At 45.1% G+C, this 72,089-nt stretch overlaps 1 long non-coding RNA gene across 1 annotated transcript; it reads right to left on the reverse strand.

Annotated features, from left to right (window-relative positions):
- Positions 1-7,933: 7,933 nt before the first annotated feature.
- LOC137544154 (uncharacterized) lies at positions 7,934-53,647 on the reverse strand. Its single transcript, XR_011025740.1, has 3 exons — positions 53,563-53,647; positions 53,324-53,415; positions 7,934-7,980 (listed from the first exon to the last, which is right to left on the reverse strand). It is a non-coding gene; the product is annotated as an uncharacterized lncRNA (long non-coding RNA).
- Between the last annotated feature and the right edge of the window lie 18,442 nt (positions 53,648-72,089).

The following is a 72,089-nucleotide window of genomic DNA, read 5'->3' on the forward strand; positions in this document are numbered from 1 at the left end:
GTATACAGTGGCGGGTTCACTGAACACAACAGGTATGCAGTGGCGGGTTAACTGAACAGGTATACAGTGGCGGGTTCACTGAACAGAACAGGTATACAGTGGCAGGTTCACTGAACAGAACAGGTATGCAGTGGCGGGTTCACTGAACAGAACAGGTATACAGTGGCAGGTTCACTGAACAGAACAGATATACAGTGGCGGGTTCACTGAACACAACAGGTATGCAGTGGCGAGTTAACTGAACAGGTATACAGCGGCGGGTTCACTGAACAGAACAGGTATACAGTGGCAGGTTCACTGAACAGAACAGGTATGCAGTGGCGGGTTCACTTAACAGAACAGGTATGTAGTGGTGGGTTCACAGAACAGGTATGCAGTGGCAGGTTCACAGAACAGGTATACAGTGGCGGGTTCACTGAACAGAACAGGTATGCAGTGGCGGGTTCACTGAACAGTACAGGTATGCAGTGGCAGGTTCACTGAACAGGTATGCAGTGGTGGGTTCACTGAACAGGTATGCAGTGGTGGGTTCACTGAACAGGTATGCAGTGGCAGGTTCACTGAACAGAACAGGTATGCAGTGGCCATGGCCGGATTTCTGGCAAGGCCACATAGGCCATGGCCTAGGGCACCAGATAAACAAGGGGCGGCCTGCAGACAGTGGGCATTATTTGCAGGGCATTATTTGCAAGTGTCCAAACAAATGAAAGGGGTCAGGATAACTGCACTATTAGTACCAGCTGGCATCTGCCTGTGCTGTGCTACAGGCAGCTGCGGTCCGTTAACCAAATGTTTGTGAACAGTGTGTGACTAGCAAAAAGCCAGGCCTTGTCCAATGACATAGCAGTGCTGCAGGCAGTTACAGAAGGCCGGGTCTCACACACTTGGCGTGGGGGATGAAAGGACCAGGGGCAGCACCAGCAAATAGTACAGAATACAGAAGGCAGCCTCTCACAGTACCCATTTCTTAATTATTGATTGGCCAGCACTGTTACCCTGAAAACAGCAGTGGGTACAGGACTCACTTTTACGTGTTGCTGACCCCACCCAATGTCCAATTGTGAGCCACTTTTGACAATGTGTGTGTGGTGGATGGCTCCCACCTTGCCCATCACCTGTAGATCGCTTGATTAACCAGTTCCCCGTGAGACGTGATTGATTCACTTCATATTGCCATGGAGATCTCGGCACTAGCCGCAATAGAGGACACCAGCGGCCCAAAAATGTTTGGGTGTGTGTGTGTGTGTGGAGAGAGGTGGTAGGATACGGTTTCGGTTGGGGCGGCTGGTAATAGTCGGCCTTGGGCGGTAAGAAGTACAAATCCGGCCCTGGCAGTGGCAGGTTCACTGAACAGGTATACAGTGGCGGTTTCACTGAACAGAACAGGTATACAGTGGCAGGTTCACTGAACAGAACAGGTATACAGTGGCGGGTTCATTGAACAGAACAGGTATGCAGTGGCGGGTTCACTGAACAGTACAGGTATGCAGTGCCAGGTTCACTGAACAGGTATGCAGTGGTGGGTTCACTGAACAGGTATGCAGTGGTGGGTTCACTGAACAGGTATGCAGTGGTGGGTTCACAGAACAGGTATGCAGTGGCAGGTTCACTGAACAGGTATGCAGTGGTGGGTTCACTGAACAGGTATGCAGTGGTGGGTTCACAGTACAGGTATGCAGTGGTGGGTTCACAGAACAGGTATGCAGTGGTGGGTTCACAGAACAGGTATGCAGTGGTGGGTTCACTGAACAGGTATGCAGTGGTGGGTTCACAGAACAGATATGCAGCCAGGAACAAGCTAAGCCTAACTAATCTTTCCCTATGAGAGACAGTCTGCAGCAGCTCGCCCTACTCTCACTAACGCAGGCACACGAGTGAGCTTAATGGCCGACGCTGCCTGCCTTTTATTAGGGGGGGAGTGGCTCCAGGGGCTAGTGTAGCCTAATTGGCTACACTGGGCCTGCTGACTGTGATGTAGAGGGTCAAAGTTGACCCTCATGGTGCATTATGGGGCGAACCAAACTTCCGCAAAACTTCGCCTGCGGGACGCGAACGCGAACCACTGAAGTTCGCATGGAACCGTTCGCAGGCGAACCGTTCGGCCCAACTAATAACTAAGTTGTTTTACTTGTTTTATTTTGCTGCCTGAAAGAGTTAATTTCTAGGCATGGAAGTGACAGCTTCTGTCTTGTCGGTAGCTTGTCGTACACATCACTGATAAGCAAATTATAGCCATAAAAGTTTTCCTGGCAGAATACAATTTCTTAGGGCAGGGAGAGATAAAATACATTATTATTATTTAGGATTAGATATAGTGCTGACATCTTTTGCATCGCTGTACAGAGTATACAGTCACGTTACTAACGATCCCTCAGAGGAGCTCTGAGGGATCGTCATATGTCTATTGTAATTTAAGGCCAGTTTTGTGGGGAAGCCAATTAACTTGTCTGTATGTTTTTGGGATGTGGTAGGAAATGGGTGTGCCCAGAGGAAACCAACACAGACACGGGGAGAACATACAAACTCTTTGCAGATGTTGACCTGGCTGGGAGTCAAACCAGTGACCCAGCACTGCAAGGCAAGAGTGCTAACCATTATGCCACTACCATTACTGACCTTTTTCTAACTCTGGGACACTCATACCGTGCGGCGGCAAAGTGGTAGCTGGAGGACCAGCGACGCACATCTGCGTCGCCAGGTGCCTCCCTAATTAATCAGGAAAGGCTGCTTGCGCGAGCGGCCGTTTCCTGTTAGATCACGGAGCGGGTCTCCGTGAACAGCCTGCGAGCCGCTGATCGCGGCTCGCAGACTAAATGTAAACGCAGGAGACGTTTGTCTTCTTTGTTTACATTGAACGGCGCTGCTGCTACAGCAGTGCCGTAAGGCAGATTGGTCATCCCCGGCCAGTCAGCCGCCGGGGATCGCCGCCATGCCACAGATGACAGCCTGTCACAGGCTGCACAGGACGGATAGCGTTCTGTGCAGCCCAGATCACCAGGGGTGAGAGGGAGGAGAGGGAGGGGGGGAATTTCGCTGTGGATGGGGGCTTTGAGGTGCCCCCCCGCAACACCCAGGCAGGCAGGAGCGATCAGACCCCCCCTGCACATCATCCACATAGGGAGGAAAAAAGGCGGGCTATCTGATCGCTCTGCCTGCAAACTGATCTGTGCTGGGGGCTTCAGAGCCCACCCAGCACAGATCATAAAAAACAGCGCTGGTCCTTAAGGGGGGGGTAAAGGCTGAGTCCTCAAGTGGTTAAAGAGGAGCTGTCAGCCATAGTATGTCAGAAAAAAAAACACATATATAAGTAGCTAAATATTTGCTCTACTTACTTAAAATATGTATTGCACAGTCCACATTTTGATTTTAGTGATTTTTCTATAGGAAGAAAAGAGAAAATTCTCTTCAGCATTTCCCATTTTAACTGTGGCTATTTTTAAACCAATCCTGATGTAATTTCCTCACTTACTCTCCTCTGCCTGATGGTGTATGCATTGCCCGCCCTTGTCCCAGTCTTTAGGCACTCCCACCCAGCTCTACAATAGAAAGTGCGTTGTCTCAGCATGATAAATATTGGCCAATCAGAGAGGAACAGAGGTGTGGGAGGGAAAACAGAAGGAAAAGAGACGTCAGCCAATCAGGCTGCATTAGTTAAGTCTGAGGGGAAAGTAGAGAAGTAAAAAAGAACAACCCAGCATGCCCTGCAACTTCCTTTTTGTGGCAATGTACCAAATAAGAGTCAGGTAAACTGGGGAATGATCATTTATAAACAAGAAAAGTATTAGTATTTTTAATCTTTGGATTGTGTGGTTAGCATTCTTATGATGTTTACCATATAAAAATAAAAAATTGATTTGATTTAAGCAGAGGCACCAAAACTTTAAATCTAGTTTGTAAATGTTTCAATATATTATAAGACCATGGGATACCTAAAAAAAGTTCATTTTTAGGAGTAGGAGCATAAATACAATAGTTTATCTAATCAGTTTATTTTCACCTCCGGTTCACTTTAAGCCCCCACTCTATGTATTATCAGATCCATTTTCAATGCACCCTCACAGTAAAAGAATTTAGACATAAATACATGGCATGTGCTGCAGTGATGATAAAGCAATCTATGCAAAACCAAATTAGATCAATAACTCGCAGATTTGCTGAATTCATAAAATAATTTTCACGGACCAATAAAACTGATTTAACAGCATTTAGCACTCCTAATTCGATAGTTGTAAATGGAAATTACCATGACTCTCAATCTGCAGAAAATATTGTTATACTAGATTTGTTAAAATATATCAATTATGACAACTATTGGACAGCTCTACACTGAGCTACATTTCTGAATCTTGCATGACCGATGAAATTTCGTAAGTTCAGCAATACTCAGAGACATTTAGCAAATTGGCATAAAAGTTTTAACAGCACAGTCAGGGGGAAATGAGGCACTATTCGAATTTACTTTTAGTGACTTTGAGACAAATATTCACAATGGTAAGAGGCGATAATCTTGCAATAAAAAGGTAAATGGTAGTATTATTGGACACAATATCCATTTTTAGATGTTTATGGTCAGTGATGTTACTAGGGGGTGTGGAAGGGGCGGATCGCACCAGGTAACCATCAGGGGCTATGTATAGACCTTGAGGCATGGAACACACTTGTCATTCAGTTTTCTGCACGCGTTTTTCTGCATACGTTTTCTGAACACCAAGTGTATTTCTATTCAGAAAAACGCACACTTTTTTTTCATAGCAGCTAATGTAATTGATACATAAAACTGACAAAATGGGCAGAATCCTGATGCAGAATGTCAGTTTTTTTTTTCTGCGCGCGAAAAACACATTAAGTGTGAACTAGCCCATTGAATAACACGAGTTCTCAGTTTTTTTGTGCAGAAAACACGCACGAAAACAATCAAGTATATTCCCTGCCTCAGTCTACAAAAACAAGCATTATTGGTTTTGTTTAGCCTGGTGAGGTTGTAGGCTCATGGAGTAAGAGAAGGGTGACACCATGAGTTTCCGCACTGGGTGACACCAACCCTAGTGACGCATCTGTTTATGGTTTAAAAGCCAGTTTCTTAACAACCTAACGACCGCAATACGCCGATGGGCGTGACTGCGATGGCAGCCCCAGGGCCACCAAATGCCGATTGGCATCAGTCCTGGAGCTGCAGTTTACCAGGGAGCATGTGCGCATGCTGGTTCATGGAGTTCCACTCGGCTCGCAGACTTTTTTCCGCTCGAAAGGGAAAGCCCTTTGTTTACCTTTGTACAGCGCTGCAATCTCCTGCAGTGCTGTACGGGGGACACTCGGCTGTCCCTCAGTGCTCCTAATGCATGTTCTCTCATAGGCTGATCCCTATGAGAGGTGGGGATGAGTGCCGATCGCCGTCCTATGGCGATTTAGGACGGCACAGGGGGGAGGGAGGGAGAGGGAGGAAGGAGGGAGGGAAAAGCCTCCCTTTTTTTTTAATTAAAAAAAAAAATCAAGGATCGCAGCAGCAATCAGAGACCTCCTACAGAATGTCCTATTAAAGAGACACTGAAGCGGAAAAAAAAATATGATATAGTGAATTGGTTGTGTACTATGAATAATTACTAGAAGATTAGCAGCAAAGAAAATATTCTCATACTTTTATTTTCAGGTATATAGTGTTTTTTCTAACATTGCATCATTCTATAATATGTGCAGATTACACGACACTCAGCATTCAAAATGAGTCTTTCAGAGCAGTCTGTGAAGTAATGACCTCTCCTCTAGCAGAGGAAAAGTAAATAGTCCAGGAACCGTTGAGATAATAAAAGTCAGATAACAGCCCTCTCCATGACTAACTTAGTCGGAGAGCTTAATGGCTTGTTTGCATAGAGATAACAACTGGAGTTTCTCAACTCTTCCTGTACTGGAAACAATTACACTGATGTATCTGATCTTAATGTTTTATGTCTTAGCTGTGCTACACATACAAATCATAATATCATCATTTTTTTTTCGCTTCAGTGTCTCTTTAAGGACAAGAAAAGAAGGTTAAATTCATTTGCGTGCTTCATTGTAGGGCTGTGCAGCACGCTGACAAAGCTGCACAGCCCTGTATGTGAAAAATGGCCTGGTCACTAGGGGGGTGTAAGCCTGTGGTCTTGAAGTGGTTAAAATGGATTCATTACTAACATTATACTTCATATGAATTAAAAGAAAGCAATATAATTACAATCTTTGAGTCAGTGTTGGGCTTTTCCCACCATACCTTTAAAGCAAAGCTGTAATTTCCCAGAAAAAAAAGTTAGATACTTACCAAAGTGGGGGGCGCCTCTGCATGTTCCAGAGGCGTCCTACGTTCTCATTGACCACACCTATTGAGGTAAGTATAGAAATGTTTTTGAGGGGGGATAAAGGTACACTTTAACAAGGTTTAGGAATAAAAGGCATAACCTAGTCGGTGCATAGCTGTTGCCAGTGAATGCATGCCAGTGTTTTCCCTTTGGTGCTTAGATCTTTCCACGAATGGAGTGTTTTTTCTGGGTACTCCCTAACTATTAACAGTGCTGCTTTTTTAATAGTGCTGACATCTTTTGTAGTACTTTAGAGAGTTCATAGTTGTGTCACTCACTGTCCCACATTCCAAAAACATACTAATAGGCTAACCGATTCCCACCAAATTTGCAATAGACTATGGTAGAAGTAAGCAATGAATATATTGGGTACCTCTAGGTTGAATTTTTGACATATGCATGGAGTTCTGTTATAAAGGATTAGTAAATCTATGTTCACATATCCATTTGGAGCCATCAGCCTATCAATAAATAACTATCTGGAATCACAAAGCCCTATGCAGCCTCTGCACCCCATATACAGTCTTATGTCATCTTTATAAATACAGACTAACCCCACAAAAAAAGGACTACTGGACTTCACAAGTGCTCCCATCCTGTGGAATTCTCTCCCACTGCCAATCAGGCTTGCCCCGCCTTCAACACCTTCAAAAAAGCTCTCAAAACTCACCTCTTCAAGGAAGCTTACCTCACTTAAAACACTGTCCTAACTCTCTCTGCCGAGAGCCTCTCTATGCAGCCCCCCTCTTCATGTCACCCCCTCCCTCTAAACTGTAATACTTTGGCAGGGCCCTCTCTCCTTGTTTATCATCTTGTATTATTAGGACTACTACTCCAGTGTATGATCTGACATTGTGTATCTTATTGCTTATAACCTCTATTGCGTTGTCTGACCTTATTATCATTGTCTGTAATCTTACAGTGCTGCATAATTGTTGGTGCTATATAAATCCAATAAATAATAATAAAATAATAATAATGTAATTTATATGACCAGATTTTGACCAAAAATATTAAATATTTTTCGAAATACAATATACTTCCTTCAATCGGATTGGTCTATCATATCTATTCAAAATTTTGCAATTTTTGTAGACAAAATAAAAAAGGAAACTAAAGAGTTTTATAAATGCGTATAATGTGATTTTGGTTTTATTTCATCATTTGCATCAAATCAGATGAATCTCTCGCTTGCTAGCGATGTGTATGGGTGAATGCAAGTGAATGTGCCTGAAGACATTGTACACATCTTGTCCAGATGGCTGCGTACTCTTTTAGCAGTTATTTCAGTTTGAAATGGAGTGAATGGAAACTGTGTAAAGAATAGCAAATGCTTAGATGAAATGAGACATAAACTAGCACGTTGCAGCGCCCGTAATAGCTCACAGAGTCAAAGCGCTTTGCAAATTTGCTGTATTATTTTTTGTTAATGATATGGATATCATTCTGAACACTCCTTCGGATAATTAGTTTGTAATAGTGATCTTGCCATAAACAGTTGTAATTTATATTGACCTGAAACCATTAAATGAGAACAGGATGTGGCTCGGTTTCCAGATGACTTCTATGACAGTTCTTTGTGACCTCAGACAGGTCATTTTATCCATCCGAGCTACAATCTACCCCGATAGATCACATTTCTTCAGCGTGCCTGAAAAATTCAGAGCATAATTAATGCAATTGTGAAATAAATCGACTGGGAGCTTCACAAAGAAACATAGCAGGTTTTCTTGTTAAGTGCTTGCGGATGCAGTAAATACATTTTTTTCCATAAATATAAATGAAAATTAAATGTGCATGAGTTAGTAATTAAAGCAATACCCAAGGCACTGCTAAATACAAGATGAAGCACAAAATAAGTAAACTGTTGTAGCTACCAAAAGATCTGCAAGGTTATCTAGCCATTCTTATTATTTGAATAACCCAGCCATGCAGTATAACCATCCCTTGGGAGCTTAATTTCCACAATCTTACTGACTGAGTATTCTATTCTCTCTGTAGTTCCCATTATCAAACTGATAGTATGGTGTACTCCATTACTACTGCAAAGGCACACAATTTATCCCCGCAACAACCCCTCCCAATAAACACACATGCATACACATGCACATTAAATTCTGTATTTACATGTACTGTGCAGGAGATTTCCTGAACCTGGTATAAAGGCAGAAATGGCATAATTGATATTCAGGCAACCTCGTCTGCAAGGCCGGATTTGAACTTTCTGGCACCGAAGGCCAGCTGTCAACAACTCCCCCCCCCATCCTGTCAAGACCCTGACTAGTGAAAGGACACCCAAAGTGAGTGGGATATAGATGCTGTCATATTTATCTCCTTTTAACCACTCTGTGACTAACTAAAGCAGGCAGGCAGCTGCAGAGTTGCTTTCGTGTTCCTCCCTCACGCACTGGTGCGTGATTTCACGATGCGCAAAATTTGACGGAAGCTCACTATTGCTCTAGACCAAGCTTCCGTAAATAAACAGGGCAGGGCTCCGCGATCAGCCTGCAGCGGCTGTTAAGGAAAAAGTAAAGCTGTTTTTCTTTTGTACAGCACTGCGATCTAGCGCAACGCTGTACTGGAGACAGCTCTGTCACTGAGTTGTCCCTTTGAGTGGCTCACAAACTGATCCCACTCATAGGCTGATGCCTATGCTTATTTTTAATAAAAAAACAAACAAACAATGAAATTAATAAAAAAAAAATTGCAGCAGCAATCAGATGCCACCAACAGAAAGCTTTGTTGGTAGCTGCAGAGTGCTGAATTGTAATGGTCACTAGGGGAGTGTAAGCCTGTGGTCCTCAAGAGGTTAAACAATACCAGTTGCCTGGTGTCCTGCTGATCTCTTTAGCTGCAGTCGCGTCTCAATCTCACACCTGAACAAAGCATGCTGGAAATCCAGTCAATCTTCCCTCAAACATCTGATTGTTTAGGATCTATGGCTAAAAGTATTAGGAACAGTGGATCAGCAAGACAGGAGTATACATATTAGTACGCTGCCGGTAAGCTGGGCACAGGGTGAGCTGAATTACATCAGCTGTCGCTCAAATCCCTGGCGGAATTAAAAACTATTCCTACTCCAAATTGTAGCAACTCAAAAGGGAGAAACCCCGAATTACCCTTAGGCGCCCCACGCAGTATAACATTCCTGCTATGGCGGCGCCTAGTTTCGGCGCTGAGTGCCATGCACCAAAACCACCTGCTTCACAGCAGGACAGCCATGCAATCTGCATTGTTTAAAAAAAACAACAACCTTTATTTCCCTCTCACTTCAGGTGTCCTTTAACTACTTACTGCACTAGGTGCAGTATAATCACGCCCTGCCTAGGAAACTTCATTTGAAGTCCCAGGGCCGCAAAATGTAGTCAATGGGAGCAGGCGGCCGTGTATATATATAAATTACATAAAAAAATACATAAATAGTTGCCTTAGGGACTGAACTTTTTTAATAGGTATGTGAAGATGGTATATAACTGTGATTTTTTAATTTGTGAGCTTATAATTACTGAAAAAATGCACCTTTATTTCCAAATAAATTATTGGTACCATACATTGTACTAGGGACATATTTTAAGCATTGCAATAACCGTAACAAATGGGCAAATACAATGTGTGGGTTTTATCCACAGTAGAACATTTTATTTTAACACTATAATGGCTGAAAACAGAGAAATAATTAAGTTTTTCAATTTTTTTCTTATTATTCCAATTAAAATGTGTTTACAATAAAATAATTCTTAGCATAATGCACCTCCCAAAGAAAGCCTAATTGGTGGCGAAAAAAACAAGTTGATGTGATTAGTTGTGATTAAGTTATTGGCGAAAGAATGGGAGGAGCTCTGACAGGTGAAAATCGCTCTGGTCCTAAAGTGGTTTTTACCTCAGTGGTCAAGTGGTTAAAATACGAGGAGGAAAACTTGTCAGTGGGAGCCCAAGGGTTGACTTTTTTGATAACTTTTTGAATAAAATGAATTACTTGTAATGCCACCAACCATGTTCTGTTTGCACTTCTGAGCTGCTAGAAGCCAGAATTCCCTGAAGGTGGTTGGATAATACCTGCAGCTCTTACCGCCACTCAAAATTTGAAGCTTACTTTAACACTCTCCCTGCTACACTGTTAGCCTCAGGATGAAGTACTAATTCTATGGAAAACACTGTGTGTTGCAGCCCCTACAAACAAAAGGCAGTCTTTTTTCTAGCTCCCACCCCTACATGGCTTGAAAGGAAAAAAATCACATCTGTAGCGAATTTCTCTCCTTTCAAACATAAATCCATGCAGCTAACAGTAGGATTGCATTTCTAGCGGCTTTACTTATTTCTCTCTGGTGCCATTTTATAAAAACGATCTCCTTCTGAGCCCAGGGTAGCAGAAATGCTGGCGCTCCTCTCAGCCTCACTGTCATAAAAATCTTGTCATTCTGCCTGTGCCATACAAGCGCTACCAGTCAAACTCCGCAGCATCTGAAAGCCCCTAGGGATACATAGGCAGCATGCAGATTCCCTACTTTCTACTAGTAATAAAAATATAATTGTTTTCTGTTAAGTTTAACATATGGGCTATTTGTATTATTTGAAAATGAAACAATTATATCTGTCTGCGGCTAAATACAAACCCATTTCACAAGAACTCCGCTATCATCAGGAGAGATGAATATTGCAAAACAAATTGTAAACTGCACATTCATAGCTATCAATCACAGTGTCTAGGCTTAGGTGCTATGGCTGAACTCTAGGCAGACAGCGAAAACCCCAAGGATTATTAACCCTTCAGCCACAATGTGGACAGCAAGCAAGGGGAGGAAGGACTTCAAAAGGATGATACTGTATAAATAATCTTTATTGATGTTGCAATATACTGTATATATATATATATATATATATATATATATATACCTTGTTTTGGGGTATTTGAGTACCTCTTTATATGGAATAAGGCAATGCACATGTGCCTGGGTAGCCCAGAGTTAGAGATGGCCTGAACGGTTCACCGGCAAATGGTTCCCGGCAAACTTCCGTGGTTCGCGATCGCGGATAACAGCAAACTTTTCCGGAAGTTCGGTTCGCCCCCATAGTGCATCATTAGGGTCAACTTTGACCATCTACATCACAGTCAGCAGGCACATTGTAGCCAATTAGGCTACACTCCCTCCTGGAGCCCCCCCCCCCCCCCTTATAAAAGGCAGGCAGCGTCAGGCATTGGACTCACTCATGTGCCTGCATTAATTAGTGAAGGGAAAGCTGCTGCAGACTCTCATAGGGAAAGCTTAGTTAGGCTCTTGTGGCTTCTTAGCTTGCTCCTTGCTGAATCTTATTGCTAAAAAAGCACCCCTCAACAGCTCTTTGGAGAGCTAATCTTGTTCTTGTGATCTATTTTTTGTGTGTGTGTGTGTGTGTGTGTGTCCCACTGACACTTGTGTTGCATAGACAGCCTTGGTAATTCCTACTGTGTGTTCCACTGCCAGGCCCAGCACATTCAGTGACTACCTGTGTGTGTGACAGGTGCACATTGTAATACCCATCACTGCATATACCTACCTGTTGTTCACTTCAGTCAGTGCAACCCCTACCTACGTGAGCAAACGCAGTGTCACTGTGCCTGTCCGGTACCTGTCTGTGTGTGACATGTGCACATTGTAATACCCATCACTGCATATACTTACCTGTTGTTCACTTCAGTCAGTGCACCCACCTACCTACGTGAGCGTGTGCAGTGTCACTGTGCCTGTCCGGTACCTGTGTGTGTGTGAGACAGTTGCACATTGTAATACCCATCACTGCATATACCTACTACCTGTTGTTCACTTCAGTGCACCCACCTATCTACGTAAGTGCATGCAGTGTCACTGTGCCTGTCTGGTACCTGTCTGTGTGTGACAGGTGCACATTATAATACCCATCACCGCACATACCTACCTCTTGTTCACTTCAGTCAGTGCACCCACCTACCTCCGTGAGCGCACGCATTGTCACTGTGCCTGTCCGGTACCTGTCTGTGTGTGACAGGTACACATTGTAATACTCATCACTGCATATACCTACTACCTGTTGTTCACTTCAGTGCACCCACCTACCTACGTGAGCGCATGCAGTGTCACTGTGCCTGTCCGGTACCTGTCTGTGTGTGACAGGTGCACACTGTAATACCCATCACTGCATATACCTACCTCTTGTTCACTTCAGTCAGTGCACCCACCTACCTACTTGAGCGCACGTAGTGTCACTGTGCCTGTCCGGTGCCTGTCTGTGTGTGACAGGTGCACATTGTAATACCCATCACTGCATATACCTATTACCTGTTGTTCATTTCAGTGCACCCACCTACAGTACCTACGTGAGTGCACGCAGTGTGATATACCACTGGTGCTGCAATCTCCTCTTCAGCTACACAGCCCCAGCTCCCCAGGGCCTATGCTGCATGCCAGGTACGATGGTGTCACGCCATCTTAGACATGTCTTGCCTCAAAGCGGAGAGTCACACTGGAGCAGCTCTCCTAGCTGCTCTTAACAAACAGGTGGATCAGTGGCTGACCCTGCACCAGCTGGAGATCGGCAACGTGGTGTGTGACAATGGCAGCAATCTCATTTTCGCTTTAAATTTGGGAAAGATGGCACATGTAACCTGCATGGCACATGTGCTGAATCTTGTCATTCAAAGATTTGTGTCAAAGTACCCATGCTTAGAGGACGTCCTGAAGCAGGCCAGGAAGTTGTGTGGGCATTTCAGGCGGTCTTACATGGCCATGGTACACTTTGCCGAGATTCAGCAGAGAAACAAGTTGCTGGTGAGACACCTCATTTGCGATAACCCGACGCGCTGGAATTCGACCCTCCTTATGTTCTCTTGTTTGCTAGAACAAGAGAAAGCCATCACCCAGTACCTCTACAATTTCAGTAGAAGGACACAATCTGGGGAGATCGGGATGTTCTGGCCCAACAACTGGACACTCATGCGAAATGCATGCAGGCTCATGCGGCCGTTTGAGGAGGTGACCAACCTGGTGAGTCGCAGTGAAGGCACCATCAGCGACTTGATCCCGTACGCTTACTTCCTGGAGCGTGCCGTGCGTAGAGTGGTGGATCAAGCTGTGGAGGAGCATGAACAGGAACAGTTTCAGGAGGAAGCATTGCGGGATCAATTCGCATCACAACCAGATGTGTCCTCAACACCTGCGGCAGCACAGAGGGGGGAGGAGGAGGAAGAGTCATGTGGAGAAGAGGAGTCAGACTGGGATAATGAGGAAGGTGTTTCTTTGGAGGAGGAGGAGGCAGCGGCAGAAGAACAACCGCAGAAGGCGTCGCAGGGGGCTTGTGCTGCTCAACGTCCCTGTGGTATTGTTCGTGGCTGCGCCATATTGATGTAAACAGCGGGGATTTCTTCCCCGCGTGTTTACATTATGCGTGCGAGCCGCGATCGGCGGCTCACACACTGTTCACGGAGGCAGCCTCCGTGAACTGGCATGGAAAGGCCGCTCGATCGAGCGGGCGTTTCCATGCTATACCACTAACGACCCGCCGACGTTAGCTGGTCGTTAAGTGGTAACTGAGAGTGATATGGATGTTTCCTGTAAACAATACCAGTTGCCTGGCAGTCCAGAAAAAGTAGATAAGACAAATAATATTTATATCACACTTTTCTCCTGGCGGCCTATAGAGCATGCCCTAGTGGCTGCAGCTCTGGTGATTTGAGTCCGCCAGGAGAAAAGTGTGATATAAAGGTTATTTGTCTTGTCTACTTTTCTCTTGTATTGAGCATAAATGGTAAATGCTAGGCCAGCTTTAGTTAGTACTGTTGTGGTACAGTGGTTAGGGTGCTTGCCCACCACGCAGTGAGACCTGGGTTCAAATCCCTGCCAATGTGAGTTGGCTTTTATGCTACAAATCCTTAAAGGGAACCTAAACGGAGAAGGATATGGATTTTTCCTTTTAAAATAATACCAGTTGCCTGAATCACCTGCTGATCCTGTGTCTCTAATACTTTTAGCTACAGCCCCTGAACAAGCATGCAGATCAGGTGCTCTGACTGAAGTCAGACTGGATTAGCTGCATGCTTGTTTCAGGGTGTGATTCAGCCACTATTGCAGTCACAAAGATCAGCTGGACTGCCAGGCAACTGGTATTGTTTACAGGAAACATCCATATCACTCTCAGTTAAGGTTCCCTTTAAGCAACCTAATGTTTCTATTGCATTGAGCATAAATGGTAAATGCTAGGCCAGCTTCAGTTAGTACTGTTGTGGTACAGCGGTTAGGGTGACTTGCCACCACACAGTGAAACCCGGGTTCGATTCCCAGCCATGGTATGTAAACTGGTTTTTGAAATAGTATAATTCCCTGGCAGATGAGACCCTCCCCCCTCCAGTAGGAGGTAGGAGGGAATAGGTAGAAGGGTGAAGGGTGGAGGGACCCACAAGAGGCTAATTAAAATCTCCCTAGTAGAGTTGGGCCGAACCTCCGATTTTAGGTTCGCGAACCTGGTTCGCAAACTTCCGCGGAAGGTTCGGTTCGCGTTAAAGTTCGCGAACCGCAATAGACTTCAATGGGGATGCGAACTTTGAAAAAAAAAAATAATTATGCTGGCCACAAAAGTGATGGAAAAGATGTTTCAAGGGGTCTAACACCTGGAGGGGGGCATGGCGGAGTGGGATACATGCCAAAAGTCCCCGGGAAAAATCTGGATTTGACGCAAAGCAGCGTTTTAAGGGAAGAAATCACATTGAATGCTAAATGACAGGCCTAAAGTGCTTTCAAACATCTTGCATGTGTATACATCAATCAGGTAGTGTAATTAAGGTACTGCTTCACACTGACACACCAAACTCACCGTGTAACGCAGCGCAAACAGCTGTTTGTGTAGTGACGGCCGTGCTGGACTGGTGCGCACCATGGCGAGAGTGCAGGTTTTGGTGGCTTTACAGCCCATATGGTCGCCTGGCTGATGTAGCTGAATGACAGAACAGTGACTGTCCAGCTGATCAAATTTGGTCTGACCACAATGAGGCGACGACCTTATTATCGTGGGTGTGCCCCCCGAGACACTCATCTAGGCGCCGGTCATTGCTTCATTGTGATACGCAAGCCCCTTCACCACGGCAAGGTAATGATCACGAAGGGGAATGGGCGCATGTACATGCCTTTTCTTTTGTTGTTGCAGCTGCCCGCAGTGCAGCCAGAAAAATTAGGCAGTCATGTACACGCACCAGAAAAATTATTATAGCGGCCGCTGCTAGCAGCGGCCTAAAAAATTCAGCAATCCGCCTGGAGTCCCGGACCCTGTTGGTGGTGGCGGAGAAGGTAGTGAAGCGGCCTGCAGGCAGACATGCTGTGTGGAGGGACTGGGAGCGACTTAGTCTTCTTGGGGCAGGCCAGGCAGCCAGTCACACGGCGTGCAGGCAGAGATGCTGTGTGTGCGGGGACTTACTTAGTCTTGGGGCGGGCAGCAGCCCTCTGGGATCCATGCCTCATTCATTTTGATAAAGGTGAGGTACTTAACACTTTTGTGACTTAGGCAACTTCTCTTCTCTGTGACAATGCCTCCAGCTGCGCTGAAGGTCCTTTCTGACAGGACGCTTGCGGCAGGGCAGGAGAGAAGTTGGATGGCAAATTGGGACAGTTCTGGCCACAGGTCAAGCCTGCACACCCAGTAGTTCAAGGGTTCCTCATCGCTGTTCACAGCAGTGTCTACATCCACACTTAAGGCCAGGTAGTCGGCTACCTGCCGTTCCAGGCGTTGGTGGAGGGTGGATCCGGAAGGGCTACGGCGAGGCGTTGGACTAAAGAACGTCCGCATGTCCGACATCACCATGAGATCGCTGGAGCGTCCTGTCTTTGACTGCATGGACACGGGAGGAGGATTAGTGGCAGTGGTACCTTGCTGGCGTTGTGCCGTCACATCACCCTTAAAGGCATTGTAAAGCATAGTTGACAGCTGGTTCTGCATGTGCTGCATCCTTTCCACCTTCCGGTGAGTTGGTAACAGGTCCGCCACTTTGTGCCTGTACCGAGGGTCTAGTAGTGTGGCCACCCAGTACAGCTCATTCCCCTTGAGGTTTTTTATACGGGGGTCCCTCAACAGGCAGGACAGCATAAAAGACGACATCTGCACAAAGTCGGATCCAGTACCCTCCATCTCCTCTTGCTCTTCCTCAGTGACGTCAGGTAAGTCAACCTCCTCCCCCCAGCCGCGAACAATACCACGGGAAGGTTGAGCAGCACAAGCCCCTTGCGATGCCTGCTGAGGTTGTTCTCCTGCCGCTGTCCCCTCCTCCTCCCCCAAAGAAACACCTTGCTCATCATCCTCTGAGTCTGACTCATCTTCTGCACACGACTTCTCTTCTTCCTCCTCCTCCCCCCTCTGTGCTGCCGCAGATGTTGAGGAAACAGCTGGGTCTGATGAAAATTGGTCCCATGCCTGTTCCTGCCGTAACGGTTCCTGGTCACGCTCATTCACAGCTTCATCCGCCACTCTACGCACAGCACGCTCCAAGAAGTAAGCGTAGGGAATTAAGCCGCTGATGGTGCCCTCACTGCGGCTCACCAGGTTGGTCACCTCCTCAAAGGGCCGCATGAGCCTGCATGCATTTTCCATCAGTGTCCAGTTGTCGGGCCAGAACATCCCCATCTTCCCAGACTGTTTCATTCTACTGTAGTTGTAGAGGTAGTGGGTCACGGCTTTCTTCTGTTCTAGCAGGCGGGAGTACATGAGCAGGGTCGAGTTCCAGCGAGTCGGGCTATCGCAAATGAGGCGTCTCACCGGCATGTTGTTTTTGCGCTGAATTTCCGCAAAGCGTGCCATGGCTGTGTAAGACCGCCTCAAATGCCCACAGAACTTCCTGGCCTGCTTCAGGACATTCGCTAAGCCAGGGTACTTTGCCACAAATCTTTGAACCACTAGATTCATGACATGTGCCATGCAGGGTATGTGTGTCAGCTTCCCCATATGCAAAGCGGCAAGCAGATTGCTGCTGTTGTCGCACACCACGTTGCCTATCTCCAGGTGGTTCGGGGTCAGCCACTCATCCACCTGTTTCTTAAGAGCAGCCAGGAGAGCTGCTCCAGTGTGACTCTCCGCTTTGAGACAAGACATGTCTAAGATGGCGTGACAGCGTCGTACCTGGCATGCAGCATAGGCCCTGCGGAGCTGGGGCTGTGTAGCTGGAGAGGAGAACTGCCACTCAGCCAAGGAGGAGGAGGACAGCGAAGAGCATGTAGCAGGAGGAGAGGAGGTGGCAGGAGGCCTGCCTGCAAGCCGTGGAGGTGTCACAATTTGGTCCGCTGCGCCCTGCTTGCCATCGTTCACCACCAGGTTCACCCAATGGGCTGTGTAGGTAATGTAGCGGCCCTGCCCGTGCTTGGCAGACCAGGCATCCGTGGTCAGGTGTACCCTTGACCCAACGCTCTTCGCAAGAGATGACACCACTTGCCTCTCAACTTCACGGTGCAGTTGGGGTATGGCCTTTCTAGAAAAATAAGTGCGGCCTGGCATCTTCCACTGCGGTGTTCCGATGGCCACAAATTTACGGAAGGCCTCAGAGTCCACCAGCCGGTATGGTAACAGCTGCCGAGCTAACAGTTCCGCCACGCCAGCTGTCAGACGCCGGGCAAGGGGGTGACTGGCCGAAATTGGCTTCTTCCGCTCAAACATTTCCTTCACGGACACCTGACTGCTGCTGTGGGCAGAGGAGCAGGAACCGCTCAAGGGCAGAGGCGGAGTGGAGGAGGGTGCCTGTGAAGGTGGAAGGGAGAAAGCGGCAGAAGCAGATAATGCACCTGATGGAGGAGGAAGAGGAGAAGGAGGGTGGCTTTGCTTTTGTGTGCTGCTGCTGCTTTTGCTCAGGTGGCCATCCCATTGCTGTTTGTGCCTTTTCTCCAGGTGCCTTCGTAAGGCACTTGTCCCTACGTGAGTGTTGGCCTTTCCACGGCTCAATTTTTGTTGGCAGAGCGAACAGATGGCTTTGGTCCGATCTGAGGCACACACATTAAAAAATTTCCACACCGCTGAGCCACCCTGGGATGTGGGCACTATGGGGACCTCAGCAGCTGATGCTGAAGGGCAAGTTGGCTGGCTGTACATAGGTGGCGATACATGGTGACGGACTCTGCCACCAGCTGTTTCTGACGAAGAGCTGCCCCAGCTTCTTTCAGCAACTTCTCTCCTCCTACTACTCTCTGACTCCCCCTCTGAACTGTCCCCCTCTTCATCTCCTCTATTGGGAACATACAGAGGATCCCTATTACCGTCATCATCGTAGTCATCCTGCCCAGCTTCGCTTGCCTCAGACAAATCCAAACTTGCACCATCAGTAGGTCCTTCATCCTCCTGACACGTTACATCCATAGTGTTGCCGCGTAACTCAGACATATTAGCTGGTGAAAATTCATCTGGCTGTAACAACAATGGCTGTGCATCAGTGATTTCAACACTAAATAATTCTTGCGAAGTGTCAAATGCAGCGGAAGTGGTGCTAGTAGTAGCGCTGGTGGCTGAGCAAGATGAGGTGTTCTGTGTCGCTAAATACTCAACCACGTCCTGACAATCTTGGGAGGTGATGGGACGTGCCTTCTTCCGAGCACTGTACTGTGGGCCAGGTCCACACGAAATTACATTTACACGACCTCGCGCAGACCTGCCGGGTGGCCTTCCTCTGGCTCTGGCACTACCTCTTCCTCTACCTGTTTTGTCCATATCGGGTATGCACGGAGTGGTATATCACACTGCGTGCACTCACGTAGGTAGGTGGGTTCACTTAACTGCACAGGTATGCGCACTGATGCGGTGGGTTCACTAAACAGAACAGGTATACAGTGGCGGGTTCACAGAACAGGTATGCAGTGGCAGGTTCACTGAACACAACAGGTATGCAGTGGCGGGTTCACTGAACAGGTATACAGTGGCGGGTCCACTGAACAGAACAGGTATGCAGTGGCGGGTTCACTAAACAGAACAGGTATACAGTGGCGGGTTCACAGAACAGGTATGCAGTGGCGGGTTCACTAAACAGAACAGGTATACAGTGGCGGGTTCACAGAACAGGTATGCAGTGGCAGGTTCACTGAACACAACAGGTATGCAGTGGCGGGTTCACTGAACAGGTATACAGTGGCGGGTCCACTGAACAGAACAGGTATGCAGTGGCGGGTTCACTAAACAGAACAGGTATACAGTGGCGGGTTCACTAAACAGAACAGGTATACAGTGGCGGGTTCACAGAACAGGTATGCAGTGGCGGGTTCACTAAACAGAACAGGTATACAGTGGCGGGTTCACTAAACAGAACAGGTATACAGTGGCGGGTTCACAGAACAGGTATGCAGTGGCAGGTTCACTGAACACAACAGGTATGCAGTGGCGGGTTCACAGAACAGGTATACAGTGGCGGGTCCACTGAACAGAACAGGTATGCAGTGGCGGGTTCACTAAACAGAACAGGTATACAGTGGCGGGTTCACTAAACAGAACAGGTATACAGTGGCGGGTTCACTAAACAGAACAGGTATACAGTGGCGGGTTCACAGAACAGGCATGCAGTGGCAGGTTCACTGAACACAACAGGTATGCAGTGGCGGGTTCACTAAACAGGTATACAGTGGCAGGTCCACTGAACAGAACAGGTATGCAGTGGCGGGTTCACTAAACAGAACAGGTATACAGTGGCGGGTTCACTAAACAGAACAGGTATACAGTGGCGGGTTCACAGAACAGGTATGCAGTGGCAGGTTCACTGAACACAACAGGTATGCAGTGGCGGGTTCACTGAACAGAACAGGTATGCAGTGGCGGATTCACTGAACAGGTATACAGTGGCGGGTCCACTGAACAGAACAGGTATGCAGTGGCGGGTTCACTGAACAGGTATGCAGTGGTGGGTTCACAGAACAGGTATGCAGTGGTGGGTTCACAGCACAGGTATGCAGTGGTGGGTTCACTGAACAGGTATACAGTGGCGGGTCCACTGAACAGAACAGGTATGCAGTGGCGGGTTCACTGAACAGGTATACAGTGGCGGGTCCACTGAACAGAACAGGTATGCAGTGGCGGGTTCACTGAACAGGTATGCAGTGGTGGGTTCACAGAACAGGTATGCAGTGGTGGGTTCACAGCACAGGTATGCAGTGGTGGGTTCAATGAACAGGTATACAGTGGCGGGTCCACTGAACAGAACAGGTATGCAGTGGCAGGTTCACTGAACAGGTATGCAGTGGTGGGTTCACAGCACAGGTATGCAGTGGTGGGTTCACAGCACAGGTATGCAGTGGTGGGTTCATAGCACAGGTATGCAGTGGTGGGTTCACAGCACAGGTATGCAGTGGTGGGTTCACAGAACAGGTATGCAGCCAGACAGGAACAAGTTAAGCCTAACTAATCTTTCCCTGAGAGACAGTCTGCAGCAGCTCGCCCTACTCTCACTAACGCAGGCAGCACACGAGTGACCGTAATGGCCGCCGCTGCCTGCCTTATATAAGGGGGGGTGGGGCTCCAGGGGCTAGTGTAGCCTAATTGGCTACACTGGGCCTGCTGACTGTGATGTAGAGGGTCAAAGTTGACCCTCCATGTGCATTATGGGGCGAACCGAACTTCCGCAAAGGTTCGCCTGCGGGACGCGAACGCGAACCACTGAAGTTCGCATGGAACCGTTCGCAGGCGAACCGTTCGGCCCAACTCTACTCCCTAGCAGAGTGTGTAGCAGCTGTCCCATAACTAATTAGTGTAGGCAGACAACTGAGTCAAATGGTATAAGGACCCTGCTTGGAGGAGGAGGAGGAGGGAGGGGGGCTGGCCTCCAGCAGTGATGTGTATTTCACGCAATCAGGTGTGCCTCCAGGTATTAGAGCCCTTGAAACATGGTTTCTATCATTTTTCCAGCCGGTAGAATTTTTTAAAATTTTCAAAGTTCGCCTCCCCATTGAAGTCTATTGCGGTTCGCGAACTTTTTCGCGAACCGAACCTTTCGCAGAGGTTCGCGGAGGTTCGCGAACAGGGTTCGTGAACCGAAAAACGGAGGTTCGCGACATCTCTATTTAAGGGTGATGTGACAGCAAAATGCAATAAAGGTACCACTGCCAGTAATCCTTCTCCCATGTCCATGCAGGCAAGGACAGGATGCTCCAGCAATCTCATGGTGATGTCGGACATGCGGACATTCTTTAGTCCAACGCCTTCGCCTTAGCGCTTCCAGATCCACCCTCCACCAATGCCTGGACTGGCAGGTAGCCCACTACCTGGCCTTAAGTGTGGATGTAGACACTGTGAGCAGTGATGAACCCTTGGACTACTGGGTGCACAGGCTTGACCTGTGGCCAGAGCTGTCCCAATTTGCCATCCAACTTCTGTCTTGCCCTGCCTCAAGCGTCCTATCAGAAAGGACCTTCAGCACAGCTGGAGGCATTGTCACTGAGAAGAGAAGTCGCCTAAGTCACAAAAGAGTTCAGTACCTCACCTTTATCAAAATGAATGAGGCATGGATCCCGGAGGGCTACTGCCCGCCCCAAGACTAAGTCAGTCCCCACACACAGCATCCCTGTCTGCATGCCGTGTGACTGCCAGCCCCAAGACTAAGTCACTCCCCATGCAGCACCTCTGCCCGCAGGCCGCTTGACTGCCTTCTCCGCCACCACGAACAGGGTCCAGGACTCCAGGTGGATTCCTGAATTTTTAAGCTATATTATTTTTTTCTGGAGCGTGTACATGCCTGCCTAATTTGTCTGGCTGGATCGCCAGCTATATGAGTTTGATCAGCTGGACAGTCACTGTTCTTCTATCATTGAGCTACCACAGCCCGGCGACCATATGGGCTTGAAAACTGCCACGGCCTGCACTCTGGCCATGGTGCGCACCTGCCCAGCATGGCCGTCACTACACAAAGAGCTGTTTGTGGTGCGTTACACAGTGAGTTTGGTGTGTCAGTGTGAAGCAGTACTCTAATTACACTCCCTGATTGATGTATATACATGCAAGATGTTTTAAAGCACTGGGCTTGAAAACCGCCACGGCCTGCACTCTGGCCATGGTGCGCACCAGTCCAGCACGGCCGTCACTACACAAACAGCTGTTTGCGGTGCGTTACACAATGAGTTTGGTGTGTCAGTGTGAAGCAGTACTCTAATTACACTCCCTGATTGATGTATACACATGCAAGATGTTTTAAAGCACTTTAGGCCTGCAATTTAGCATTCAATGTGATTTCTGTCCTTAAAACGCTGCTTTGCATCAAATCCAAATTTTTCCCCGGGACTTTTGGCATCTATCCCTGCCAAAGACTTACAATCTAAAGAAGCAGTAAAGGGACACATAAGGTGGGGCTATGGAAAATTGCTCGGCTGAAAGAGTTAACGTGTGGTTGAGGGGCGTAGGCCATTTTAAAGAAGTGTGTTTTGACGGCTTGCTTGAAGGTGTTGAAGGAAGGAGTGAGTCTGAGGTGGGGTGGGAGGGAGTTCAATAGGATGGGGGCGGCTCTTGAGAAGTCTTGTAGATGTGCATAGGAGTGATAAATGCATGGGGCGGTCAGACAGAGATCAGTGGAGGACCGGAGGAGGTCGGCAGGTGTATATTTGTGGACGAACTCAGAGATGTAGGTTAGGTAGGTCTTGTGCACAGATTTGTAGGCCAGGCACAGAATCTTAAAACTGATCCTGAAGCAGAAAGAGAGCCAGTATAGGGCTTTGCAGAGTGGCGGCGTTAATGATAATCTACAAGTAAAAGTTTTAAGGAATAACAAATTAAGTCATGGTAAACCAAAATCATTCATTTTTCATCCTATGAAGCAAAGCAGATATCCAGAGCTCCTGATATATAACAAACCTATGGATCATACACTTAACAGAGTTGTATGATCCAACTAGAAGACACGTACTGACATGGCTCTATGGGTAGGACTTAAAAAGAGTCTTACAAAGCTCCCAGTTAAGTCATGACAAAAAAGAGCCATTAACATTTTGTAGTGGTTTAAAAAGACACTGTAACATCAAAAATCTCCCCTGGGGGGTACTCACCTCGAGTGGGGGAAGCCTCGGGATCCTAATGAGGCTTCCCACGCCATCCTCTGTCTCACGGGGGTCTCGCTGCAGCCCTCCCGAACAGCCGCCGACAGACCCGACTGTCAATTCAATATTTACCTTTGCAGGCTCCAGCGGGGGCACTGTGGCTGCTTTAGGCTCTGAAGTAGACGGAAATACCCGATCTCAGTCGGGTCCGCTCTACTGCGCAGGCACCGGAAACTTGCGCCTGCGCAGTAGAGCAGACCCGACGGCGATCGGGTATTTCTGCCTACTTCGGAGCCGACAGCCGTCAGAGTGCCTGCGCAGGAGCCGGCAAGGTAAATATTGACGTCACCGCTGTACGGAGGGCTGCAGCGGGACCCCTGAGGGACGGAGGACGATGTGGGAAGCCTCATTAGGATCCTGAGACTTCCCCCACCCGAGGTGAGTACCCCCAGGGGACGTTTTGTTGTTACAGATTCTCTTTAAGGGATGAGGGGGAAAAAAGGCCTTTCCGGTGCTACTTCAACGCAATGTGGCTCTGTAGGGTCGTATACCAATACTTGGTCAATCATATGCTCAGGCCGAGAAGAATCCAGAGTGTGAATCAAACCATAGAAAAGTTGTAGCTGACTCTGCTGAACAACTTCTTATTGGTACATATGAGATTGTCAAACAGTTTCAGCATGAAACAGCCATCAGGCTATATTTTTTTGCCCAGCACCCACCACCTACCCTACCCATACTGGTATGTTTGTTTATTTTTTCACTTCTATTTATGGAGTAGAAAACACCCATACCAAATAATAAATATATAGCAACAAATACATTGCTGGGTCCTACAGAGGCAACTCCGTGTACCAAAGTCCAAAAGAAGTGAAAGTGATCTGCACTTGTACAATGCTTGGTGTGATTTGCCTTCTTAAAGAGACTCTGAAGACACTATAAAAATCAGTTTTTACCTTTTATTTCTTTTAAGGATCATTGCCAGACATAAACCGCTGCATCCCCATGGCAAAGCGAGGGGTTTAAACCCCCAAATCCCCTGTGCAAAATCCACGACTTTCCTGGTCCTGGATTTTGCTTCAGCTTAATGCTGAAGCTCTGCCTCCATTCACGTCAATCCACCACGGATCTCCGCCTCTCCCCGCCCCTCTCAGTGAAAGAAGACTGAGAGGGGCGGGCTGGCAATCAGCGTGGATTGATGCAACCAGAGGCAGAGCTACAGTGGAAAGCTCTGCCTCAATCAGGAAGCGCTCCCCAACTTTGCCCCGGGGATATGGGGGTGATAGAACCATCGTTTTGCCACGGGGATGTGGCGGGTTTATGTCTGGCAATGATCCTTAAAAGAAATTGAAGGTAAAAACTGATTCTTAGGCCCGGTTCACATTAGCGGTGGCCGTCCGGAATCGCCGTGCCGGAGCCGCACCGCTTGCAGAACGGACGGAACGGACGCACGGCAATAGCAATGAAAGCCTATGCGTCCGTTCACATGCGTCCGTTCTGCCGGACCGGAGCCGGACCGGATCCGGACCGGATCCGGACTCCGGCGTCCGTTCCAACATGCGCTATTTTTTGGTCCGGCTCCTCCGGCAGCCGTATCCGGGGCGGAGCCGGACTGCACCATCCGGCCAATACAAAGTAATGAGAACCGGAGAGCGCACAACACACTGGCTACAAAAACCGGACGTTCTACCCCACTTCCTATGCATTTTGGATGGGGACCACATGGAGTTCACAGAGTGGGGCAGCAGCGATTTCATGCTGGAGCTCTAGGCAGCAACATGTCTGATATAAGTCTGATAACGAGGAGGCGAACAACAGAGAATTCCCAGGTATACGAAAAATGCCTGGATCCATGGTCCCAACAGCAGTCTCTGTATCCACGGATGGTCTCCACACGTCCACCTGTCTCCAACAATGACCCCAGACCCTTCTGCTGACCTCCCAGACCCCAGGTATTTACAGGTTGTTATCTCCTTAAGAAACCGGATCCGGACCGCAACCGTGTTCACACCGCACGGAAACCGGATGCAAACGGACCGGATCCGGATAGGAACCGTACGGATCAGGTCCGGTCCGGATACGGTGCGGTCCGGACATCCGGTGCGGTTTTGACAAAACCGCAAGTGTGAACGGGGCCTTATAGTGGCCTCAGTCTCTCTTTAACCACTTAAGGACTGCAGTCTTAAAACCCCTTAAGGACCAGACACTTTCTTTCCATTCAGACCACTGCAGGTGTAACGGTTTATTGCTTGGTCATACAACCTACCACCTAAATGAATTTTACCTATTTTTCTTGTCACTAATACAGCTTTCTTTTGGTGCTATTTGATTGCTGCTGTGATTTTTAGTTTTTATTATATTCATCAAAAAAGAAATGAATTTTGACAAAAAAATGATTTTTTTAACTTTCTGTGCTGACATTTTTCAAATAAAGTAAAATTTCTGTATACATTTTTGTCTACATTTATTGTGCTACATGTCTTTGATCAATAGACACTTATAGGATTTTTTTTTTTTTTTGGGGGGGGGGGGGGGTAAAAGTTATAGCATTTACAAACTATGGTGCAAAAAGTGAATTTCCACAGTTTGAAGCGTCTCTGACTTTTCTGAACACCTGTCATGTTTTGTGAGGTGCTAGAATTCCAGGATAGTATAAATACCCCCCAAATGACCCCATTTTGGAAAGTAGACATCCCAAAGTATTCACTAAGAGGCATGGTGAGTTCATAGAAGATTTTATTTTTTGTCACAAGTAAGCGGGAAATGACACTTTGTGACCAAAAAAAAAAAAAAAGTTTTCAGTTCTGCTAACTTGTGACAAAAAAAAAAAAAAAGCTGAAACGGACTCACCATGCCCCTCACTGAATACTTTGGGTGTCTACTTGTTTACTGTCCTGGCATTTTGGGGGTGCTAAATTGTAAGCACCCCCGTAAAGCCTAAAGGTGCTCATAGGACTTTGGGCCCCTTAGCGCACCTAGGCTGCAAAAAAGTGTTACACATGTGGTATCGCTGTACTCAGAAGAAACAGAATAATGTGTTTTGGGGTGTATTTTTACACATACCCATGCTGGGTGGGAGAAATATCTCTGTAAATGAGACTTTTTTGATTTTTTTACACACAATAGTCCATTTACAGAGATATTTCTCCCACCCAGCATGGGTATGTGCAAAAATACACCCCAAAACACATTATACTACTTCTCCTGAGTATGGAGATACCACATGTGTGACACTTTTTTGCAGCCTAGGTGCTCTAGCAGTGTTCCCCAACCCTGTCCTCAAGGCCCACCAACAGTGCATGTTTTGTGGAAATCCACAGAGGTAGTTAATCAGCTTTGCTGAGACACTAATTACCTCACCTGTGCATGTTTGTGGTTTTCTGCAAAACATGTACTGTTGGTGGGCCTTGAGGACAGGGTTGGAGAACTGTGCTCTAAGGGGCCCAAAGTCCTATGGTATGAGTACCTTTAGGATTTCACAGGTCATTTTGAGGCATTTGATTTCCAGACTACTCCTCATGGTTTAGGGCCCCTAAAGCCGCATCTACACGCGTAGATGCGGCCGCGATGCTCCTTATCAATCGAGCCGCTGATGCGGCTCGATTGATAAGATCCGGCAGGACGGATCTTCGCACCGCCGATTCCCTGCTCGATCCCCGCGAGGGGACAATGGCAGGGAATCGTGCGGGAGATAAGCGGCGCCGGCGGGGACGAGCGGGCACGAGCGGGGAATCGAATGCGGCGCACGCGCGGCGAGCGGGGACGCGGCGGGCACGCGGAAGAGGCGATCCGGCGGCTAATCGAGCCGCCGGATCGCTTCAATGTCCCATGGTGTAGATGGGGCTTAAAATGCCAGGTAAGTATAGGAACCCCACAAGTGACCCAATTTTAGAAAGATGACACCCCAAGGTATTCCGTTAGGAGTATGGTGAGTTCACAGAAGATTTAATTTTTTTTTGTCACAAGTTAGCGGAAATTGATTTTGATTGTTTTGTTTCACAAAGTGTCATTTTTCAGGGTGGCCTTTAGATGACAGGTTGTATTTGCACTGAAGTGCAGGAAGCACAGGATGTTCTCAAATCGTGACCTGGGCATGGCAGCAGAGAACATGGGCATGTGATGTATTGGGTGCGTAGACCAATAAGACTGCAATGCATTCTTTTTGACTAGACCCATGTTAAGGAGAAGGCCCAAAAAATGTTAGGTTTGGAAACTTGGAGTGGTTTCCCCCGAAAAGGCTGGGCATGGTAGCTTCTCGGATTGGCGGTTGCGTATTGTGTGGCATAACAGTTGGTCTCAGCCACAATTAAGTCGTAGAGATCCACGGTGCAGAACAGATGAAAAAAGTCTAGGGCCGATCCTAGATTATCTGTCTCCACCTGGACTCCAGACCTATGTGGGTCTGTGATGGTTTGAAAAAGAACTGATACAGCCCGAAATGCCTGTGCGTCACCTGTAACTTACCCACACAGTTTTTAACCTTTTTATGGATTAATAAAGATGGAAATTTGATGACGCGGATCTTGTGGAGTGTCCACCTGGACTCCAAACTGGGCTGTGAAAGGGGGAGTACGGGTGCGGCGGAACCAGGGGATTGCCAATTGGAATTTGCCAGCACCTCTGGGAGACTATGGGTAGTATGGGTCCGTTTTGCTGGTGGCTGCGACTCGGGTCTTAATGCACGTGCCACCAAACCAGTTTCTACTATCATGCTGGTGCTCGTCACTTCACCAGGGTCTATGGTAGTACTGGTGCTAGGTCCAGGAGATGCTATGCTGCTGGTGCATGCCTCACCAAGAAAACTCAGATCAGCGCTAGCACCACTCTGCTGCCCTTGAGTCTGATCCTGTGCCACCTGCGGTCCAGTGACATGGGGCGTGGTATGCCTGGCTCTAGCCAGGACCTCAACCTCGGCATTGCTATCGGTCAGAGAGCCACTGCTGTTTACAGGTTCATATTCTGACCCGGATGATTCATCGGTGAGGCTTCCCAATCGCACTCACCCCACTGGGCCAGAATCTTGGCGGCCTCTTCAGCGGAATACCCCTTTTTTGCCATGGTGGACTGCTAAATTTAGGGGGTATTCCTCTGAGACTACCCAGGAAAAAGAGCACCTACCTAGTAAAAGGGAGTACTTGTGAAGTAGAAAGCTGTGGTCACTGAGTTTTGATAAAAAAAAAAGATCAAAACTGATCTTTATAGCTCCACAGCTATTGTACAGTGTTTTTTGCAGTGATCAGAAAAAAAAATTCTGTCACTGCGGTGGGGCGGGCTGAACGCAAATGCATGGCGAACGATCAGGCCTGATCGGTCAAACACTGCATTTTTAGCGTATCCTAGTGACCCTAATATAGATCTTACTGCGATCAGTAATGATCACTTACAGATACTATATAGTAACAATGCTGATTAGCGACAGTGATGATGCTAATCAGCAACTAATTAGTGAATGCGGTGTGGTGGGCTGGGTGCTAACTGACGCTAACTACCCAACGAAGGGCCCTAGCTAAATAACTGGCCTAACTGTTAACACCAGTGATACTAAAAAAGTGACAGTTTTCACTGATCACTGTTTTTAGATCACTAGGAAAGAACTGGGGGGGGGGGGGATAGGGGGGGTTCTGAGCAGGATCTGAGGGTGTGGGCGGGGGATCAGAAGCCCGCAGGGGGAAGATTAGGGCCTGATCTGATGGGTAGGAGTGCTAGGGGGTGACAGGTGGTGACAGGAGGTGATTGATGGGTGTCTCAGGGGGTGATTAGAGGGGAGGATAGATGCAATCAATGCACTGGGGAGGTGATCAGGGGGGTCTGATGGGTCTCTGAGGGTGTGGGCGGGTGTTTGGGGGCCCGCAAGGGGCAGATTAGGGTCTGATCTGATGGGTAGCAGTGACAGGGGGTGACGGGGTGATTAATAGGTGATCAGTAGGTGATTACAGGGGAGAATATATGCAAGCAATGCACTGGCGAGCAGGGATGCTCGGGTAGTGTTTTTTATTACCCGGGTATCCGGATCCGACCTTGCGGATATCCGGATCCGATCCGGATATCCGACCAAATTACCCGCGGGTACCCGACCTATTCGGGTATCCGGATAGAAAACTTGGACGTGCCCTTTAATTAGCTTTAAAATGGTTTTTAGGGTAAATGATACATGTAGCATCATGTTTTTTAAAGGGAAATACTAATTAATTATTTGGTGGAAATAAAATGAAAAAAAAAAAGCTGTCAATTAACATCAGGACTAGGTTCCAGACAGCGGTCGTTCAGCCCACATTGTGTCCAAAGTCCAATCGCACAACTGGAACATGACAATTTTCAGCCCAGACACCTCCAAAAAAATGACACAGCAGTTGTGTTTTGGGTTGAATATAGGTGGCGGTATCAGCAGCAGTGGCCTGTGGCACCGTGGTGGCCAGATTGGGGAGGTGAAGATTCTCCTGCGGCCTGAATGGGATGCTGTGGCTCTTCTCCCTGTGGCGGTTGGGGTTTGAGTGGTGCGGCTGGTGGTAACGGCAGAAGGATGTGGTGGGTCCCGCATTCCACGGCCACTGTCTGCAATGCTGATCCTCCGTGCCAAACCCACCGATGCATCCTCCTCCTCAGAGTCAGAGCTGACATCCCCATCCTGTGGATGGTAGTCACGGTCCTTCATCCCATCATCAACATCATACCTCCCCTCCTCAAAACCCAGAACATCCTCCTCAAACTCCTTGCAGCTAACAGAGTTCAATCGCGGCGCCTGGAGCGAAAAGCTCGCTGACTGAGGGTAGGCTGCCCGCTGGGGTCGACACTGACACGGCAGACCTTCTGAGGGTGGCTTTAATGTTGCTCCCTGTCCTCTTGCCTTTGCTGTCCCTCCCCCAGCTGCCAGTGCCAGCAGACATAGTACAGCTTATACGTGATGATGTCACCAGATGATGTGGGGTGCTCTTACTTTAATAAAATCGGGGTTGGACTTTACATCAAATCAGCACGGAGTGACAGACCGCAGAGTAGAGGACAGACAGTGTACACTGTGTTATGGTGGCGGCCTGGCGGGTACACGCGGTGCGTTCCTGCACTCGATTTTCCACTCGATTCCCGTTGACTCGATTATTTCCGACATGTCCGATTTGCGTTTCGATGGATCGTTAGGTCGATTTGGCATACTTTACATGCGAATCGACCTAACAATCCATCGAAACGCAAATCGGACATGTCGGAAATAATCGAGTCGACGGGAATTGAGCAGGAAATCGAGTGCGGGAACGCACCGTGTGTACCCGCCAGGCCGCCGCCATAACAACTAACTGCAGTACTAACTACAATACAATAACACAGTAATCCTCCTATTCCCTATACTGTCCTGCTGGCCTACACAGACACAGACACAGACAGGACCTAACTGAATGAATGAAAGCAAACAATTACAAGCTAGCTAGCTAAAAACACAATAGAACAATAGTGTAGTGAAGGTGTTTAGCACTCAAAGCTTTAGGTTTATCACTGTATACAGGACTTGCTAAGCCAGCACTGGAGCAAGTCGGTCAGTGACCAGCCAGCCATACAAGCAAGGACGACTGTCTCATCATGCCAGCCCTCCTTGCTATACAGGGGGGCTGGCCAGGGTTCCCTTCTGTGATTGGGTGCCAGGACTTAGGCTGGGAGGCCTCTGATTGGCTCAATGAGGTCAGGTGGGGCTGGCCAGGGTTCCCCTCTGTAATTGGTTGCTAGGGCTTCTGCTGGGAGCCCTCTGATTGGCTGAATGAAATCATCTCCTTACTAGTTACACTATCCGGATCCGGATATCTGGACGGATACCCGCGGGTATCCGGATTATGCAGCTAGCTATCCGGATAGAATCCGGATAGTGCTATCCGGATAGTGGCACAGGTATCTGGATCCGGATCCAACCCGGATAGCGGAAAAATGGTCGGATACCCGGGTTTACCCGGGTACCTGGATCCGGATGAGCATCCCTGCTGGCGAGGTGATCAGAGGGGGTCTGAAGGCGATCTGAGGGTGTGGGCGGGCGATTAGGGTCTGATCTGATGGGTAGCAGTGGCAGGTGGTGGCAGGGAGTGATTGATGGGTGATCAGTGGGTGATTAAAGAGGAGAATAGATGCAAGCAATGCACTGGCGAGTTGATCAGAGGGGGTCTGAGGGTGATCTGAGGGTGTGGACGGGTGATTGGGTGCCCGCAAAGGGGCAGATTAGGGTCTGATCTGATAGGTAGCAGTGACAGGTGGTGACAGGAGGTGATTGATGGGTGATCAGTGGGTGATTAGAGGGGAGAACAGATGTAAACAATGCACTTTGGAGGTAATCTGAGGGCGAGTCTGCGGGCAATCTGAGGGTGTGGGCGGGTGATCATGTGCCTGCAAGGGGCAGGGTAGGGTCTGATCTGATGGGTGGCAGTGACAGGTGGTTACAGGGAGTGATTGATGGGTGATTGACAGCTGATCAGTGGGTGATTACAGGGGAGAAAAGATGTATACAGTACACAGGCAGGGGTCTGGGGAGGATCTAAGGGTGTGTGTGTGTGTGGGGGGGTGATCAGGAGCCCCCAGGGGGCAGTTTAGGACCTAATCTAAAATATAGCGTTGACAGATAGTGACGGGGTGATTGATGGGTGATTAGGGGGGTGATTGTGTGAAAACAGTGGTCTGAGGGGGTGATCGGGGGGGGGGGTCTGAGGGGTGCTGTGGGCGATCAGGGGGCAGGGGGGGCAGGATCAGTGTGCTTATGTGCTTACTACAATGGCTGCCTCCTCCCCTGGTGTTCGCTCGATCACTGGGACCACCAGGGGAGGAGGCAGCAGTATAATACACTTTGTACACATAACAAAGTGTATTATACACTTTTGAATGCGGCGATCACAGGGAAAACAACCCGCCGGCGCTGCTAATTGGCCGGCGGGTTGACGCTGTGGATGGGCGGAGTCTAATGCCGGTGGATGCGCATGCATCCCTGCGCGCGGTCCCCAGCTGATCAGTGCCCCAGGTGCCGCCGCCAATCGGCGTTACGTGGTCCTGGGGGTGCCACTTTGCTGCCGCCAATTGATAGTGGGCGGTGGCAAGTGGTTAAAATAAAAGGTACTTGCAATAATTAAGCTTTAAGTGAGCATCTGTTGTTACCCACAAAGCACCACTATTGAATATGCAAATTATCTCTTTATGCCGTTGGAGCCAGGCTTGCATCCATAACCGCTGGTGTGTAGCATGCCTATAGCTTTAAATTTTACAGAGCCACATCAACCCCACATGTAGACAGCTTGTTTTGGACTTTTGGTCCTCATCAGTACATGGCAGGAATTGATATGATATGACTCTATGGGCTTCACCTAAGTGGAGTTCCAAATGGGACCTTCCCTGGGAGGCACCACCCTTTATCTTCAGTATATAAAGTGATGTGTATTAATATACACATCACTTTATATACGTCACCCCAGAGTCCAAAACATGTCAGCTTGTGGACTTGGTGGATGTTGCACTGTTTTATATAGATATGTCCGACAATTAGAGTTGGGCCGAACCTCCGATTTTAGGTTCGCGAACCGGGTTCGCGAACTTCCGCGGAAGGTTCGGTTCGCGTTAAAGTTCGCGAACCGCAATAGACTTCAATGGGGATGCGAACTTTGAAAAAAAAAAATAATTATGCTGGCCACAAAAGTGATGGAAAAGATGTTTCAAGGGGTCTAACACCTGGAGGGGGGCATGGCGGAGTGGGATACACGCCAAAAGTCCCCGGGAAAAATCTGGATTTGACGAAAAGCAGCGTTTTAAGGGCAGAAATCACATTGAATGCTAAATGACAGGCCTAAAGTGCTTTAAAACATCTTGCATGTGTATACATCAATCAGGTAGTGTAATTAAGGTACTGCTTCACACTGACACACCAAACTCCACTGAACAGAACAGGTATGCAGTGGCGGGTTCACTAAACAGGTATACAGTGGCGGGTCCACTGAACAGAACAGGTATGCAGTGGCGGGTTCACTGAACAGGTATGCAGTGGTGGGTTCACAGAACAGGTATGCAGTGGCAGCAGGATCACTGAACAGGTATGCAGTGGTGGGTGGGTTCACAGAACAGGTATGCAGTGGTGGGTTCACAGAACAGGTATGCAGTGGCAGGATCACTGAACAGGTATGCAGTGGTGGTGGGTGGGTTCACAGAACAAGTATGCAGTGGCAGGATCACTGAACAGGTATGCAGTGGTGGGTGGGTTCACAGAACAGGTATGCAGTGGCAGCAGGATCACTGAACAGGTATGCAGTGGTGGGTGGGTTCACAGAACAGGTATGCAGTGGTGGGTTCACAGAACAGGTATGCAGTGGCAGGATCACTGAACAGGTATGCAGTGGTGGTGGGTGGGTTCACAGAACAAGTATGCAGTGGCAGGATCACTGAACAGGTATGCAGTGGTGGGTGGGTTCACAGAACAGGTATGCAGTGGCAGGATCACTGAACAGGTATGCAGTGGCAGGATCACAGTACAGGTATGCAGTGGGCTGAGGGCTCACTGAACAGAACAGGTATGCAGCCAGGAAGAAGTTAAGCCTAACTAATCTTTCCCTATATGAGAGACTGCAGCAGCTCGCCCTACTCTCACTAATGCAGGCACACGAGTGGCCGTAATGGCCGCCGCTGCCTGCCTTATATAAGGGGGGTGGGGCTCCAGGGGCTAGTGTAGCCTAATTGGCTACACTGGGCCTGCTGACTGTGATGTAGAGGGTCAAAGTTGACCCTCAGGTGCATTATGGGGCGAACCGAACTTCTTCCGCAAAACGTTCGCGTGCGGTACCCGCACGCGAACAACCACGTTCGCCGGCGAACCGTTCGGCCCAACTCTACCGACAATAAGGATTGTACAAGTGCAGATCTCTTTCACTTTTGTATTTTTGCACTTAAAGCGGAATATAACCCTGCATTTCAACTTTGCTCTAAAACATTATTTACAGTATATTATATGCAACCAGCATTTTTTTTACTAGACCAGCATTGGAAGGGTTACACAGTGCTTTAAAGTTCCTGGAGATTTCTGCAGACGCATCCGAAGCTGACATAGATACATTTTGTTTACATAAATGTATCTAAGTGTTGAATGTGACTCATCTCTTTGACTGAGAAGGAGTTGGAGGACAGCCAAAGAGTGTGTAACATTTCTCAATAGATACATATAACTAAATAGAATGTAACAATCTGAACTTCTGCATATCTCTCCATGGAACTTTAAACCTCTGTGTTTAACCTGCTGGGCGGTCTGGACGAGCACAGCTCGTCCAGTACCGCCGGAGGCTGCCGCTCAGGCCCTACTGGGCCGATTTGGCTGAAATAAAAAGCAGCACACGCAGCCGGCACTTTGCCAGCCGCGTGTGCTGCCTGATCGCCGCCGCTCTGCGGCGATTCGCCGCGAGCAGCGGCGAAAGAGGGCCCCCCTAGCCGCCTGAGCCCTGCGCAGCCGGAACAAAAAGTTCCGGCCAGCGCTAAGGGCTGGATCGGAGGCGGCTGACGTCACGACGGCGGCTGACGTCGATGACGTCACTCCGCTCGTCGCTATGGCGACGATATAAGCAAAACAAGGAAGGCCGCTCATTGCGGCCTTCCTTGTTTATTCTGGGCGCCGGAGGCGATCGGAAGATCGCCTCCGGAGCGCCCTCTAGTGGGCTTTCATGCAGCCAACTTTCAGTTGGCTGCATGAAATAGTTTTTTTTTTATTAAAAAAAAACCCTCCCGCAGCCTGCCTGGCGATCTTAATAGAACGCCAGGCAGGTTAACCCTTCCAATGCTGGTATAGTAAAAAAAAATGCTTTTTGCATATAATATGCTGTAAATAATGTTTTAGAGCAAAGTTAAAATGCAGGGTTATATTCCGCTTTAATATGATATCTAAAGGTGGCCATTAACGATACCATTTTTTTTCTTCCGATTTTACCAAATCTATGTAGTATAAGGGTAAATTGAGTGACTATATTGAGTGGATAATTTAGGCAGTTACCTTATATTACATAGAAATGGTAAGATTGGATGAAAAAGATTGTATCATTAGTGGCCAGATTTAGACTGTTTGACACACTCATACATGCCAATAAAAAGTTTATTAGCAGTGCCACCACAACTTCTCTATGGTTTGGCCAATAAAACCCAAAACTCTCTCTACTAAAAAAAAAAAAAAATGTCTTTGCATAACGAAAAAAAAAAAAAAATAAGATTTTCTTTGTTGTCACGTGTTCTGAAAATCCAAGCATATAACTATGGCTGGCACAGTGTCAGTGGATAGCACCCTCACCTTGCAGAACTAGGTCCGTGATTGAAATCTGTCAAATCTGGGCCAGAACACTTTCTGCATGCAAACCCCATTTGAAAAACATACAGGAAAGTTAGCTTGGTTCCCCAAAAATTGGCCTTAGACTGTGGTGGGGACATATGAATATAATAGCGATTAGATTGTGAGCCCCTCAGAGGGACAGCTAGTGACAAGGCTATATTTTGTGTAAAGCACTCCAGAAGATTACAGTAATGTATACTGCAGTGCTGGTCGTAATGGAGAAAGCTACGCTTACGGATCATTGCGCGTAATTTTATGCTATTACGCATTACGAAATTACGCTTACGGCATAGACATTCAATTTCGGTAAAAGTCTATAATTACGCATAGCACTTACGCAATTACGCGTAAGTATACCGTAATTCAGGTTATTACGTTATAGGCTTACGCGTAAAATCCTACTAGCAATTAATGCGTAAGGTCATGCTGCCAAGCGGAAAAGTTGACGCATGGATCAATGTTAGGTAGCCGCCGACTTTAAGGGTTAATAGCAAAGCCCCCTTAAGTGCTAAGAGCCTCAAATTTGGAGAATATATTAAGGAGATCAGAAGGAATAAGAGGAAAAAATTTTTTTTCAAAAAGACCTTATAGTTTTTGAGAAAATCGATGTTAAAGTTTCAAAGGAAAAATATATACATTTAAAAACCCGCCGAATTTAACGGTTAATAGCAAAGCCTGCTTAAAATTTAGGAACACCAAATTCACAGGGTATATTAAGGGGATCAGTGGGAATAAGAGGAAAAAATTTTTTTTCAAAAAGACCTTATAGTTTTTGAGAAAATCGATTTTTAAGTTTCAAGGGCGAAAATGTCTTTTAAATGCGGAAAATGTCAGTTTTTTTTGCACAGGTAACAATAGTGTTTTATTTTCATAGATTCCCCCAAGTGGGAAGAGTTTTACTTACTTCGTTCTGAGTGTGGGAAATATAAAAAAAAAACGACGTGGGGTCCCCCCTCCCAGACCTCTTTAACCCCTTGTCCCCCATGCACACTGGGATAGCCAGAATGCGGAGCACCGGCCGCGTGGGGCTCCGCACCCTGACTATACCAGCCCGCATGGTCCATGGATTGGGGGGTCTCGGAAGGGGAGGGGCAGCCAAGCTTTCCCCTCCCCCTCCGAGCCCTTGTCCAATCCAAGGACAAGGGGCTCTTCTCCACCTCCGATGGGCGGTGGAGGTGGAGGCCGCGATTTCCTGGGGAGGGGTTCATGGTGGCATCTGGGAGTCCCCTTTAAAAAGGGGTCCCCCAGATGCCCACCCCCCTCCCAGGAGAAATGAGTATAGAGGTACTTGTAGTACCCCTTACCCATTTCCTTTAAGAGTTAAAAGTAAATAAACACACAAACACATAGAAAAAGTATTTTAATTGAACAAAAAACATAACCACGAAAAAAGTCCTTTAATATTCTTAATTAACCATTAATACTTACCTGTCCCTTTAAAAGCCAGTTCCCACGCAATATCCTCGGAAATATACTAATCAGTTACAATGTAACAAAGTTATTACAATGTAACAACTTTGTTACTTTGTAACACCACCGCACCCGACGTCACTCACCACCGCCGCCGCCGCCGCGTCTGTGCTGCAGGACCTGACAGAGCTCTGAGCTATAGCTATATGCCACCATGAACCCCTCCCCAGGAAATCGCGGCCTCCACCTCCACCGCCCATCGGAGGTGGAGAAGAGCCCCTTGTCCTTGGATTGGACAAGGGCTCGGAGGGGGAGGGGAAAGCTTGGCTGCCCCTCCCCTTCCGAGACCCCCCAATCCATGGACCATGCGGGCTGGTATAGTCAGGGTGCGGAGCCCCACGCGGCCGGTGCTCCGCATTCTGGCTATCCCAGTCTGCCTGGGGGACAAGGGGTTAAAGAGGACTGGGAGGGGGGACCCCACGTCGTTTTTTTTTTTATATTTCCCACACTCAGAACGAAGTAAGTAAAACTCTTCCCACTTGGGGGAATCTATGAAAATAAAACACTATTGTTACCTGTGCAAAAAAAACTGACATTTTCCGCATTTAAAAGACATTTTCGCCCTTGAAACTTAAAAATCGATTTTCTCAAAAACTATAAGGTCTTTTTGAAAAAAAATTGTTTCCTCTTATTCCCACTGATCCCCTTAATATACCCTGTGAATTTGGTGTTCCTAAATTTTAAGCAGGCTTTGCTATTAACCATTAAAGTCGGCGGGTTTATAAATGTATATATTTTTCCTTTGAAACTTTAACATCGATTTTCTCAAAAACTATAAGATCTTTTTGAAGAAAAAAATTTTCCTCTTATTCCTTCTGATCTCCTTAATATATTCTCCAAATTTGAGGCTCTTAGCACTTAAGGGGGCTTTGCTATTAACCCTTAAAGTCGGCGGCTTTTTTATATTATACGGGAGCGTAATATTACGCGATTACGGCAGACTGTGTAATTTCAATGGGAGTTTACTGTCTTACGCGTAATTTGTTACGCGTAAAACGTAACCCTACGGTCTACGCGTAATTAATTACGCGTAATACCGTAACCTTACACGTAACGCTTACGGTGCATTTGTAGTGAATTACGATGCGTAATTACGCTAATGCGTAATTTCGGCCCAGCACTGGTATACTGTAATTAATTACTAAATAAATAAATGGCCATTGGTGTTGAGTATGCCTATTAATTCTACAAACCCATAATCCTCACACACAGCTGTTTCAAACTATGTTGGCCTTCTTTAGTTAAATTTACTGTAGTTCTTATAGGCCTTACAGTTCTTGGTCTCTATGACTTTACTGGGAACTATCAAATCAATACATACTGTGAATGCATGAGAGGCAATGTTGCCTGATAGCTTTCTGCTAGTGTTGGGCGAACATCTAGATGTTCGGGTTCGGGCCGAACAGGCCGAACATGGCCGCGATGTTCGGGTGTTCGACCCGAACTCCGAACATAATGGAAGTCAATGGGGACCCGAACTTTTGTGGTTTGTAAAGCCTCCTTACATGCTACATACCCCAAATTTACAGGGTATGTGCACCTTGGGAGTGGGTACAAGAGGAAAAATTTTTTTAGCAAAAAGAGCTTATAGTTTTTGAGAAAATCGATTTTAAAGTTTCAAAGGGAAAACTGTCTTTTAAATGCGGGAAATGTCTGTTTTCTTTGCACAGGTAACATGCTTTTTGTCGGCATGCAGTCATAAATGTAATACATATAAGAGGTTCCAGGAAAAGGGACCGGTAATGCTAACCCAGCAGCAGCACACGTGATGGAACAGGAGGAGGGTGGCGCAGGAGGAGAAGGCCACGCTTTGAGACACAACAACCCAGGCCTTGCATGAGGACAAGAAGCGTGCGGATAGCATGCTTTGTACCACCATGCAGTCATAAATGTAATAAAGATAAGTGGTTCAATAAACAGGGACCACGCGGCAACGCTAACCCAGCAGCAGCACACGTGATGGAACAGGAGGAGGCGCAGGAGGAGAAGGCCACGCTTTGTGAGACACAACAACCCAGGCCTTGCATGAGGACAAAAAGCGTGCGGATAGCATGCTTTGTACCGCCATGTAGTCATAAATGTAATAAAGATAAGAGGTTCAATAAACAGGGACCACGCGGCAACGCTAACCCAGCAGCAGCAGCAGCAGCAGCACACGTGATGGAACAGGAGGAGGCGCAGGAGGAGAAGGCCACGCTTTGTGAGACACAACAACCCAGGCCTTGCATGAGGACAAAAAGCGTGCGGATAGCATGCTTTGTACCGCCATGTAGTCATAAATGTAATAAAGATAAGAGGTTCCATAAACAGGGACCGGCAATGGTAACCCAGCAGCAGCAGCAGCAGCAGCAGCACACGTGATGGAACAGGAGGAGGCGCAGGAGGAGAAGGCCACGCTTTGTGAGACACAACAACCCAGGCCTTGCATGAGGACAAAAAGCGTGCGGATAGCATGCTTTGTACCGCCATGTAGTCATAAATGTAATAAAGATAAGAGGTTCCATAAACAGGGACCGGCAACGGTAACCCAGCAGCAGCAGCAGCAGCAGCAGCACACGTGATGGAACAGGAGGAGGCGCAGGAGGAGAAGGCCACGCTTTGTGAGACACAACAACCCAGGCCTTGCATGAGGACAAAAAGCGTGCGGATATAGCAGCAATGCTTTTTGCCGCCATGCAGTCATAAATGTAATACAGATGAGAGGTTCAATAAACAGGGACCGGAAACGCAAAACCATCCCAGATGTTCATCGGTCATGTTACTTGGTTGGGGTCCAGGAGTGTTGCGTAGTCGTTTCCAATCCAGGATTGATTCATTTTAATTTGAGTCAGACGGTCTGCATTTTCTGTGGAGAGGCGGATACGCCGATCTGTGATGATGCCTCCGGCAGCACTGAAACAGCGTTCCGACATAACGCTGGCTGCCGGGCAAGCCAGCACCTCTATTGCGTACATTGCCAGTTCGTGCCAGGTGTCTAGCTTCATGCCCGGTTTCAGGTCCAGCGGTGCCAGCCACAAATCCGTCTGTTCCTTTATTCCCCTCCAAATTTCCTCCCCTGTGTGCTGCTTATCCCCAAGGCAGATCAGCTTCAGCAACGCTTGCTGACGCATGCCAACAGCTGTGCTGCACTGCTTCCACGATCCTACTGCTGCTGGTGCTGGGTTAGCGTTTCCGGATGAGGTACAGCTTTGAGATGCGTTGGAGGAGAAGGAGTCAGAGAGGTAGGTGCTGCTGTTGTTATCCAGTGGGAGGGACGGCGGTGCAGCTGTTTGCGGCGTGGGCAACACCCGCGCCGTAGCAGGTGAGGAATCGCTGCCAGGCTCCACAAGGTTCACCCAGTGCGCGGTAAGGGAGATGTATCGACCCTGGCCGAACGCACTCGTCCAGGTGTCAGTGGTGAGGTGAACCTTGCAGGCAACGGCATTCTTCAAGCTTCGGGTTATTTAGCTGACCACGTGCTCATGCAACTCAGGCACTGCAGAGCGCGCAAAGTGGTAGCGGCTGGGAACCACGTAACGTGGGATGGCCACTGACATCATGCCCTTGAAGCTGTTTGTCTCCACCACTCGATATGGCAGCATTTCGCAGGCCAGAAGCTTGGCTATGCTGGCTGGCTGTTACTGCCACGGCCCGGGGGTCATTTGCTGGCAATTTCCTCTTGTGCTCAAACATCTCAGAGACAGACAACTCAACCGTAGCGCTGCACACCGAAGGGCTGTTGGTTGTTGTGTTTGATGAACACTGGGAGACCTCAAGAGCACTAGTCCGGAAAGTGACAGTGTCAGCATCGTCTGATGTTTGTGAATGTTGTGAACCACGCAATGGCTGGGCTACTGCTGCTGCTGAGGCGGGTCTGGTGGTGAGTCTGGTGAACCCAAGGGAGGCAGTGTTGCTGGTGGTACCCTGTCCTGCCGCGTTTGCCCACAGAGTGGGATGTTTGGATAGAATGTGGCGGCTCATGCTGGTGGTGGAGAGGTTGTTAATACTTTTCCCCCTGCTCAGGCGGGTCTTGCACACCTTGCAAATCGCCATGGTAACATCCTCAGTGCAGTCTTCAAAGAAAGCCCAGACTTTAACTGGCTGAGGACTCGGACCTCGTGCGTGATGTGCTGGTGCTGCTTAACCCACTGCTGGACGCTTGAGAGGTCATCCAAGTAATTATCTGGTCCTGTTCTTTTGGATCTGTGAGGGTTGTTGTCCTGGACAACATGGGCAGTATTGAGTGGGTTTTCTTGGGTGCTCCCCTGTGGCCTGTACGTGAACCGTCAGGGGAAACACCTCTTCCCTTGCCCCTCCCTCTTTCACCGGATTTCTTCCTCATTTCACTTATCCTTAAAGTACACGCTGACTGGCAGCAGTACAGTGGCAGTACAGAAATGCTATACAGTGGTGGGTGAGCGGTGTACCACTATTGTCAGCAGTGACACAGAGCACAATGCTATACAGTGGCGGGTGAGCGGTGTACTACTGTTCCCAGCAGACACAGAGTGGAAGTAAACACAATGCTATATAGTGTGGCTGAGCCGTGTACACAGAGTGGCATTAAACACAATGCTATATAGTCTGCTATATAGTCACCCCGAACAGGGTGATGTTCTGCAGAACCCGAACAGTGGCAAACACTGTTCGCCCAACACTACTGGGAGGGAACGCAGATTTTAGTACCTAAACACACGATACAACATGTTTTCCGGGGTCGGACTCTGAGGCACATACAGATGGTCCCGATCATCATCCTCATCATACAACTCTTCTCCTGAGTCTGACCCACCCACCACCTCTGCCACCCCAACATCCCCAGACACAGACCCCTCATCGTCCTCAACATTAACTTGGGATGCTGGCCTGAGCCAGACCTCCTCCTCCACATCAGGCCCCATCATCTCCTCAATGGCAGCCCTCATTAATCGCTCTGGCGACGGACTGATGGACACAACGTTCTCCTCCGGGGAGGGCTGCTGCTGACCACTGGCTGCTGGGGTGGATGTTATAGCTTGCGTGGGGCGTTGGCTGTTGCTGTTGTTGGGAGTGCTGCTCACAGCGGAGGTCTCTGGGGAACTCATGTTGAGCTCATATAGTGGTTGACGGTGAGTGGAGTATTACTGATCCCAGCAATATACACACTGACTGGCAGAGTACGCAATGCTATATAGTGTGGCTGAGCGGTGTACACAGAGTGGCAGTAAACACAATGCTATATAGTCTGGCTGAGCGAGCGGTGTACTACTGTTCCCAGCAGAATCAGAGTGGCAGTAAACAATGGTATATAGTCTGGCTGAGCGGTGTACACAGAGTGTCAGTAAACAATGGTATATAGTCTGGCTGAGCGAGCGGTGTACTACTGTTCCCAGCAGAATCAGAGTGGCAGTAAACAATGGTATATAGTCTGGCTGAGCGGTGTACACAGAGTGTCAGTAAACAATGGTATATAGTCTGGCTGAGCGAGCGGTGTACTACTGTTCCCAGCAGAATCAGAGTGGCAGTAAACAATGGTATATAGTCTGGCTGAGCGGTGTACACAGAGTGTCAGTAAACAATGGTATATAGTCTGGCTGAGCGGTGTACACACAATGCTATATAGTCTGCTATATAGTGTCAGTAAACAATGGTATATAGTCTGGCTGAGCGAGCGGTGTACTACTGTTCCCAGCAGAATCAGAGTGGCAGTAAACAATGGTATATAGTCTGGCTGAGCGGTGTACACAGAGTGTCAGTAAACAATGGTATATAGTCTGGCTGAGCGAGCGGTGTACTACTGTTCCCAGCAGAATCAGAGTGGCAGTAAACAATGGTATATAGTCTGGCTGAGCGGTGTACACAGAGTGTCAGTAAACAATGGTATATAGTCTGGCTGAGCGGTGTACACACAATGCTATATAGTCTGCTATATAGTGTCAGTAAACAATGCTATATAGTCTGGCTGAGCGAGCGGTGTACTACTGTTCCCAGCAGAATCAGAGTGGCAGTAAACAATGGTATATAGTCTGGCTGAGCGGTGTACACAGAGTGTCAGTAAACAATGGTATATAGTCTGGCTGAGCGGTGTACACACAATGCTATATAGTCTGCTATATAGTGTCAGTAAACAATGGTATATAGTCTGGCTGAGCGAGCGGTGTACTACTGTTCCCAGCAGAATCAGAGTGGCAGTAAACAATGGTATATAGTCTGGCTGAGCGGTGTACACAGAGTGTCAGTAAACAATGGTATATAGTCTGGCTGAGCGGTGTACACACAATGCTATATAGTCTGCTATATAGTGTCAGTAAACAATGGTATATAGTCTGGCTGAGCGAGCGGTGTACTACTGTTCCCAGCAGAATCAGAGTGGCAGTAAACAATGGTATATAGTCTGGCTGAGCGGTGTACACAGAGTGTCAGTAAACAATGGTATATAGTCTGGCTGAGCGAGCGGTGTACTACTGTTCCCAGCAGAATCAGAGTGGCAGTAAACAATGGTATATAGTCTGGCTGAGCGGTGTACACAGAGTGTCAGTAAACAATGGTATATAGTCTGGCTGAGCGGTGTACACACAATGCTATATAGTCTGCTATATAGTGTCAGTAAACAATGCTATATAGTGTGGCTGAACGAGCGGTGTACTACTGTTCCCAGCAGACACAGAACAGTACACAGAATGCTATATAGTGTGGCTGAACGAGCGGTGTACTACTGTTCCCAGCAGACACAGAACAGTACACAGAATGCTATATAGTGTGGCTGAACGAGCGGTGTACCACTGTTCCCAGCAGACACAGAACAGTACACAGAATGCTATATAGTGTGGCTGAACGAGCGGTGTACTACTGTTCCCAGCAGACACAGAACAGTACACAGAATGCTATATAGTGTGGCTGAACGAGCGGTGTACTACTGTTCCCAGCAGACACAGAACAGTACACAGAATGCTATATAGTGTGGCTGAACGAGCGGTGTACTACTGTTCCCAGCAGACACAGAACAGTACACAGAATGCTATATAGTGTGGCTGAACGAGCGGTGTACTACTGTTCCCAGCAGACACAGAACAGTACACAGAATGCTATATAGTGTGGCTGAACGAGCGGTGTACTACTGTTCCCAGCAGACACAGAACAGTACACAGAATGCTATATAGTGTGGCTGAACGAGCGGTGTACTACTGTTCCCAGCAGACACAGAACAGTACACAGAATGCTATATAGTGTGGCTGAACGAGCGGTGTACTACTGTTCCCAGCAGTGACACACAATGACTGGGGGGGACCCTGGCTAGCGTGGCTGGAGCGCGAACTACCCTGCCTGCCTACCCAAAGCTAAACCCACAGACAAATGGCGGAGATATGACGTGGTTCGGGTATTTATTTACCCGAACCACGTGACAGTTCGGCCAATCAGAGCGCGTTCGGGTCCGAACCACGTGACCCGTTCGGCCAATCACAGCGCTAGCCGAACGTTCGGGGAACGTTCGGCCATGCGCTCTTAGTTCGGCCATATGGCCGAACGGTTTGGCCGAGCACCGTCAGGTGTTCGGCCGAACTCGAACATCACCCGAACAGGGTGATGTTCTGCAGAACCCGAACAGTGGCGAACACTGTTCGCCCAACACTACTTTCTTCAAGGTGGATTATATGGCTTTGTAAAACTAAAATGCCATAGGGATGCTTCACAACAGCTCCAAATATATGCCTGGCTTTTCAAAGACATAAGAAGTGATTTAATATTGACTGAGCTGAAGAGACACATTATGGGGTACTTTTATGCTCATGTGAAGCTAAATATTTGCAAATAGTTTATGTTTTTGTTTTAAGAAGGCAAAATTCAACATTAACTACTGTGCAAAAGGTATGACCATCTTAAAACAACATCATTTTTCTTGGTACACTTGTTTTGAATGACTCTTCTGTGCATGTAGACTGCCTCATATCCTCTTGTTTCTTTATGTAAACCCAGACCCAAGCCTCTGGGCAGGCCATATCGACCCTTCCAGAACCCCTTATTTTTCTTTATGCCAAATATATTTCTTAATGGCCTTAGCACTTTGTTTGTGTTATTGTCCTGCTGTAGAATACCTTTTAGGACAATCAGACAGACATCTCCTTTACGGCATTTCATGTCATATCTGTATTTCTCAGCATCTCCATTTGGAGAAATTCAGCTTTCCCATTGCAAGTAACCTTCACTATGCTTAAAGAGACTCTGTAACACCATTTTCATCCTCATTTCTATCCTATAAGTTCCTACAGCTGTTCTAATGTGCTCTGTCTAACTGCAGCTTTTCCTATTTGCACAGTGGCTGTATTATCTCTGTTATATGATCTAATCTTCTCTCTTCCGTCGGCTCTGTCAGCTGAGGCTGGAATGTCTGGAATGTGCTGCACTGCTTGTCATTGGCAGAAGCTATACACACCCTCTCCAGGCCCCCTGCACACTCTGTATGACTCATACACTCACCCTATCACTTGCTAATTCTTTTGTTTGTAAACACTGGATAAAAATGGCAATTACAAGCCAGGATTGCAGCAGGGAGAGGCAGAAACAGCACAGAGGGGCACAGGAGAACATAATAAATAGAATGGTATTCTTTTTATTGTAAGAATTTTAGAGTACAGATTCTCTTTAACTGTTGTCTGCAGACACTTATTATTGTATCACTCGTCAGCCTTTTAGTGAAGAAAATGCCTTTTGACTCATTACAAGTCCTGAGTACCTGCTGCCATGTTTCTGCTCTCCAGTTCTTATATTTTGCACACAGTTTATTTGGCCTTGTTAACATGCTCTATAGAGGTATTGCTCTTTTTTATTTATTTTTCTAATATGAAGACCTCTTTTCTATTAAGACCCATCTACCCCATCTACCATCTGAGGAACTCTGTGTCCCAGATGGTAGATGGGTGTACCATTATCCATTATGTTTCTGCCAGTTCTGAGCTGGTTGTTTTGCTGGGCATCTTGCAATTTTAAAAGGAAGTACATATGTGTATTTCAACTGCAGCAATAATTTTCCTTTGCTGAGGACAGCATCTATGCTCCTCGGTGGGGCCAGTTTCTGTGTGCTTCTTCAAAAAAGCTTAAACAACATATTCTATAAATGTCAGACCAGTCTGCTTTAAAGGTTTTGCTTGGGAGGAACCTAGTATAACTACCTTGTTATGGTTGCTATGCTTAGTCATGCCATGGTGTATGACTTGTGAGACATGAAACTCACTTCCACATTTTTACCTTTCTAGCAGAGTTTGGCTGTTCCTCGTCTTCACATGGTTTTAAGTCTTTTAAACAATTACTGACAATATTTCAACCTACATATGAAAATGATGATCATTGGCACCTATCTGATAAAATTGGTTAATCACACACCTGACTATAATCCTAAAAAACCCTACTTTTTCCAAGTCAGCCAATAGAAACTGATGCTATTTTAAAGGCAAAGGAAAGCCACGATATATATTGATTTGATTTACATTTCTCTTTGCATTATATAAAATTATAAGAATAAATATTTAGATGTCATATTTGTGAAAACAATACTTTTCACACCTGCCTAAAAGTTTTTCACAGTACTTTAAGTGATGTTTATAAATTAGCAAGCAAAGAAGTGTTGGGTCAGTTGTCCAGACCAAAACCATCTTATCTCCACATGTAATTGTACCATATTATTGTAGATCAGCATGTATGTTGCAACCACCCTATTGAAGGTTCATTAATTATCAAGGCGTTTGGGGTGCAGAGTGCTTTTATATACATATGTGGGGCTGCTCCATAGCTCCCCACCCCATATGGTAGCCTCGAACCTCTGTGCTCCTGTGCCAAAGGTTGAAATTCCCAGGGATGTGCACTGTATGTCGGGAGATCTAGTTGACAGCTTCCCCAACATGCATTCCAGCAGCCATAATCACAGGGCATCACTGCACGAACCTGTGGTTCTATGGCACAGTGGCATAGAAAATGGAGGCCTCTGAATAGATGGGGGGGGGGGGGGGGGCTACTGTGCAGCCACGCATAGGCAAGAAATGCCTGCTGCATCCCCAAAAGCCCACACAGTGAATGAACCGCTTTTAAGGGAGGGCTGGTTTAAAGAGAAGGTCTGAGCTTAAAAAAAAAAATCTACTTACTTGGGGCTTCCTCCAGCCCCTGGCAGCCTATCTGTCCCTCACTGCAGCTCCACTTCTAACCGGTGGCCAGGAGTCCCCTCCATTGCAGATGCCGACCTCGCCAGGTTGGCATCTTTTGTGCCTACTCAAGGGCGCCGCTCGCGATCGTGCTCACGTGGTCTGGAGCGTTCTGCACAGGGACAGTACCTCTGCGCCTGCACAGACCGCTTCCAGACTACATAGCGCGGTCACGCACTCGCGTAGGGGCAGAAGATGCCATTCGGCATCTGCAATGGAGGGGACCCCGGGTAGTGAGGGACACATCGCCTCTCAGGGGCTGGAGGAAGCCCAGGGGAAGTAGATCTTATTTTTTCTTTTCTTTTCAGCTCGGATTTTCCCTTTAAGAAGTATTAACAAATTTGAGTACAGTTCCCTTTAAACCAGTTGCAAATAAATCTGCCTCACTATGTATAAAACCGTCATTTTTAGCGATTTATGACATAAGTACATATCCCCAATTCCCTAAGATAGAAAAGTAGGACATGTTACAGCGCAAAAATATTTATGCAAAGGACAAATCATCAACAATTCCAGACCGTGAAAAATCCACAAGCAAAAGGCAAGTTTCAACTGAGTGTATTTTAATATCAGCAGTACAATAAATCTGAGGTTAGACACAACACTGAGACAATCTTAAAGGCTAAATTATTATTATTATTATTATTATTTATTGTATTTATAAAGCGCCAACATATTACGCAGCGCTGGACATTAATTTAGGTTACAGACAATATTTAGGGGTGACAAACAGTAATATGACAATACAGGAATACAAGAAAACCAGATCAAGGACAACACTCACCCTGTAAATGCATTGTTTGAGCTCCTTCCATCAGGTAAACGTTTTAGATCAATCTGCACACACACAAACAGACTGAAAGACAGCTTTTTCCCATCTGCCATAAACTTGATGAACTCTGAATCCCCTCTGAAATAATTAACACTGTGTACAAATTGTTTAAATATCTGTAATACCTGGCATATGTGTATAATTTCTTCTCTTCCTTGTTACTATCACTATGTTTCCTATATGCACCATGGGGTTGTCATCAGGGATGCTGTCACGAGTAGATTCGAGTGGCCTAAGCACTCGAGCTCGTGATTCAAATGAGCAATAATTAATGCAGGTGAGGAGCGGGACATAAGGGGTTATTTACCCATAAGGCTGCGTGCTCCCTGCGCTCCAAATAGGATCCATACGTGTCCTATTCATCGCATTACAAGCCTCGCTGCAGGCACTTCTTCCGGCTTGAAGGAGGAAGTGCCCGCAGTGCCTTCAGCGAGGCTTGTAACGCAAAGAATAGGACGCGTGTGGATCCTATTTGGAGCGCAGGGAACACGCAGCCTTATGGGTAAATAACCCCTTATGTCCCGCTCCTCACCTGCATTAATTATTGCTCATTTGAATCACGAGTTCGAGTGCTTAGGCCACTCGAATCTACTCGTGACAGCATCCCTGGTTGTCATGAAAAGTAATTTCGTTGTGTTACACAATGACAATAAAGTGAATTGAATTGAATTGAAAACCAGATCACACAGCACAGTATGAGAACAAGGTAATGCTTAGTCAGTCATTGGAGGGGAGCATGGAGATTAGGCAAGTTAGGTTCACTCAAATGCATAGCATGGGTGCACAGTAATGGAAGTGCATGATCAGGTAGGACACAAAAGGAGGAGGATACATAGTACAGTACAGTAAATGTATTTATACAGAGCAGTGCAGAAGGTCTGAAATGGGGACAACAGAGGAGAATCGGTTCCACAATAGCAGTTCTGACCTACCGTGTTTCCCCGAATTTAAGACATTCCCTGAAAATAAGACCTAGTATCTATTTCGAGTATGCTCGAAATATAAGTCCTACTCCTAATATAAGACCTAGTGGTTATTCCCCAAAAAGCGGCAGACCTGTTCATCACCGGTTTATTCTCGGCATAATTCACACAGCGCAGAGTAGCGGTGACATGTTGTGAAGGGCAGCTACTGTATCCAATAAGAGCGCTGCTGTATACAGGAAGTGATCTCTGTTTACTTCCTGTATAGGGCAGCGCTCTTATTGGATACATTAGCTGCCCTTTACAACATGTCACCGCTACTCTGCACTGTGTGAATTATGACGAGAATAAACCGGAACGTGGATTATCTGCAGGACGGGGCCAGGAGCAGTGGCAGCGGCGAGGTAAAGCGGGCGGGCGGGTGATGAACAGGTCTGCCGCTTAGGGCTGAGAGAATGTTAGCAGCAGCAGCGAGCCCTAAATAGACAGTAATTTATAGCACCCAATCCCACCACAATTACAGGCAAGCATTACGCCAGCACCCACCTACATAAGCCCCCACCTACATAAGCCCCATATAAGCACTGCAGCATGCAACAATTTATAGCACCCACAAGGGATTATTTAGCAGGGAGCAGGGGGGAATCTGGCTATATACACTAATGATCATGGATACCCCCAGAAAATATAAGACCTCCCCGAAAATAAGCCCTAGCACATTTTTTGAAGGGTAATTTAATATAAGACAGTGTCTTATTTTCGGGGAAACACGGTATGTACTTATTCACTTATGCCAAAATGAAGGGTGAAGTCAACTGAGCATGTAACTTCCTTCGTACTTTATTATTTTCTTACAGGAAATTTTACGAGTTATAATTTATACATGAATTATCTATTTTTTTCTATATAATTGGCTGATAAAAACATAGAGGGATTTAACACACTTAGGGCTTGATTCACAAAGCTGTGATATCTGTTATCACGGCTGCACTAGAGTTTTGCGCACACTATAATGCCGATAATGGTTTTTACGTGCAATTGCGAAGTTGTGCGCGCAAACACGAATTTTCACGTGAAACCCAACCGTTTTCACGTGAAAATTCGGGTTTGCGTGCACAAACTCGTGATTGCACGCAAAAAACGTTACGCGTGTTATAGCGCGTGCAAAACGCTAGCGTGGCCGTGATAAGAGTTATCACGAGGTTGTGAATCAAGCCCTTTGCGTGAGTAAAGTAACTGAGCTCCCAGGCTCACCATGCACTGATCGCATTGTCATCCACTGTACATCAAGGCACTGGATTCATTAGAATATACTGAACGCATTTGGCTACACCAGGAATTAAATAGATTCAGGTTACATTATTTAACTAATCTGAGCTCTAGCGTTAGTTGTACACTGCCTCTTAACCCCTAGTAAACCCCACTCCTTATGCTTCAACATCTGATTAGAACATACAGAAATACATATTTTATCTTCACTTTATTTCCTAAGAGGATTCTCATGTCACACAAACAATTTCTATCAGAGAGATTCTGGCCCTGCCAGAGTTAAATAAAGTATAGGTCTTTGGGTTGCTGTCTCTTGAGCTATTTTGTGCCAGCTCAGCGGTCATGACCATTCCAGGCATCTCGCTGTGCTTTGCAAATGGTCGCAAGTAGCTGTCCTAGAAGCCTGACCAAATCCATTAGCATATTAGTGCAGATCATATTACCATGACTGTATCACAATTTTAATGCGCGTTCCATATACACATCATTTAAAGCAGCAGTCCTCACCAAGGCAAATGCTGACTGGCTATGAGTTTTCTCTTTAATAATTGCATTTTGTCTTGATGCCACATTCATCATTTCATCAAAACAAGTTTACAAGAAATACTGCCAGAAACGATCAGCCTAATTATCCACTTTCTTCCTAATGGGGAACTTACTAAAGCAGAACTTAAAGAGAATCTGTACTGTGAAAATCTTACATAAATAAAAGTACCAGCCTGTCTGTTGTCTTCTCCTAGCCCCCTCAGTGACATTTTCGCTGCTCCTGTTGATTTCTTGGTGATAAAATCACTGTTTTATTCATTGTTTTTGTAAACAATTAAGATGGCTGCCAAACAGGAAATACATCATCAGAGCAGGTGCCTGTTTGCAGAGGCTCCTCTCAAAAGTGACTTGACTGCTGTAATGTTTCTCCCACTTGTTGCCTTAGCTGCTTGCCTAGGCTTTGAACTGAACTTTCTGCACTCACAGCTGTTCACAATGTCACCGACACGCTGGCTGTGAGCAGAGACCTGTCTGTGAGGGATAAACAAAGCACACACACACAGAGTCTGCATGGGGCATGGAGGAGGTGGGCATAACTTATCCCTATCACAGCAAAAGGCAGTGCATTCCTCTCTGCCTCAACAAACCTTGACAAAGGAAGATTAGACATAGAAGATTAGATATATTACAGAGACAGTGCAACTAGAAAATGCTGCAGTAAGCCAGAGCACATTAGAACAGGTATAGGAACTTATAGGATAGAAGAAATAAGGCTGAACATTTTGTTATAGAGTCTCTTTAACCATTTCAGCCCACAGGGATTTTTCACCTTATGCATCAGAGCAATGTTCACCTCCCATTCATTCGTTAATAACTTTATCACTACTTATCACAATTTATTGATCTATATCTTGTTTTTTCCACCACTGATTAGGCTTTCTTTGGAGTGTACATTTTGCTAAGAATTATTTTTTTTATAAATGCATTGTAAAAGGAATATTGAGAAAAAATGGAAAAAAATCATTATTTCTCAGTTTTCAGCCATTATAGCTTTAAAATAATACATGCTACCATAATTAAAACCTATGTATTTTATTTACCCATTTGTCTCGGTTGTTACAGCATTTACATTTTGTCCCTATCACAATGTATGGTGCCAATATTTTTTTGGAAATAAAGGATCATTTTTTTCAATTTTGCATCCATCACTATTTACAAGCTTATAATTTTACAAATGTTCGTAGTATACACCCTTCACATGCATATTTAAAAAGTTCAGACCCTTAGCTAACTATTTATGTTTTTTATTTTATTTTTTTATTGTAATATTTTTTTTCATTACACATTTTATTTTGGTAATTTTCTGGTGTTGGGAAATAAACAGGTAATTTTTAATGTTATAATATGTGTAAATTGACATGAAAAATGTATGTAGATGTAGTTTTACTATTTGGCCACAAGATGGCCACCTTGAGGTTTTTTTTTCCTTGTGCTTCTCACTTACTGGAAGCACAAGAAGGACGGGGAAATGTTTTTAGAAAAACTGCGGTCTCTGATTAGAAACCGTCGGTTTTTCTGCTGGCAACTTAGATTGGTGAACGGGAACCATGTTCCCGTTCACTGATCCCAGGGCAACCGGGGGACAGCATGGGGACACAGGGGAGCACCTGCGATCGGGCACGGAAGCGCACGGAAGCGCACCGAAGCGTGCCTCTGCAGCAGAGCAGCCGCCTGGACGTGAGGATCACGTCCGGGCGGCTGAAATCGTTAAGGTAAATCAGTTTTGCAGGAAGTGGTCACTAGACTGTGTAGGCCCAAATTTCTGGTGCTCTGCCACACAATAATGACCTGGGACCTATTCAGTATTTATATATAGTACCACATGGGGATAGGTACCAGTGGGTGCTCTTGATGCTTGGGACAGCCAGAGTCTAGAGAGTTGTGGTTCACCAACGCCAAGCTTTATTTGTGCTGTTCACACTATTTCTTTAGATGGTAAGTCTTTTGCAGGGTCTTGCCCCCTTTTTGTGTCCTTTTTGATCTTGCAACCCCACCAATGATACCCTTCCCATGGACTTACTACTAATTTACGCCCTCTGATAAAGGGGTCCATTTTTCAGTTCACTTGTTTTTGTGGCTACACTTATTGGCGTGAAGATTATGATGTCCACACTTGTTTTATGGCCCTTGCAAGATGGGTCCCAAGGAGTTGGCAAGGGAAATGGTGTGAAGATTGGGGCCCCATCAAAGTATTGCTATAGGGTTGACTTATAGTTGTGCCCCTGAGCTGTATATTTGTTCACCATTAACTACAGTTTTGGTTTTCCTTACTGTACCCCCTTCCAAGCACACCGCATGTAAGTGACAGCAGAAAACAGTGGCCCAGGTTTATTTCACTTTCCCTATTCCTGTGCTATATTATTACTATTTATTGTATTTATAACATGCCAACATATTACGCAGCACTGCACAATAGATAAATGGGTTAACATACAAAGTAGGACATACAAGGAGCTATATCTCCCAAATACTCAGTGGTCACAGCTCATTCTATAAGCATGGTTGTCACATGTTACTTACCTTCTCACTGTCTGTGGCAGTCACTCAAGGTGCTGTCTTAAGGCAGAAAATGCGTAGTGTGTCCAAAGGAGGCGCGTACCGGGGAGATGCAGCTTAATGATTTTTAAACATTGTATTTAATGAAAGCAAAAGAAAAATGGTGAAAATGTATTTACAGAAAACGTGTTATTATAACAAACATACCATCTAAAGAAATTAATGGTAATAAAAGGTAAAATGACTTAAGTAAAGCTACATACCCACCTTCAATTCAGGAATTGATCCCTTGGGTGGTAGTTTGGGGCCCAATGTTGTATGGATGTGTCCCTAGCATCCAGGCTAGAAACATGTTTTGTTGCTATGGAGAGAGGAGGAGGCACCCAGCTTCTGGTGGGTGGGGTAAGTATAAGAACAATACATTTCAACTAGGTCCAGCATGAGACATTACTAAAGATCCAGCATGCCAAATCTTTAGGGAAGGTTAGGGGCCTGTAGACAAAGCAGGTGGTTTTGGCACCTTAGCTCTGAACGCCGCAACTAGGCATCCCATAGAAGCAATGTTATGCTGCGTGGGTTGCGTAAGAGTAATTCGGGGTTCTGGCAATCGCTGGACCCCGAATTACACCTCCCTCCAACTTGCGACGACTTGGAGGGGGAATAGTATTTAATGCCGCTGGTGAGTTTAGCTGCAGCAAAGAGAGCCGTCATTTGGCTCTCCTGGCACCCAACTCACCCGCGGCGTACTAATACGTACACTCTGCTGTACATACACTAGAATCTTGCCCAAGGTGATCTATTGGCCATCCTGGCTCCCTGTGCATTCAGCCCTATGGAGAAGCGCTGTTGTGTGCAGAAGGAGATTGAAGGACTAAGCGCCGAAGCTGGTATTTTTGCTTTGCTGGGCTGCTCTGCATTTTCAGAAAAGGGAGAGAGGTGGACCATTCTGAGAACAGAAGAAAAAGAGATTATAACTGCTGTGGAAGGTATACTGCAAAGCATTTTCAGTACATTGCATCTTACTGCAAGTAGGTACTGTAGCATTAGGGCCTGAGCCCACTGACACAGTTGTGTCCGCTTTTTAGTTAAATATCAGTGTTAGAGATGCTGAAAAGAGGGTAGAAGCAGATACAACTGCATCAGTGGACTCAGGCCTTTAAGGCCTGTATAACACTACACGCAGATTGGATGCAGAATGGATGCAGAAAAACTGATTCCAATGAATGCCTATGAGAAAATCTACATCAGAAAAAAAGCGTTTAGTGGAAACAGGCCCATAGACATTGATTGGAGTCAGTTTTTCTGCATCCAATCTGCATGTAGTAGAAACAGGCCCTAGTGTATACCTGCCAGTTAAAGGGAACCTAAACTGAGAGGAATATGGATGTTTCCTTTTAAGCAATACCATTTGCTTGGCAGTCCTGCTGATCTCTTTGGCTGCAGTAGTGGCTGATCACACACCTGAAACAAGGATGCAGCTCATCCAGTCTGACTTCAGTCAGAGCACCTGATCTGTATGCTTGTTCAGGGGCTGTGGCTAAAAGTATTAGAGACACAGGATCAGCAGGAGAGTTTTGGTTCCCATTAGGAAATCAACAAATTAACATCATCATTGTTTTGTGCTGTGTCAGTGAGACTTGAAGTACAGTAGATTATTATTATGAGTAACAAGGCCAGCATATATTATGACAAGAAATTATTGATCAGTGTTCCTGGTGGACTCTGCTCATCATATATAGCCTTAACTATGCCTTTTTAACTGTATTGATTTACTCAATCTAAGCACAGGTAATAGTTTATTATAAAGTGAAGCATATCTACACCAAGCTCTAAACATAGAACTCCTAGGGCTTGATTCACTAACCGGCGCTAAGGTGGTTAGTGTGCCTTATCTGAGTTAGTGTGCCTTATCTGAGTTAGTGTACCTTATCTGAGTTAGTGTGCCTTATCTGAGGTTAGTGTGCCTTATCTGAGTTAGTGTGCCTTAACTGAGTTAGTGTGCCTTATCTGAGTTAGTGTGCCTTATCTGAGGTTAGTGTGCCTTATCTGAGTTAGTGTGCCATATCTGAGGTTAGTGTGCCTTATCTGAGTTAGTGTGCCTTATCTGAGTTAGTGTACCTTATCTGAGGTTAGTGTGCCTTATCTGAGTTAGTGTGCCTTATCTGAGGTTAGTGTGCCGTATCTGAGGTTAGTGTGCCTTATCTGAGTTAGTGTGCCTTATCTGAGTTAGTGTGCCTTATCTGAGGTTAGTGTGCCTTATCTGAGGTTAGTGTGCCTTATCTGAACTTAGTGCCCCTTAAGTAGCTTTGTGCACACTAAAAGATATAGAGTCTCCTTGTTGTGCTGCCAAAACATATCTAACCCTTTGGAGCATGGACTTCATAATATATATGAATATGTCAAATGGTATCTGATTCCAACACTGTATCAACAGATCCTATTATTTCTGTAAGATACAAGGTGGGGGTTCCATGGATTGCCCTTGTTTTTGAACCACTTCTCACAGATATTTAACTGGATTTAAATCTAGGGAATTTGGAAGTCAAGGAATACATGATTCCTCAGATTAGACCACCGTTGTGCTGCAGTAGCTCTTCTGTAAGATCAGACCAGATGGCTAGCCTTTGCTCTTCACACATTTCAATGAGCCTTGGGCATCCACCATCCTGTTATGAGTTAACTGATTATTTTTCCTTCAGTTAATTTTGGTAGGTGCTAAATAAGCATACACCCAACAAGACCTGTCACTTTGGAGCTCTTTTGACGCAGTTATCTAGCCCTCATGATTTGGCCCTTGTCACTCATATTCTTACAATTGGCACAGTTTCCTGATTCACACACATTATCATGAAGAACTGACTGCTCACTTGCTGCCTAATATTTCCCACCAGTCCTGTTGTTATAAAGTAATCAATGTTGTTTACTTCTTCTGTTCATGTAGAGATGAGCCGAAATTTTCGAAATTTCGAACTGCTTTTATTACGAATGCGAAATTTAACATTACGACCCAAATTCGTAATTTCGTAATTAATTTTCAAATCGTAATTTACAATTTCGTAATCGAAATTTCACTCCCGTAATGACGAATTTCGTGTCTCCAACCGAAATTTTACTGTTTCAGGTTTGTGAGGGTTTCTATCCCTCTAGATGCCTAAAATGAATAGGCCAGCCTCCTCCTCCTCCTCCTCCTCCTCCTCCTCCTCCTCCTCCTCCTCCTCCTCCTCCTCCTCCTCCTCCTCCTCCTCCTCCTCCTCCTCCTCCTCTCTCTCTCTCTCTCTCTCTCTCTCTCTCTCTCTCTCTCTCTCTCTCTCTCTCTCTCTCTCTCTCCCCAGAGATCTGTAGTATTTCAAAACCATACTCACATTCATGACATGTCCAGGGATCAAACCCAGGCCAACCACATGGAAGACAGCTATGCTCACCACCATACCACCAAACACACACTAAATAGACTGCTAACCTAAATCTTACTTGTAGACAGTCATATGAGACACATGCTGGGTGCAGGGATTTGTGATTGGACCATGGACCATGCGATAGAGTGAGGTGCAAAAATGAAATCATGCCTAGCAGAGGATGGTTTCACAATGCTAAATGCTAGGCTGGCTGTGGTGCAATTGGTTAGTGCGTCTGGCTGGTAACAGCAAGGTTACAGGTTCGATTCCATCCAGGCATGTCTTTTCCTTTTGCGTTCAACAGTTGTCCAAACAGAGCCAACAGAGCCCCAGATAGCCATGTAGAGTTAGGTCACAGCTAGCCTGGCTGTGGTGCAATTGGTTAGTGTGTCTGGCTGGTAACAGCAAGGTTACAGGTTCGATTCCATCCAGGCATGTCTTTTCCTTTTGAGTTCAACAGTTGTCCAAACACCGAGCACAAAGTTTTGCATGCGTAAAGTTTTACGCACGCAAAATACCCCATGGGGTTCAATGGCGCAGCGCGCGCACGCAAAAGGAAAAGACATGCCTGGATGGAATCAAACCTTGCTGTTACCAGCCAGACACACTAACCAATTGCACCACAGCCAGGCTAGCTGTGACCTAACTCTACATGGCTATCTGGGGCTCTGTTGGCTCTGTTTGGACAACTGTTGAACGCAAAAGGAAAAGACATGCCTGGATGGAATCGAACCTGTAACCTTGCTGTTACCAGCCAGACGCACTAACCAATTGCACCACAGCCAGGCTAGCTGTGACCTAACTCTACATGGCTATCTGGGGCTCTGTTGGCTCTGTTTGGACAACTGTTGAACGCAAAAGGAAAAGACATGCCTGGATGGAATCGAACCTGTAACCTTGCTGTTACCAGCCAGACGCACTAACCAATTGCACCACAGCCAGGCTAGCTGTGACCTAACTCTACATGGCTATCTGGGGCTCTGTTGGCTCTGTTTGGACAACTGTTGAACGCAAAAGGAAAAGACATGCCTGGATGGAATCGAACCTGTAACCTTGCTGTTACCAGCCAGACGCACTAACCAATTGCACCACAGCCAGGCTAGCTGTGACCTAACTCTACATGGCTATCTGGGGCTCTGTTGGCTCTGTTTGGACAACTGTTGAACGCAAAAGGAAAAGACATGCCTGGATGGAATCGAACCTGTAACCTTGCTGTTACCAGCCAGACACACTAACCAATTGCACCACAGCCAGGCTAGCTGTGACCTAACTCTACATGGCTATCTGGGGCTCTGTTGGCTCTGTTTGGACAACTGTTGAACGCAAAAGGAAAAGACATGCCTGGATGGAATCGAACCTGTAACCTTGCTGTTACCAGCCAGACGCACTAACCAATTGCACCACAGCCAGGCTAGCTGTGACCTAACTCTACATGGCTATCTGGGGCTCTGTTGGCTCTGTTTGGACAACTGTTGAACGCAAAAGGAAAAGACATGCCTGGATGGAATCGAACCTGTAACCTTGCTGTTACCAGCCAGACGCACTAACCAATTGCACCACAGCCAGGCTAGCAGTGACCTAACTCTACATGGCTATCTGGGGCTCTGTTGACTCTGTTTGGACAACTGTTGAACGCAAAAGGAAAAGACATGCCTGGATGGAATCGAACCTGTAACCTTGCTGTTACTAGCCAGACGCACTAACCAATTGCACCACAGCCAGGCTAGCTGTGACCTAACTCTACATGGCTATCTGGGGCTCTGTTGGCTCTGTTTGGACAACTGTTGAACGCAAAAGGAAAAGACATGCCTGGATGGAATTGAACCTTGCTGTTACCAGCCAGACACACTAACCAATTGCACCACAGCCAGCCTAGCGTTTAGCACTGTGAAACCATCCTCTGCTAGGCATGATTTCATTTTTGCACCTCACTCTATCGCATGGTCCAATCACAAAGCCCTGCACCCAGCATGTGTCTCATATGACTGTCTACAAGTAAGATTTAGGTTAGCAGTCTATTTAGTGTGTGTTTGGTGGTATGGTGGTGAGCATAGCTGTCTTCCATGTGGTTGGCCTGGGTTTGATCCCTGGACATGTCATGAATGTGAGTATGGTTTTGAAGTACTACAGATCTCTGGAGAGAGAGAGAGAGAGAGAGAGAGAGAGAGAGAGAGAGAGAGAGAGAGAGGAGGAGGAGGAGGACCTGGCTGGCTGTGCTATTCATTTTAGGCATCTAGAGGGATAGAAACCCTTACAAACCTGAAACAGTAAAATTTCGGTTGGAGACACGAAATTCGTCATTACGGGAGTGAAATTTCGATTACGAAGGCATCTAGAGGGATAGAAACCTTTGCAAACTTTAAAATACTAAATTTCGTAATCGTAATTACGAAAATTTGCGTAATTTGCGAAAATTACGAAATTTCGATTACTGCTAAAATCGTAATTGTAGTAATTTCGCGAAATTTCGGAAATTCGTAATTAGGTCATTACGCTCATCCCTATGTTCATGGTTTTAATGCTGTAACTGATTGGTTTATATTATATTACACAAAACATTCAACTGCAGATCTATTCCTCTGTACATGGAACATCATTGCATTCTTTGGTAACATGCAAGGCCACTGGATTAAATGTACTCAAAGCAGGGCAAAAGTGAAAAACAATAACTATATTTCACTAAGTTCATCTCTTGTCTTTAATAATGATTCAGAGTTGTCATCATCACCACTAAGAAATTTACCTCAGGCAAACCTTAAAATAAGGATTCTGTCCTTAAGTTAAGGAGTGATTTCTAAATATTTAGGTTTCAATCCTTAAAATAACAACAGAATTCTAAAGTTAAATGACAACCGAGGTGACATGTGACATGATGATCAGATAGACATGTGTATGTACAGTGCCAAGCACAGAAATAACTATGCTGTGTTCCTATTTTTCTTTCTCTGCCTGAAAAAGTTAAACATCAGGCATGCAAGTGACAGTTTCTGCCCAGGTCGGGACTGGGTCAGACTAGGTCAGACCATAGCATAACCATCACTGATAAGTAATTACAGCCATAAAACAATTACCTGTCAGTAAATAGCTTCTAATAGCAAGAAAGAGATAAAAAGGGTCAATAATTCATAGATTTGAGCTCTGACATACTTCAATTAAGGTGCCGTTGAGCAGAGACGATGAAACAGTAAAACCTTAAAAACTAGATTTAGATATAAAATAAAACTGTGGGATATCTAAAAAGTCATTTTTAGGAGACTGAGGATAGATATTGGATGGATTATTGGATTATTCTAAGATAAAACTGTTTTTCTCATCAGTTTTTTTTTCACCTTGTATGTCCTTTAAAGACAGGGGCCCATATGCAATTCACTTTTTCTCCATAGTTTTCTCCTAGGTGATATTTTTAAACTTGTCAATAAAATGCCTTTTAAGTCACCAGAATGGAAGAAAATACTCAAAATAATTTTGATAGTACTTATTCACCTACTTTATGGCACTTTTTTAGTTGAAAAGTGCTGGAAAATTATTTAAAATTGAAGATGAAAAATTATCTCCTAGGAGAAAACTCAGGTGAAAAAGAGAATTGCATATGGCCCAGGATGTTAATTCACAAAGAGGAATGCAAGTGATAATAACAACACTAAAGTGTCTAAGGAGTCACCTGACGTGTGTGGAGTGTTACTACTGACTGCAATGTAAAGTGAAGCATTTTAAGCTGACTGATTTATTTTTTATTAGTTTATGCAGAAGGCCATGTGTAGATTTTGCAGGTATGTGTGTGGGCTACTTATATATCTGATTTGAGCCACTGGGGCAAACATTGTAGGACAGTGGGAAGATTAAACATGTATGGGGGGGGGGGGGGGGCACAAGAATAGTAGTGATCTGAGGGGAACACTGAGAACCTGAGAAGGTGTTGCACAATATTAGAGGTATTCCCATACCTCTAATATGTAACCAGTAAACTTTTGGCTGCACTCATTTTTTTTGAGACATTCCTATGAAACATTCTGCTACATTCTTCTTTTTCTACATAACATTAATATGTCTCCAATATTACTCCTGATACACCCACATACCAGTCTAATCTAAGATTAATGCATTCCATGTCACGTAAACTATATAGCACATGATTATTGCTACAGGAAGTTTATGGGAACTGGAGAGCAATCCAGTATCACCAAATGGGGAAGTTCTCTTATAGCATGGATCTGAGCCACTCCCTTATAGGAATATTCACGGGGCCATAGTCCAGGGAACATGAAAGTAAGGCTTTTTAGTTTAAAAATAGAAATAATTTGTGTAATGCAATATATTTTAGCATTGCAGTGATTCCGAATCAGCAGTATTCGAAATTCACGTTCAATACAATTTTTTTTTTTTTTTAATTGTGTTAGCATTTTTTCCCATAGACTTTAATGGCCGCCGACTTACGCGGTTAATAGCAAAGCTCCCTTATGTGCTAGAAACATCAAATTTTCAGGGTATGTGGAGGGGGACAGTGGCTACAAGAGGAAACATTTTTTTCACGCACACGCACACACACACACACACACACACACACACACACCACACGCACACGCACGCGCACACGCGCGCGCGCACACACACACACACACACACACACACACACACACACACACACACACACACACACACACACACACACACACACACCAGGACTTTACAGGAAACTAGCTATTTCTTAAATAGTTCAATATGGCAGCTCTAGCTACCTCTGTCTGGGATGACAGCAGGACATGTACTCTCCAGAAACCCCTGTGATGACAGGTTCTCCTAAACATTTTTGATACCATTGCTTTACAGGCCCAATATTACAAGTGGCAAGGAAAAAAATGCTATTACAAAGTTTTCGACAACCTTTGTTTATTTTCGTGTATAGAAAACTTGTGCAGAATATATAAAACAGACAAATATGATACAAGAGTCCAGGAAACTTCAACACATTGTTCTGCATCATAGATTGCTAAAGAAAGAATGTGTATTGTCTGTATTAAAAAATAATCTTTATTCAATTAGTCAAGTGTATAATTAATTGAGTGGATTTAGTTATGAAAAATTAACTGTACACAACTGAACTATAACACAATAAATTAGTCATCATAAATGGTATCAATAAATAAACAATGTAAGGAAAACAAAATTTGAACTGGCAGCCACATTTCAACCATTAAGACCATAGACCGCAAACTCTGTTGATGCATAATCATTGAACCTTCAGCATCCATTTGGAAAATATGTGCATCTCATGAATATCAATTATTTAACACATAAATAGTAGTTGTGTTTGTTGCAAGTCTAATGATCTTAAAGTGGCCAACTAAACTCAAAAGTGAACAAAGCAAGTTCTAAAAGCAATCAAAATATTAACCCAATACAAACAATGTATGGGAGCAAAGTGTCAGATGTCATCTCTTTCAAATATGTTTGTCAATGCAGTACAACTTGCATTCTGCCCATTGTAGATTCAGCTTGTGGGTTGGTGGATCGGGTGTCACTCCCAAAACTAAAAAAATAATAGGGCAAATACATTTGCTGGCATTACAGTAGAAAGCAATGTCTGATAGTATTGATGATGGGGGGCGACAGAGGGAGTGACAAGGGAAGATGCATGGAAATAGTTTGTACAGTCTGTTTGTTTAAAGGCACCTTCAGTGTACATGATACATTTCATTGATCAACTTCTAATGCAAAGTTATAGCTACCTGCCGTCCGGTCTGTTCCACTCATATCTCTCCCCGAGCCCTGTGTGATGCCCACAAACATGGTTTGCTGTGTTGCAATTAGATTCTGCTTTTTCTTCTTCTTCTCCTTCTTCTTTTTTTTGTTTGTTTTCTTAAAAAGGTATGTTAACCACTTCAGCCTACAGGGTTGACATTTTTTTGCATCTGAGCAACTTTCACCTCCCATTCATTTGCCAATAACTTCACTAATATCACTACTCGGCACAATGAATGGATCTTTATCTTGTTTTTTCCGCCACCAATTAGGCTTTCTGTGGGTGATACATTTTGCTGAAAATTAATTCATTCTAAATCAATTTTAACAGGAATATTAAGAAAGAAATGGAAAAAAATTATTATTTCTCAGCTTTTGGCCATTATAGTTTGAAATTCATACATGCTACCATAATTAAAACCCATGTACCTTATTTGCCAATTTGTCCTGCTTATTACACCATTTAAATTATGTCCCTATCACAATGTATGGCGCCGATATTTTATTTGGAAGTAAAGGTGCAATTTTTCAATTTTCGTTCATCAACTATTTACAAGCCCATAATTTTTTTTAAAATATATTAATACACTCCTTTGACATGCATATTTATAAAGTTCAGACCCTTAGGTAACTATTTATGTTTTTTTATTTTTTATTATTGTAAATGTTTTATTTTTTTTAATTAAAAATTGTATGTGGATAATTTTTGGTGTGAGAGGTAATCAGTTATTTTTTAATGTAAAAAAGTGTTTGTGTAATGTAAAATGTATGTGGGTGTATATTTACTATTTGGCCACAAGATGGCCACAGTCAAATAGTCCTGGGAGCGATCGAGCTCGCTCCCAGGAAGAAGATTGAAGCACGGGAACTTTTTGGAACGCAGAAAAGCTGCAGCGTCTGGAGAGACAATGTTGGCTTTTCTCCAGGGGGGTCCGATCAGTGAAAGGGATCTATAATCCCTTTCACTGTTCGCTGGGTTAATGGCCGGTAGTGGGAGCGCCCACAGGGGGGCCCGCGGGAGCGCGCGTGACCCACGGGAGTGCGCGCAGCCTATCTGGACGAAAAATTTCGTCCAGTTAGGCTGAAGTGGTTAAAGAAGAACTGTAACCAATGTTTGCACTTTATCCCAATCAGTAGTTAATTCCCCCTTTCCCATGAGAAATCTTTACCTTTTCTCAAAAGGATCATCAAGGGCTGTGTATGGCTGATATTGTGGTGAAACCCCTCCAACAGTCTGATATCAGCACCTAGGTACTGACATCCCACTGTGGGAGCCTTGTTGCATTGTGGGAAATAACAGCTGTTTCCAACTGCCAAAAAAGCTGCATCTCCTTCCACAGATATCTCCTGCCAGCAGTAAAGATGTCGCCACGTGATAGATGTCAGAATGTGAACCAGGAAGATGAAAGATTATAAAATGGGCAAAACACTGACTAAATCATTTAGAAATATTATTGTAAAAATTAAGCACTTTTTTTCCATTACATTATTTTCACTGCAGTTCCTCTTTAGCCACTTCCAAACAACAAGCTATTTACACTTAAAAACCACAGCAATTCATTACTGTCCTCCCATTCAGTCGCCAATAACTTTATCACTACTTATCACACTGAAATGATCTATATGTTGTTTTTTGCGAGGCAAACCATACTTTCTTTGGGTGGTACTTTTTGCTAAGAATTGTTTTATTTCCCCTGTTTTTTAAAGGTAATAAGAAAAAATGAAAAAAAGTCATTATTTCACAGTTTTTCTGCCATTATAGTTAAAAACAAAAAGTTAAAGATAAAGCCCACACATTTTATATGCTTACTTGTTCCGATTATTACAAGGGGCCTGACGTTAGGCGTGATAACCTTTGCACTAGCAAAGTTATCACCGCTTTGTGCTATAATTTGCGCGAAGCTCCCGCGCGCAAAGTCCCATAGGGTTTAATGGGCGCTTCGCGTGAAGCACGGTGCGCTGCGCGCGCAAAACTTTGCGTGCGGGAGTTCGCACGAATTCCTTCAGATCACGCCTAAACTAAGTTTAGGCGTGATAAAGGGCTTTTCACAGGCGTGCAAAGTGTTTGCACCGCTTTGTGAATCAGGCCCACGGTGTAATTTATGTCCCTAGTACAATGTATGGTGACGATATTGTATTTGGAAATTAAGGTGTGTTTCCTTCCTGAGCTTTTGCTATAATGCGCAATTTCACTTTCATAAAAAAAAAAAAAAATGCCCTACAACACATATCAATGCTACACTAGTCATTGCATTATTGCATTATTGATCATGCCCTGTTTTGAATCATTTTGTGAAAAAAAAAAGATTAATGTTGCTGTACTTTAAGGTTATAAGATTTCATTACTAAATGGTGTTCTTGCTAACTGCAGATGGTGTAAAAGGAAAATTAATCTTGCTCTAGGATGTCAACATTGTTTACAATATTTTAAAGGAAATCTGAACAGAGATAAATAAAGAGGCTGCCATCTTTATTTCATTCATGAAATGCCAGTTGCTTGGCTGTCATGCTGTCCTTTCAGGTTTAGTAATGATGGAGTCACAGATGGGAACATGCATGTAGCAGTACTTTTGTCACAAATGTTCTCCCAGACTTAACCACTTAAGGTTAAGGACCACAGGCTTACACCCCCTAGTGACCAGGCAATTTTTTTTACAATTTAGTGCTCTGCAGTTTTAATAGCTCACTGCTCAGCCATACAACTTAGCACCCAAATGATTGTTTCCTCTTTTTGTTGCCACCAACAGAGCTTTCTGTTGGTGGCATCTGATCACTGCTGCAGGCAGTTTTCTTTTTAATTTTTAATAAATATGTGTATTTTTCCCCCTCCACCCAAGAACCAATCAGGGTGATCCTTTCTCATAGGCATGTGCCTATAAGAGAAGATCGCGTTCGGACTCGGAGCCACTCCAGGGGACAACCAAGTGACAGGGCTGTCCCCACCCCAGTACAGAAATTTCAATGAGTCAGCACCGTCTAAAGTAAAAATAGCTCTATTATTCAAAAATCATAAAAGTTCATGATGAACAAGCAACCAGCGACAGCTCCGCGGTTTCGGGCTATCCGCCCTTTCTCAAGCTGTAAAGCATGTCATCCACATTTTTGCCTGGAGAGACACCTGTAGTGCACAGGTGACTTGAGTCGAGAGCACGTCCAATCCTTTGCCTTGGTCCACCACTGGTGCTTGCCACACACTGTTTTGGTTCCCACCCCAGTACAGTGCTGCGGTGGTTTGTAGCATTGTACAATCAAAACAAACAGCTGTTTGTCAATAGGAGGTCTCTGAGGAAGCAAGTGTTTTTGTGCTTGTGAAACGGCTGTTAGACCAGTCCTGTGCACCCTTTTCTGTCGGTTTGTGGGGATGAAATAAACGTGGATTCTGCAGCTTCTTGGTGCCCGGACTCTTTCTACCTTTTTTTGTTACAAACAGCTGTTTGCTTGTTTTCTTTTTGTAGTCTGCCAGCGATGATCGCTGCTGGCAGACTGTTAACGTAGTGAAGCGCACATGCAATCCCCTCTAATCTCCTCCCACAGCACTTGACGCCTTTCTGCATTAGGAGGTCCTTGGGGAGCCACTCTGCAGCATTAGGCAGTCGTAAAGTGGTTAAGGTGGCCATGTTCACAGCAAACTGATCTTTTTATTTGCATTGTAATTTGATAAGGCATTCTAAGGGAAAACAATGTGGCACTGAACTAACCTGTGATCAGTATAATATGATTGCTTTCAGTGGTCAAATCAAACATTTTCTGATCACATGAGCCTAGGGCTCACTGATCTCTTGCGTTTGTAATCCATCATGGGATTGGCAGTCTTTTCCTTACTGAAACTGGAAAAATTCTTCTAAAATTTCTACTTGCAAGTGCCCAGATAAAGCCATGTCACATGGGAAAGTTATGGTGACTGGTTAGTTGTTAGTTATTAAAATAAGTCTCTAGATGCTCTAACTCTGCTAATAAAAGGCTTATAACAGACTGTTGTCAACTTTTTGTAGCCTAAGCCTGCTTTAAATCTCTTAATAACCTTATCCCTGACCTGTCTGGTGTGTCCTTTGGACTTCAAGGTGTTCTTGCTCCCAATATTCTCTTAGACAACCTCTGAGGCCGTCATAGAGCAGCTGTATTTGTACTGACATTAGATTACACACAGGTGCACTCTATTTAGTCATTAGCACTCATCAGGCATTGTCTATGGGCAACTGACTGCACTCAGACCAAAAGGGGCTGAATAATTATGCACACCCCACTTTGCAGTTATTTATTTGTAAAAAAAAAAATGTTTGGAATCATGTATGATTTTCATTCCACTTCTCACGTGTACAGCACTTCGTACTGGTCTTCCATGTGAAATTCCAATAAAATTGATTCATGTATGTGGCAGTAATGTGACAAAATGTGGAAAACGTCAAGGAGGCCGAATACTTTTGCAATCCACTGTATATAATCCTGAATGATCCTGGATGTAAAATTAAATGATTTTCATTTATTTTATAAGAGGAGAATGTAAACATTGTGGTCTGGAAGCATGTATGCTAATCTTAGTTTTGCAGTAATTTGTATTTGCTAATCTCTTGCTTGCACACACACAATCCTACCATATTACTTCCGTCATACTGTTTCCAACTGAAATAAATATCCTGCTGTGAACGAGATCCAAGAAAATAAATATAACTTTCTGTGATTTAATCTTCCCCATAATGGACATTGGTGTTTAACCAGTAATCCCAGTTCATTGTTTTTAAAATGTAAAATAATCCAATAAGAGTTCATTGGTGGCGGGTTTACATCCTGCAGGGCTTAAGCTAAACACAATTGGATTTGGAAGGAAATAGTTTAGTGAAAGAAAACATTGCATGGATGTATTTATTTTATAGGAGGACATAATATTTCTGTAGAGACTATGCACATGTGGTGGGAGATATGAAAGCTCTACGCCTTTACCCTGCTGTGGAGACATTGCTGTTTACAGCGTTGACTGGGACAGTGGGAAAGGTGTTAAAATGTAACTTACAAGGACAACTTGATGCCTTCTGAAGACCATGTGGCATAGCAAAGGATGGGCAGATATATGTACTTATCCAGAGAGCTTGGCAGCCTGAGAGTAGATGGATAGCCAACACTGTGTTTATGGAAGGCCTGCCAGTAAATGTCAGACTTTTAGATCATGTGACTATGACCAGGTGGAGGCAAGATTGATTCCTTAAAGTGAACCCAAGGTGAGGGTGATATGGAGGCTGGCATATTTGTTTTCTTTTCAATAATACCATTTGTTTGGCAGTCCTTTTAGCTCCTTAGCTACGCCACTGTCTTCTGGCCTCATTAGTGTCTGTCTGAGTCACCGGATTTTAACAACATAAAAACACCTGCTTAAAAGTATATTATTATGAAAATCCAGTGATATATTCTTTGTGTGTTTTGCAAATATTTTTTTCTTCTGGGTTTCTTGTGGCTTCTTTGCTAAACGCCTCTCCATGGCCCATACTTGTTGCTTCCGAGGCACCCAGCCTCCAGGTGCCCTAGAACTGGGATATTTGAGTCTCCCACAAAGAATTCCAATTGGTTTATTTGTCTCAAAGGTATAATCTACCTAAAGATGGAAGCCACAACTGCAGCACATTCACAGCGTCAGTCCATCACCACAAGCCACCAGTAAACTAATTGCATTTCATAGTCCTCCTCAGCAAGCCAAACAGAAAAGTACTTGATTAAAAAGAGTCACAATGCCATGCTTACAATTTCAAGTTCAGTGTCCATCAAAATTGAAATCAGCTGTAGGATGTGATGCTTCTAAATGTATGGCTTCCCATCTTGCAACATCATAATCCTCTACACTGCTGTGTAAAACTTAAGGTCAGCATATCACAGTGAGCTCATTCAAGTCAAAGAGATGTGCGCATGTCTGGGATCTACCCAGAAGTCCTTTGAGATCTACTGGTAGACCACAATCTACCCAATGGGCGCTACTGGTATAGACCGATAGAAATGTTACAATTCAAAAAAGAACCAGCTAAAAAATTAGAATTTCCCACCATAATTTTATTTTGTATCTGTCACTGAGGAATACCACTGATCCAGATGAATGGACTAATGGAAAACCTCACTGGGAAATTCAAGCATCCTGATTCTGGGAGCCCTGGCCAGTGTGCACCTGAAAAGGGAAGTACAGACAATGCGGGACACAAAACAAAACAAAATTAAAATACAGCTGAACAACACAAGAAAACACAAATCATTACATTGGATTTCAGCAAAATTAGATATTTCTTCCATATTGTATTAACTATTATATCCTTTAACACAGCACTTCTATGGGTTAAAAGCTTTCTTTCAAAGATAATTATGTGTGATTTACTCAAACATGTCTAATGTCTGAATAGCAAACATGTATTTCTTCGAAGAATAAAAAGGTAAGGCTGAAGTTAAAGCTAAAATCCCTTTAACCCAAATAGATGCTTGTAGAAAACAATAGTGCTTAGGGCTAGCATTAAACTTAGAACCTGTAGTAAATCACCCCTAAGTATAAACCCCAGGGGACACGTGTGAGCTGGTTGCATTATGGAGGAAAGACACATGGCACATGACCTTTGACTTGGACTGAGTGACATCTGGACTACCAATACGCTAGACATTAAAAACACATTTCCAGCACGTGCACCTGTATGGCCAGATACTCAACATTACACTAGAATGTACAGAACCAACATGTAGATAAACATTTAGATTAGGGTAAAAAAAAAATATTTGAATTAAATAAAGAAAACATTGACAATACTGCAAGTAGATGAACTTATCTATGTTACAGCAAGGAATTCCAAAGGCAGAGTGGCATATGGCGGCAGTCTCCCGAGCCCTAATAACAATTCATTGGGGTTGGAAGATACGTATGTAATTGGTGTGCTTGACGGTTCTTAGGTAAGCATTCTGTTGTATGTACTTTGATGGCTCTTGGTGTATGACCTCTTCACTGTATTGATTTTATGTTGCGTAATAGGAAGCAGAGAGCTGTACAACAACGAAAAACAAATAACAAAGGCACTAACAGCTCTCCTGATACCGTATCTACTTCACTCTACTGTAAATTCTGCATGCATCATATAATGGTATAGTTAATAATGAACATAAAGTATTTAGGAATCAGGGTACACATACATATACTAACCTATATTCCATCTCTTCCTTAGTGATTTTTCCCTACAACATACACATCTAGGGGGTAGCGTATAACCTTTACACTGGGTACTGGATAAAAAAAAAACATGTCAGCTTTTATCATGCCTGATATATTCTATAATGTATCTGCTATGCTGCTTAGTTGATGTCCATACATGATCAGATTGTTACACAGCTTCATTACATGTGTTTGAATCATGCATAGGTTAAGGCATATAGGGGCAGTTGTATAATTATACAATTATAGTTTGGATATAACAATTATTCAATGAATGAGCTGTTGCTATTTTGCAGAAACTGTGACTACAGCCCCTGTAACTTATCTGCATCCGTGTTTATTTAGTCAGATCAAAGTGTCCTATCAGGAGCATTGAATAGACAGCAGCAGAACTCACATACAGTTCACCTACAGTAAACACTTAGACCTAACAATTTAAATAACCTCTGTCAGGATATGTTCACATTATAAATCGCCAGCCCTATTTTAAGCACTGAGGGATTATACAAATTGCTTTTTCAAGCGCTTTGCAATTTCCCTATACCTTCCATTGAGCCAAAGTGCTCAAAAAATGGTACAGGCATCGCTTTTCAAAGTGGATCGGAATTAAACCGCTCATATGTGAACACTCTCATAGGGAATCATTGCACAAGCGCTTTTAGGGTGATTTCTAAAATTGCCAGCGCTTAAAAAAAATACGCAAATGCTTAGTGTGAACAAGCCCTAAAAGTGACATCAAGTTAGACTTATAAGGCTTGATTCACTATGCGGTGCTAACCTACTTAGTACGTCTAAAGTCTTTAGGCGCGCTAACCAGGGTGCTAAGTAGGTTAGCACCGGTATTCTCAATCAGTTCCATAGGCATTAATGGGCACTTCGTGCAGATCGCCCCCCCCCCCCCCTGCGCTCTGTGCAGTGCGCGCGTAAAGTTTTGCACGCATAACTTTGCGCGCGATGCGATTCGAAAAGCTCTTTTAGGCGTGCTAAGGGGGTTTTCACAGGCGTGCTAACAGTGAGCACCGCTTTGTGAATCAAGCCCAAAGTCTTTTTAGGATTTACAGGGAAGATTTTTTTTTTCCATAAAGGTTATCATACTGAGTCTTATCTTTTAGAGCAGAGTGGAAATTCTGAATTTAGTTTAATTTTAAGTAAAAACATACCACATGTAAATAAACCTGCATTATGGCTGCAGGCCATACACTGCTTGTAGAATGCATTAAGCAACTAGTGTAACACACACTATATAAGTAATGTGTGTACTGTGTACATGATTGCAAGTTGCTCTATTTGTGCAGCATCCATTACGTAGTTTGCGTAGATATTTGTAAAATCTATGTATGTTGTGTGCGCACATGAATTTTACCATACTTTTGTGAATCTGCCCCATTCAGGGCAATTTAACTGACGTTTGACACTTGGCCCAATATGCAATTAACTTCTTCTCCTGAGTTTTTCCCTAGGAGATAATTTTTTATCTTCTATTTAAAATAACTTTTCTGCACTGTGCAACTTAAAAAGTACCAACAAGTTGGTGAAAAAGTACTATCAATATTATTTTGAGTATTTTCTTGCTTGCTGGTGGTTTAGAAAGTATTTTATTAACAATTTTGAACTAAGGTGAATAAGTAAATTGCATATGGGCCCATGTTTCTTATGCTGGGAACACAGGATGCAACTTTCCATCCCTTTTCCGATAATAACTTGACAAAATCAATTCCTTTCTCAATCGGAAACAGATCAGACATGTCAGAAATAATAGTCCAATTCCTGTCGATCTGACAGGAAATTGCATCGTGTGTTCCCAGCATTACAACTTTCAAGCACTTTCTCATTTGCGAGATGCTCATAAGGTATTTTGTAGATATGATTAGAAAACTTCTCAAGCAACGAACATTTATAGAATCAGGACCCTCGACTATAAATGTACACCTCCTGAATCCCACCTATTTGAGGGTTTACATCTTTCAGGTTATCCAGAAAATATACTCATTTTATGCAACAATGCTATAATTCTCAATAGTAGAAAGATTTCCTGTATTAGTCAATGGGTTATGTATAGGCTAAGTGAATAGAGAGCAATGACTATCTTTAAAGTACGGCAGCTGAAAGCAATTAATAAGATTCTTCTGTTATGTCTTTTTTTATTATTTAACAAAATAATCAAATTTCTGTTCCTAGTTGACCTTGATATTCTAATAGTTCTGACAGGTTCCATGATAGATTTTGTGGCTCTCAGACCATTAAGTGCATTGATTTCATTTTAGCTCATTAGGAGTCACATCTTACGTTGTTTCGTTGGGTCCCAGGCTGTAATAGGTTGAGCAAAGCTCCCTCCTCCCTCCTATACAGAGCACTATAGAACTTTCCTGCCTGCAGAAGATTTTATTTCATAGCCTGAAAGCAACAAAGCCTATTCTAATAACTAACACAACACAATTTCTATTTGTCACCGGAAAGATTTCTGAGAATCCATTTGCTCATCCTGGATGTG

This window comes from Hyperolius riggenbachi, chromosome 2, assembly GCF_040937935.1.
Source record: "Hyperolius riggenbachi isolate aHypRig1 chromosome 2, aHypRig1.pri, whole genome shotgun sequence".
NCBI classification, from domain to species: Eukaryota; Metazoa; Chordata; class Amphibia; order Anura; family Hyperoliidae; genus Hyperolius; species Hyperolius riggenbachi.